Source organism: Delphinus delphis, chromosome 1 (genome assembly GCF_949987515.2).
Source record: "Delphinus delphis chromosome 1, mDelDel1.2, whole genome shotgun sequence".
Classification (NCBI taxonomy): Eukaryota; Metazoa; Chordata; class Mammalia; order Artiodactyla; family Delphinidae; genus Delphinus; species Delphinus delphis.
The window spans coordinates 20,282,187-20,345,595 of NC_082683.1; the positions used below are offsets into that span (position 1 = coordinate 20,282,187).

The 63,409-nt window shown below is 49.6% G+C and overlaps 3 protein-coding genes across 4 annotated transcripts; 2 read left to right on the forward strand and 1 right to left on the reverse strand.

Annotated features, from left to right (window-relative positions):
* Positions 1-1,724: 1,724 nt before the first annotated feature.
* Positions 1,725-34,811, forward strand: CEP85 (centrosomal protein 85). Its single transcript, XM_060016901.1, has 14 exons — positions 1,725-1,840; positions 8,470-8,543; positions 12,140-12,292; positions 17,898-18,589; positions 19,411-19,544; positions 19,957-20,074; positions 21,135-21,320; positions 25,556-25,708; positions 25,932-26,086; positions 27,223-27,337; positions 28,268-28,318; positions 30,959-31,066; positions 32,220-32,445; positions 32,837-34,811. The coding sequence occupies exons 2-14, from the start codon at positions 8,489-8,491 to the stop codon at positions 32,995-32,997; spliced, it is 2,307 nt and encodes a 768-aa protein (XP_059872884.1). The 5' UTR covers positions 1,725-1,840; positions 8,470-8,488; the 3' UTR covers positions 32,998-34,811.
* Positions 34,812-35,711: 900 nt separating this feature from the next.
* Positions 35,712-37,264, forward strand: SH3BGRL3 (SH3 domain binding glutamate rich protein like 3). Its single transcript, XM_059999914.1, has 3 exons — positions 35,712-35,932; positions 36,515-36,682; positions 36,796-37,264. Exons 1-3 carry the CDS (start codon positions 35,765-35,767, stop codon positions 36,859-36,861), a joined length of 402 nt encoding a protein of 133 aa, XP_059855897.1. The 5' UTR covers positions 35,712-35,764; the 3' UTR covers positions 36,862-37,264.
* Positions 37,265-37,868: 604 nt separating this feature from the next.
* On the reverse strand, positions 37,869-55,860 carry UBXN11 (UBX domain protein 11). 2 transcript variants are annotated; one of them, XM_060000104.1, is made up of 14 exons: positions 55,768-55,860; positions 54,994-55,022; positions 54,320-54,418; positions 51,771-51,871; positions 51,269-51,323; positions 50,726-50,802; positions 48,711-48,819; positions 41,339-41,553; positions 40,965-41,042; positions 39,915-40,032; positions 39,687-39,790; positions 38,385-38,434; positions 38,170-38,310; positions 37,933-38,089 (listed from the first exon to the last, which is right to left on the reverse strand). In XM_060000104.1, the coding sequence occupies exons 1-14, from the start codon at positions 55,836-55,838 to the stop codon at positions 37,933-37,935; spliced, it is 1,404 nt and encodes a 467-aa protein (XP_059856087.1). In that variant the 5' UTR covers positions 55,839-55,860. The 2 variants fall into 2 exon arrangements, with proteins under 2 accessions (XP_059856002.1, XP_059856087.1); XM_060000019.1 differs by having other exon boundaries at positions 37,869-38,310.
* Between the last annotated feature and the right edge of the window lie 7,549 nt (positions 55,861-63,409).

Below are 63,409 nucleotides of genomic sequence, written 5' to 3' on the forward strand. Positions count from 1 at the left end.
TCTCTGAAATTAGTGCCAAAATTTTTCGTTAAAATATAAATGAGGAGTCATTCACATTTGAAAATTGGTATTATAATAATGGAGTTACTTTTTTTTTTTTTTTTTGTGGTACGTGGGCCTCTCACCGTTGCGGTCTCCCGTTGGGGAGCACAGGCTCCGGACGCACAGGCTCAGCGGCCATGGCTCACGGGCCTAGCCGCTCCGCGGCATGTGGGATCTTCCCGGACCGGGGCACGATCCTGTGTCCCCTGTATCGGCAGGCAGACTCTCCACCACTGCGCCACCAGGGAAGCCCTGGAGTTACTTTTAAAATATAGATACCCATTGGAGAAAACTGTACAAATGTACTGTTTGCCAATTGTAAATTTAAATCTCAGCAGTTCCACTGTTTCCAGTCTGGTTTTTCTTCCATTCTCCACATCAGCTTTTCAAATCTTCCCCATTCTTCTCAGCCCTCTACATGCCTCTGTTCCCTCCCTCCTTACAGTTGCTTTTCACCAAAGAAATAGAAGCCATCAAGTGGGTGTTCCCACCACCCACCAGCCCACAAATTTACTCATTTACACACCTATCCTTACCATTTATATTTTAATAAAAGACTTCTGGTCTTAATTTCAGAGAATACTCCCTAAGTTCATCTATCATATCATACCCAGATTCATTATCAATTAAATCTTATTTTCTGCCGTCTATATTCTTACCTTAAAACACTATAAGAGAGGGCAAGTAATAGAACCCCAGAGCCCTTCCTTTAGAGTGAATTTGGTCCGGTAATTAACTCTTTATGTCTGGTTCTTCAAAGTTAAGAAATCACACAACTTTTATTTTTCTTTTGCTGAGTTATAATTGGCATACAGCACTGTATAAGCTTAAAGTGTACAGCATAATGACGACTTATACATCATGAAATGATTATCACATTAAGTTTAGTGAACATCCATCATCTCATACAGATGCAAAAGTAAAGAAATAAAAAAGAATATATTTTCCTTGTGATAACTCAGAATTTACTCTTTCATATATAAAATACAGCACCGTTAATTATATTTATCATGTTGTATCACACAACTTTTTAATGCCTCTCTCCCTCCCAAGTCGAGTTTCCAGATACCTGGAATTTTACTGTACTTTGGCTGATGGCTTTGTTCCTCCTTTTAAACAATTTCAGTCTGATTTTTCAAGTATGTATTAATGCAAATAAACTTAGTTCCTTTTCCTAGGGAGCGAGTTTGAGCAGGGAGGCAAGATTGATCCCTTACCCTTCAACCTGTGTCCTGATCACAGATTGACCACTGACTCTAATCCAGACCAAGCCCTGACCCTGATAAGACAGTGACTCTGGCCACACCCTAACTCCTGGTCACAACGTCACCCCCTGCTTCAAGTGGGAGTACTATAGATGGTGAGGAATGGGAGGAGGGTGGGCAGGTTAGGAGGGATCCCGGAATGAGTTGCGCTGGCTGCCAGCTTCTCGATCTGCGCAGGCCAAGCAGGCCACTTCAGGCCGAGGTGAACAGGGCTCCGCCCAGAGGCGAGACCCACCAAGGGGTAGAGGCAACGGCAGAGAGCGGCGGCGGGCTCATGCGCAGAGAGATCCGTCGGTTCTCTGCGCCGAGGGCGGCGTGCAGGGGCGGGACACCCGCGCGGCCCGACTTCTGATTGGTCGTAGGAGGGAAGAAAGGGGCGGGACCAGGGCGGTGCGCGCTCTGAGGCGCGCGGCCTGGCGGGTGTGTAACGGCCGTTAGGCGAGCTGAGGCGCTGAACCGCCGTCCGCAGCCGACGTGGTCGCAGTGGTTGGTGTCCCTGAGTGAGGGATTTCGCTGCCCGCTTTCAAGCTCACGTAAGTCCTCCTCCCTTCGGGGGCCCCCGTCGGACTGACAGACCCTGTCCCCTGCCTAGAGAGCGTTGGCGGAGCCTCAGACACTCTCGACCGTCCGCCGTGGTGGGGAGGGCCGCGGGAGAGCAAAGAGCATGCGCAGAGCGACTGAGCCGTTCGCCTTGGGTCTCTGACGCCCCGGCTTTCTGAAATAATGCCCCCCGCTCGCCTCCTTGGGTCTCAGTGGCCTCCCGTCCTCATCGCCTCGCTCTCTCCCCGTCACTCACTCCGCAGCAGTTGCGGGACCTTTGCGATGGACGGGCCCAGTGCTGGTCGCCAGGGCACGGCGGGAGGGAAGTTCTTGCCCTTCAGGAGCTCGCAGCCCCGGGAGAGGAGTGGACATCCCGCGGATGGTTGCTCGGCCAGCACTCAGTAGTGCAGGGTGGAGAAGTATGGGAACGCGGAACCCAACGCGCCGACGGAGTCTGAGGGGGCGGGGAGCCCTCCCCGAGGAAGTGAAGTTTGAGCCGAGATTTGGAGAAAGATAGAGGAGGAAGGTCGGGGGACAGAGAGCCCGTGTGAAGGCGCTAGGCTGGAGTTTCTCAGCCGGCGCGATTTTGCCCCCCACGGGATATTTGACAGTGTCTGGAGACATTTTCGGTTCTCACAACTCGGGGATTACTCCTGGGATCTGTTGGGTAGAAGTCAGGGGTGCTGCTATACAGCCTGCAGTGTACAGGACAACCGCACATCAAAGACTTACCCGACTTCCAATGTCGTTAGTACCGAGCATGAGGCACCCTGCTATAGACAGGGAGGAGCTGGTTCTCTGGATGAACAGAAAGTGTGTTAGAGCTTATGTATGCAATAGAAGCTGTTCAGAACTTACTTCATCACATTAAACCGGGAGGATCGGAGCCCTGTTTGTCTTTTACACCGGTCTACCTCCACGATATGGCACAGAGCCAGGCAAACAGGCACTCAGTAAATTTTGGTTGATGAATTGAGTACTGTGTGCTAGGAAGGGAGGAGTAGTGATACAAGGACGATTAAGAGAACCATGTTTCATTACTTGCCCTTAGGCCTTGTCTGTTTTATTATGTGGTGGTGTTCAGGACCTGTTCTTTGTAAAGGCAGCATCTTGGCAAGGATTTGGCTTCTCTTTCTTTAGGTTTGGTTTAATGAATGATCGAGGTGATGAAAATAGTGTGATGGTGTGAGGTTCTTAGTGTGTCTGTGTCAGCTGTCTGTGTTTCCCTTCAAATCCTCTCCTGTCCTGATGTGGTTCTGTCAACAGCTGCCAAGTGTGTTCCACACCATTAAGATTATAATTCTTCAAGGGGAGAACTAATAACAGCCAAAATCTAATTCTCGGGTAGCAGCTTGGGAAATAGAGCCTGGGTGGTGACCAGGGGCAGAGTGAAGAAATTACATGAGCTGCCCCTGCTCCTAACTGCTTTAGGGCTTGCAGCTCTGGCTATGTCTGAGGCATAGAAACTCCAACTTGTGGTGCCTTGGTAACTTCCTTTATTTCTTTTTGTCACAGCCAGAATGCTGACTAGACTTCTGTAGCATTAGAGCACAGTCCTGGCTTTGAAACCTCTTCCTAACTGTACAGTCTTCACCTTTCTAATCCTTTATTTTCTCATCCATAAAATGAGGTAATAGTAGTAACTACCTCATAGGTTTGATATGAGCATTCAGCATAACACATGATACTTGAGAGCCTTTAGCACAATGCTTGATGGGTAGTAAGGACAGGCATACCTCAGAGATATTGTGGATAGGATTCCAGACCACTGTAATAAAGTGAGACACACATTTTTTTGGTTTCCCAGTGCATATGTAAGTTATGTTTACACTATATTGTAGTTTGTTAAGTATACAATAGCATTATGTCTTTTAAAAATCGACGTACCTTAATTAAAAAATACTTTATTAAAAAAATACTTTATTGCTAAAAATTGCTAACCATCATCTGAGCCTTCAGTGATTCGTAATCTTTTTGCTAGTTTGCTAGTGGAGGATTCTGCCTCGATGCTGACGGCTGCTGACTGAACGGGGTGGTGGCCTCTGAAGGCTGGGGTGGCTGTGGCAATGTCTTCAAACAAGACAGCAGTGAAGTGTGCTGCATTGATTGACTTTTCTTTTTTTTTTTTTTTTTTTTGCGGCACGCGGGCCTCTCACCGCTGTGGCCTCCCCCGTTGCGGAGCACAGGCTCCAGATGTGCAGGCCCAGCGGCCATGGCCCACAGGCCCAGCCGCTCCGCGGCATGTGGGATCCTCCCGGACCAGGGCATGAACCCATGTCCCCTGCATCAGCAGGCGGACTGCCAACCACTGCGCCACCAGGGAAGCCCTGATTGACTTTTCTTTTCACAGACGATTTTTCTATAACATGCAATGCTGTTTGATACTATTTTCCCCACAGTGGAACTTCTTTCAAAATTGGAGTCAGTCGTCTCAAACCCTGCTGCTGCTTTATCAACAGAGTTACTTAATATTCTAAATCCTCTGTTGTCATTTTGACAGTCTTGACAGCATCTTCACTGGAAGTAGTTCCATCTCAAGAAACCACTTCCCTTGCTCATCCATAAGAAGCAACTCCTCATCTGTTAAAAGTTGTATCATGAGATTGCAGCATTCAGTCACATCTTCAGGCTCCACTTCTAATTTTAGTCCTCTTGCTATTTCCACCACATCTGCAGTTACAGTAGTAACATCAAAGAGCACAGATCACCATGACAGATGTAATAATGTTGAAAAAGCTTGGAATACTGCGAGAATTACCAAAACGTGACACAGAGACGAAGCGACCAAATGCTGTAGGAAAAAATGGCACCCATAGACTTGCTTAACACAGGGTTGCTGCACATCTTCAGTTTGTAAAAAATGCAATCTGTGAAGCTCAGTAAAGTGAAGTTCAATAAAAAGATGTATGCTTGGACTTAATACATGTTAAATTCGTTGAATGCATAGTTCTGTAGTTTAAACAGCTTTGAAAATGGAAACTATCAAATGTTGGGTGCTTTTCTTCTGTCTGCCTCCATTATTCTTACCTTTCTTGGCTGTATAATTGGTTATTTGTGTTACTGCTATTTATTTATTTATTTTAAATTAATTTATTTATGTGGCTGCATCGGGTATTAGTTGGGGCATGCAGGATCTTCGTTGTGGCCTGTGGGGTATTTTGTTGTGACTTGGGCTCTCTAGTTGTGGCACGTGGGCTTAGTTGCCCCGCGGCATGTGGAATCTTAGTTCCCCCACCCAGGGATCAAACCTGCATCCCCTGCATTGGAAGGCGGATTGTTAACCACTGGACCTCCAGGGAAGTCCCTGTGTTACTTCTTATACATTCATTTCTCTCACTTTTATCTCCAGAAGTCTGTCTCCTTCAAATGGTCCTAAAAATTTCCACCAGTAGGCCATCTACTTCTGAACTTAAGGAGGAAGAAGTTTAAAATTATTTATTCTGTACTGTTTTACTCCTTGGAGTTCTTTTTTTTTTAATTAAGGTATAATTCACATACCATAAAATTCAATTTTATGTATGCCCAATTCAGAGGTTTTAGTATATTCACAAGCCATCATCACTATCTAATCTCAGAACATTTTGATCACCCTAGTAAGAAACCCCATACCATTAGCAATTGCTCCCATTTCCCCCTCTCCCTGCCCTCCTCTTAGTCCCTGAGAACCACTAATCTGCTGTCACTATGAATATGCCAATTCTGGACATTTCATATAAATGGAATTATACAACGTGTAGCCTTTGGTGTTTGTCCTCCTTCACTTACTATAATGTTTTCAGTAGCAGGTATCAGTGCTTCATTCCTTTTTGTTGCCTAAGTACTTCGTTCCTTTTTGTTGCCTAATAATATTCCATTGTGTGGATGTACCACATTTTATTTATCTATCAGCTAATGGACATTTGAGTTCTTTCTATTTTTTGGCTATTATAAATAATGCTACTATGAAGATTCATGTACAAGATTTTGTGTTGACATATGTTTTTATTTCTCTTGAATATATACCCAGGAGTGGAACTAGAGTCATAGGATAACTCCATCTTTAACTGAGAGTTCTTTTGTCATCCCATTTTCAACCCCTCTGAACTTGGAAAGGTCTCAGAATCCAACGCGCCTACCATTTTGTTATATTTTAAAGAAAGGGGGACTTCCCTGGTAGTCCAGTGGTTAAGACTCTGCGCTCCCAATGCAGGGGGCATGGGTTCGATCCCTGGTGGGGGAACTAAGATCCCACATGCTGCACGGTGCAGCCAGGCCAAAATAAAATAAAAGATCCTTAATTTAATCACATCTGGAGGAAAAAACCCTTTAGAAAAAACAGAAAGGGATTAAAAAAAGCATTTTGATATTGATGATTCGGTATGACTAGCAGGTAGGGCATCCTTCTGTGTCACGAATAAAACACTGAATAATACTACCCATAAATGGAATCTTTTTTTTTTTTTTTTTTTTTTTTTTGCGGTACGTGGGCCTCTCACTGTTGTGGCCTCTCCTGTTGCAGAGCACAGGCTCTGGATGCGCAGGCTCAGCGGCCATAGCTCACGGGCCTAGCCCCTCCGCGGCATGTGGGATCTTTCCGGACCGGGGCACGAACCCGTGTCCCCTACATCGGCAGGCGGACTCTCAACCACTGTGCCACCAGGGAAGCCCCTGGAATCTTTTTTTAACTGAACAAAGTTTCTCTTACCCAGTATGTAGAGACCTGGGATTTCAGGGGATGGTACAATTTCTGTTGTAGATACAGTGAATTAGTGAGGGTTTGTGTTGTTGTTACTAAGAGGAGACTATAGAGGTCAGTAAAGCACATCAGAGAAATAGTACCATATAGCTTTTTTTTTCCGCCACCCCCCCCCCCCCACCTCTCCAAAGTTAAATTTCACCTCTCAGAATTGTGTTCTGTTGACAGGGTTTATCCCAAACTCTTCTGGGTCTCTTATAAATTCAGAGTTTCTAAATTCGTACTTTATCTTCTGAGGACTGTACTGTGTCACTTTTTATTAACATAAACTGTTAATATGCCAAGTATAACAAAAACATTAATTAAGCACTTAATATGTGTCAGGCACCATTGTAAGTTAATTATAAATGAATTAGAATGAATTAGGTCCTGGCTTTATCCTCATTTTTTTTTTTTTTTAAATTTAATTTATTTATTTGACTGTGTTGGGTCTTCGTTTCTGTGCAAGGGCTTTCTCTAGTCGCGGCGAGCAGGGGCCACTCTTCATCGCGGTGCGCGGGCCTCTCACTTGCTGCGGCCTCTCTTGTTGCAGAGCACAGGCTCCAGACGCGCAGGCTCAGTAGTTGTGGCTCACGGGCCCAGTTGCTCCGCGGCATGTGGGATCTTCCCAGACCAGGGCTCAAACCTGTGTCCCCTGCATTGGCAGGCAGATTCTCAACCAGTGTGCCACCAGGGAAGCCCCTATCCTCATTTTTATATGAAGGAACTGAGGCACAAAGATATTAAGAAATTTGCCCAAGGTTACACAGCTAATACGTTGCTCGTGTTGGGCTTCAAACCCGAACTGTCTGATCAAGAATCGATACTCTGGGGACTTCCCTGGTGGCACAGTGGTTAAGAATCCTCCTGCCAACGCAGGGGACACGGGCTCAAGCCCTGGTCCGGGAAGATCCCACATGCTGCGGAGGAACTAAGCCCTTGTGCCACAACTACTGAGCCTGTGCTCTACAGCCCGCGAGCCACAACTTCTGAGACCGCATGCCACAGCTACTGCAGCCTGCATGCCTACAGCCTGTGCTCCACAACAAAGAGAAGCCACCACAATGAGAAGACTACACACTGCAACAAAGAGTAGCCCCTGCTCGCCACAACTAGAGAAAGCCCGCGCACGGCAATGAAGACCCAAAGCAGCCAATAAATAAATAAATAAATTTATAATTAAAAAAAAGTCAATACTCTGAACCACTTCTCTTACTCTGTACTGCCTCTCAGTTACTGTGCATTTACAAGATATTATTATTATTTGCTATTATTAGTTACAGTTAATTAAAACTTTTGTTTACATAGATAGTAATCAGACTTATGCTGAATTCTCAGAACCTACCATTAGAATAAATATAAATGTTTTAAGGAATGAGGTAATGGGAAGAAAACCTCATGTTCCCAGCTGAGTATTGAGGTTCTGCTTATGACCAAAAAATCTATCTTTGTACATCATATGACTAACTTTCAATACTGGAAGGAATCGGGGAATTCATTTTACGTTAATCATAATTGAAGTTATAATACTTCACTGTTGGTTTGGTTATTTAGTTTTTTTCCCACCTCACTCTTCCATCCTGTTCCCATGGGTAAGTAGATCCATGGCAATGTTTGTTAATTAAAAGTAACATTATTTTAAATTTTTGCAACGATTGGATGGGCTCTAGACCTAATAGGATCAGTATTGGGAATCTCTATTTGGTTCTAGGTTTTTTCTTCTTGCTTCAGGAGAAGTAGAGTGGAATATTGGGAGTTGCTTTGCCTTAAAAAAACATCCTCAGGAGTAAAACATGTGGAAGAATACTTGAATATTCTGTGTGTTTTTGACAGTTTCAGCTGAATGAGAACAAGTTACAGGGAATTAAAAGATAGTGGCGAGATCTGACTGGTTCCTTCATTCTACAGCTGGCTCAAATAACTGTTGATGGCCATGCAGGAGAAATACCCAAGTGAGCGGTTCTCTCATGCCACATCACCAGGTGAGTAGTCAGAGTTTTCTGGGTTAAATTATGACCTTTGCTCTATTATTTTATAACAGAAATTTCCTTAAAAGGAAATACTGAACAAACAAGCATTCACTGAAAGGCTGGCGCTTAAAGAACAAAAATGACATGGGGCTACATTGAATAGAAAAATAGGTCTCTCTGAGAGAACAACTATTTATCTCTGGTCCTGTGTAGCTTCCAACAAGACCACGTGATTGACTGGGAGAGGAGGACACATAAAGGATTGGAACAAAGTGACTTTGGAAGATAGTTCCATTTGAAATCAGAAAAACACAGCATAAATTACTGTGTTCTGTGTTGTCTTTGTAGTCCTGTGGGTGGGTCAGTCATCTGTTAGCCCACAAAGATTGGAATTCTTCTTGGATGCCAACAGTCTCACTTGTGTTGTCACTAGAGACTCAGGAATTTATCTCTAGAATGGATTTACAGGGTTTTGAAAGCTCAGTAGATATCCTAAGTTGATATGTTAAAAGTTTGTGTATGTATTTAATATATATATTAAAACATGTAAATATATACATATACTCAATAGACAATATTAAGTAGATATGGTATATTCAAATAGGAAGTAGCATTTTAGAAAAATAACTTTTGAATTTGGGGGGATTTATGAAGAAAGAGTACATTTGATGGAACTAATGGTATGTTTTCTTTAACTTGAAAAATCCCACAGTGCCTTATAGCAGACATTTGGTAGATATGTTCTCCTAGGCATACTGCCTTGCATACAATAAGCACTTGTAAAAGCATTTGTTGAATCAATTCAAGGTTCATTCAGCAAATATTTATTGAACATTGGTATGTGCCACGCACTGTCTTAGGATTGAATTATGCAATTTCTTATGACACTTATGTGTATAGTGCACCTTCTTGGAATGTAGAAATTCCTAACAAAGCTTACTGCTTTTCTGATGGCTTTGTTTTCAGTAGTCTCTCATTTCCTACTTTTTTTTTTTTTTTCTCTTTTGCGGTACGCGGGCCTCTGACTGTTGTGGACTCTCCCATTGCGGAGCACAGGCTCCGGACGCGCAGGCTCAGCGGCCATGGCTCAGGGGCCGAGCCGCTCCACGGCATGTGGGATCTTCCCGGACCAGGCACGAACCCGTGTCCTCTGCATCGGCAGGCGGACTCTCAACCACTGCACCACCAGGGAAGCCCAGTAGTCTCTCATTTGATTGATAATGGTCTTAATATTTGATAAGGATGCTGCTGATAGGACGTGATACCAGCTTTCAGACTTGAATTTTGAAATAATCATAGTCTCTATAACTACACCAAAACATTATTTTAGCAAACATCACTTTTAGAATTGATGTATGGAGTGGGTGAACAGAGAAGTGGTAGTGGTGAAGAAGATTAGTAGTAGTAACAGGGAGTGATTTCCAGTAGGAGGCCAGGAACATGGTAGTCGAGACCCTCCATTGATTTTCACTATTTCAAAAGACCTGACAAATTGTACACTGACTAGAGAGATAATGCCATATAGACTCACCAGGAGGTCAAATTTCTTTGCTTCTCGCTAGAATTATGTTAATTTAGTATAGTAACACTGGCTAATCTTATGCTGATCAGATGCTCTGATTTTTGGCTGTGTTTTCTATTAAAGATTGTTACAGGGACTTCTGTGGCAGTCCACCTGTTAAGACTCCGGGTTTCCATTGCTGGGGATGCGGGTTCGATCCCTGGTGGGGAAACTGTGATCCCACATGTCACACGGCACAGCCAAAAAATTTAATAAAAAAAAGAAATTGTTACCAATTACTGTGTGTATATAGATTCTTTCAAATCAGGCAGTCCACTGAGACCCAAAGAATAAAAGGAGTTCTTGGGGAAAGTGAGGTCTTCAGTAGAAAGCAGAAGTAAGGGTAGCAAAAAAAAGGAGCAACTGTAGAAGAAAGTAGGTTCAAAAGATGGGAGAAGGGCTTCCCTGGTGGTGCAGTGGTTGAGAGTCCGCCTGCCGATACAGGGGACGCGGGTTCTTGCCTCGGTCTGGGAAGATCCCACATGCCGCGGAGTGGCTGGGCCCGTGAGCCGTGGCCGCTGAGCCTGCGCATCCGGAGCCTGTGCTCCGCAATGGGAGAGGCCACAACAGTGAGAGGCTCGCGTACCACAAAAAAAAAAAAAAAAGACGAGAGAAGCACTAAATTCAAATATCATTTGCTTCCCGCTAAATCATAGAGTCTGTAGAACCACATTTTCTGATTTCAGCTCAAACTCTGATGCTTTAAATGGATAAGTAGCTACCATTACCTGTTTGTTTACATGGATCATCAGATAAAGTTTAGAAAAATTACAGTGGTTTTTAAAAAATAATTTGAATTTAATTCTTTGCTAGTATATTAGTAAATCAAGTATTTATTGAACACTTCGTATCTACCAACCCTCAAACAGCAAGCTGATAAAGTCAAATAAATCTCATCAGTCTTGTTTCATCTTACCTGCTCAGAAACTTTAGTAGTTTCTTTGCATTGCCCCCGCCCCACAAACTCTTCAGATTAACTTATAAGACTCATCTTGATCTGGATTTACCTTAACCACAAGGGTACCCTGATGCAGTCAAAGCAGTGGTTTTCAGCAGGGGACTGGATTGCCTGTTACCTTGCAGAGCATTTGGGAACATATGGGATGTTTTCAGGTTTTATAGTGATGGTGGGATGGAGTGAGGGCTGCTGCTGGCATTTAGTTGACGGGGAGGGACTAGGAATGCTTAACCATCCTGTAATATGTAGACTATACATTGAAGAATTGTCAGGCCCAGAATGCCAAAAGCACCTGTAGGAAATCCTGTAGGAAAGAATGTGGTTATTGGAATCAGAACAGCCTGGGTTCAAATCTCAGCTCTGTCCTCTGCAAAACAGGGGTTATAATACTTTTCAGTGAGTAGGTAGATGAGATCATGTTTGTAAAGTGCTGTGGCTTCTAGATTGCAAAGAATGGAGCTGCTATTAACTATTACTGTCCCAGTACCCCTGGATTCTTGGTAGTTTTTATTTCTGTCTTTGAACATTCTCACCTCTTATGCTATTTCCATTTAAAATTAACTGGGCTTCCCTGGTGGCACAGTAGTTAAGAATCTGCCTGCCAATGCAGGGGACACGGGTTCGAGCCTTGGTCCAGGAAGATCTCACATGCCGCAGAGCAATTAAGGCTGTGCGCCACAACTACTGAGCCTGCGCTCTAGAGGCCGCAAGCCACAACCACTGAGCCTGCCTGCCACAACTACGGAAGCCCGTGCACCTAGAGCCTGTGCTCTGCAACAATAGAAGCCACTGCAATGAGAAGCCCATGCACTGCAGTGAAGAGTAGTCCCTGCTCGCCGCAACTAGAGAAAAGCCTGTGCGCAGCAACGAAGACTCAATGCAGCCATAAATAAATAAATAAATAAATAAATTTATTAAAAAAAAAAAACTCCCTAAAATTAACTAATTCAGAGTAGCTGAAATAGGCACAGGAGAAAGAAAGGTGTGGGGTGCCACTATTCTCTAATAGGTTTAAGCGATTTTTTAAAAAGTCTTGTGGGGTTACCTGAGCAGGTTCACACTAAAGGTGGGAAATGCCACTTGTTTCAGGTTCCAATGTGATTCAGAGGGGTGGTTCCCTGGGGACTGAATGGCAGACCCCAGTTATCTCGGAGGCCTTTCGAAGCCGCTTCAGCCGCTGTTCAAGTATAGCCGACAGTGGGGACACAGCCATTGGCACATCATGCTCAGACATTGCGGAGGGTAAGTTTGGATTAATGATTTGATTACCAAAATGTGTTGTCAATTTCAAATTGTATTCCACGTACATTGTCATTTCCAGAGTATTCATAAGCCAATCCATTCAGTCAAGGAGTCTTCTTGATTCTTCTTATCCTATGCTCCTCACAGCCGGTCCCTTCCTCTCAACTTCTACTGTTTGTCCTGTCTGAAACAACTTTCTAATAGGTTTCTTGGCATCAGGTCTTTCCCTCTCCTACCAGATTAATCTTTCTAAAAGCCTGATTTCATAGTTTCCCTTTCCTGCAAATCCTTAGTTGTTTCTTTTACTTGGAGGATAAAGGTCAGAGTCCCCAATTCTGTGATATGGCCCTATCCCATTCAAACATATTTCTTACTGTCACCAGGTATGTTGTCTTAACTATGCTACGTGCTACGTGCAGAACCTTTTTTTGTTGTTGTTACTTGAGCTCTTTCCTTCTTTAATCTGGGCCCCTTTATGCTGTTCTCATCTCCTCTTGCCCCTCCCAGCTATGCTTATTTTATCTTATGATTTAATTACACGTATGAAAAAGCTTTTCCAATTTCTTCCTCCCATTACTGATCTTCCTTTTTGCAATTTTATATCTTTATTTTTTTCTGTCACTTGTTTTTGCACTTACGTATTAACTGTCAGACTGTACTTTACAAGAGTATTTTGTTTCTTCATTTAGATGGTGGGTTCCTAGGAGGGCAGAAAACCTAATGATAATAATTAATTACTGTTTATCAAATACTTTATGATGCATACTGTGCTAAATTTTTTTCTACATTTTTTCATTAATACCTTTAAGAACTCTATGAAACATTTTATTTCCAATCTACAAATGAGAGAGCTGAATTTCAAAATGATTAAATGAGCTGATTAAAGTCACAAAACTAATTACCTTGGTACTTGGTGCATCTGATAAGATGTCACACCCACTAGGATGGCTATAATCAAAAAGATAATAACAATCGTTGGTGAGAATGTAGAGAAACTGGAACCTTTGTACATTGCTGGTGAGAATGTAAAATGTTGTAGCTGCTTTGGAAAGCAGTTTGGCAGTTCCTTAAAAGGTTAAACATAGAGTTGCCTTATGACTCAGCAAATCTAGGTATATATACACAAGAGAATTGATGAAAGCATACATCCACACAAAAACTTGTACACAAATGTTCGTAGCAGTGTTATTCTTCATAGCCAAAAATTGGAAACAACCCCATGTCTATCAGTTGACAAACAGATGAGTAAAATGTGGTATATCCATATGGTAGAATATTATTCAGCCGTAAAAAGAAATGAAGTACCAATACCCCCCACAAACTGGATTAACTTTAAAAACATCTATGCTAAGTAAAAAAGCCAGGCGCGAAAGACCACATATTGTGTGAAATATCCATAATAGGCCAATCTGTAGGGAGGTAGAAAATAGATTTAGTGGTTGCCTAAGGCTAGGGAAGTTAGAGTAAATGCAGCATGACTGCTAAAGGGTAAAAACATTTCTTTGGGGGGTGATGAAAATGTTCTAAAATTGATTGTAGTGATGGGTACATAATTCTGTGAATGTACTAAAAACCATTGAATTGTATGTTTCAAGTGGGTGAAAGTTGTACAGTATGTGAACTGTATCTCAGTAAAGCATTTAAAAAAAAAGAAATGTTTGGAAAAAATAAAAGAAGAATGAAAAGGAGAAAAACAAACACATCAACTACATCTACTACTAGTACTGACTCCTGGACACCTGGCATTTAATTTTTTTTTTTTTTTTTTTTTTTGCCACACCACGTGGCATGCGGGATCTTAGTTCCCTGACCAGGGATGGAACCCACGCCCCCTGCCGTGGAAGTGGGGAGTCTTAACCACTGGACTACCAGGGAAGTCCCTGGGATTTAATTTTAATAGTTTGACAGCTGTGTGTATATGGGCCCAGTGTCAATAAATATTGAGTTAATGGAATCATAGACTTTAAGGTAGACAGAACTTTAAAATCACTTAATCCAGTTTTTTGCAGGTGAGTAGCAAAAATTCCCTGAGGGGTTAAGTAATTTGCCTGATGTCACACAGCTAGTTATCAGATTCAGATCTCCCACCTGTATTGTTCTTTCCATCACTTGTGTAATCAAAAGTGTTAACTGTCAAGGTAGTTGTGACTTGTTAAGGTTTTGTCTACATGTGCAGTCATGGGACCTTTTTCATTCTGACTAAATAATAGGACTTACAAACATCAAACAATGGTCTAGATTTTTCCCCCCCATTGAATTGACTGGCTATATCTCATTCAGTCAAATTGTTACACAGATTGTGTGTGACTCGATGTATGCTTTTTATTCCTTTGGGGAAATATATATATTAATTGCATAGTACATTCTTTTTTTTTTTTTTACGGTACGCGGGCCTCTCACTGCTGTGGCCTCTCGCGCTGCGGAGCACAGGCTCTGGACGCGCAGGTTCAGCGGCCATGGCTCACGGGCCCAGCTGCTCCGCGGCATGTGGGATCCTCCCGGGCCGGGACACGAACCCGTGTCCCCTGCATCGGCAGGCGGACTCTCAACCACTGCGTCACCAGGGAAGCCCATTAATTATCTATAGTAGTGTGTATATGTTAATGCCAAACTCCTAATTTATCCCTTCCCCATCACACCTTTCCCTTTTGGTAACCATAAGTTTGTTTTCTAAGTCTGTGAGTCTGTTTTCTGTTTCGTAAATAAGTTCACTTGTAACATTTTTTTAGATTCCACATATAAGTGATATCACATGATATTTGTCTTTCTCTGTCTGACTTACTTCGCTTAGTACTATAATCTCTAGGTCCATCCATGTTGCTGCAAATGGCATTATTGCATTCTTTTTATGGGTAATAATCCATTGTGTATATGTACCACATCTTCTTTATCCATTCATTTGTCAATGGACATTTAGGGTTTTTTTTTTTCTGGCTTCACTGTGCAGCTTGTGGGATCTTAGTTCCCTGACCAGGAATTGAACCCAGTCCATGGTAGTGAAAGTGCAAAGTCCTAGCCACTGGACCACCAGGGAATTACCCATTTAGGCTTTTGATTCTACCCTTCTCTAAGGTGTTTTACCTTGAAGATTCTCAAGGGACAGGATAGAGGTGGGTACTGGAGAGCTCAGAAGGCTTTCAGTTTTTTGATAAAGACTGAAATTGTCACTGGCTTAATTCAGACTACCATACTTCATAAACCAGTAAGTGATGTAGGCAGAAGTGATCAAAATTTAGCAATAGCTAAGTCTACCCTTACCAAGAAAGGGAGGTTGCTAGAAGGAACAAATTGCTTTAGGCGGGGATGGGGGTTGAGGGGCAGGGAGTGTGTTTGAGGAAAGGAGAGATTTAGAAATATATCCTTGAAGTGGCAAAAACCCAGTGATTTGGGGAATTGTAAACTTCTCATAAAAATCACGTATCCCATACACTAAATTTGGAAAGCCTTTGAAAATTGTAATAGTGACCCTTTTGAAAATGTGTTGCTATTTCGTTTCAGAATGCTCTAAAACACAAACCAGACTTAGCAAGTGTGATGTAACTTGACATTTTATAGCACTTTCTGAGGATTACAGTTTCCTTAATATAAATAGATAAACCCAGTAGATAAGTGACAAATGCTGCCAAAGACCTCACTTCATCATCCGTAGGTGGACCACACTCACCAGAAAATTAGAAAAACCATATTCTCTTGGGCAGCTGGTACCTTTCTTCTTGGCTTTGTTTTTGCCGTTACTGCTAGGCATTATGGACTCAAAACAATTTGGTGAGTCTTTAGAGAGAGTGGGGCTGTGGATGGAGAATGGAAGGAGGTGTTGCTGAGTTCAGCATAGTAGCAGCCCTCACAACCACAGTCTTACTGTCCTCTGTTCCATAATTATATTTTGGGAGTGGGGACACTTGGTGAGAGTGGATATTATGGTGCCATTATGGAAGATTTCAAATAGAGACCTTACTAGTCTTAGAAGTCTTCATCACCACCAGTCTACCTTAACCCTGTTGACTAGTTCTGTATTTAAGTTTTGGGACATCAAAAACTGTGTCCTTTGACTCTGAAATGTCCTTTCTTGGTCCTGAGAAACTGATGCATGTCATCAAAAATTACTGGTGGTTTTGTTTCTTGTTTGTTCTTAGTATGGCATTTTATATATCGCACGATCATCTGAGTAGAGGAAATTAGAGACTATGCATATATTATAAGGGATAATTTGGCTTGCCTGTGTTTTTTTTTTTTTTTGCGGTATGCGGGCCTCTCCCGTCGCGGAGCACAGGCTCCGGACGCACAGGCTCAGCGGCCATGGCTCACGGGCCCACCCGCTCCACGGCATGTGGGATCCTCCTGGACCGGGGCACGAACCCGTGTCCCCTGCATCGGCAGGCGGACTCTCAGCCACTGCGCCACCAGGGAAGCTCTTGCCTGTGTTTTTAAAGAGCTGCTTACAAACCCATATGAGAAGATGATAGCTGATCTATACTCATATAATTCTGGAAAAGGTTAGTGTCTGTCCTCATTAGCTGAGTGTGTTCTGTGTTGGTTGATGGAAAATGAAAAGAAACAAATCGGACGTCTACTCTTCTCCGTGGTAGACATGCTTAGTTTGGAAAAGAATACTAGACATAGTTGAAAAAGGAAGACGTTTATATTCCTTGTCCCCCTCACTCAGTTTTCTGCCTGCTGAAGGTAACGTGTGTGTTTCCTCATATTCCTGTATTGTTCTTCACTTGCAGCCCACTGTCCTGTGTTAATTCTGTGACCTTGTAGTCCTCTTCAGAGTAGCACTTGAAAGTTGGAAATATGTAGAAATATGAACCTTCTACAGCAGGGCCAATCAGCGAGTTGTCTCCCAAGACTAGGCAGGAGCTAAAGGAAACATAAGTCCAGTCTGAAGGAAAGTGAAAAATCACAGTTGTATACAAACAAGTGGGTAAATAAAAAGCAAAATATAAAAAAGAGGATTTCACTGTTTACCACTTGAGAGTGCTCACTGTGCTAGAATGAAACCTGAGAGTTACTAAGAATAACTTCACATATCCCGGCAGTCAGGTCTGGTGTGTGGGAGAGAGAACAGGATCCTGATTCAGATGCTGTGCTCCCTGCCCTAGATACAAAGCAGCACTATCCAGTTCGCCTTATTTTTCGGATAGTTTAGATTCATTGCTCACCTTCACAGGGGAGCTTTTGGAGATCACAGAGGATTCTGGCAGCCCTTGGAAAAGACATTTTTATTAGATTGGATTATAGCTTAGAGTTACCCAGCTCTTAGAAGAGTAGGATCTAATCCATTTCCCTTAAGTAAGTGATTTTTTTTTTAAGTTCCATTTTCAGCTTTGTTGACTGGCAGGATTTTTTATTCAAATACAAAGGACAGAGTATAAGTTAAAAGTGAAGCCAGTGTTGCCTTTTGTTGGTTTGCCTTGTGAATGGCATTTGAGGTCCTAGAACACACATCTCCTGTTTAGGCTGCTGTGTTTTTTGCCTGATACTTGTGATGACAGTGCCCTTTCTGCGTGGTCTTAGGACAAGCAGAGAATGTCTGGCATAGCAGCCAAAGTCAAGAAAGCTTGCTGCCTCTATTTTGACTTACGGAAGACTGTTCTCTCCGCAGATTTTTGCAGCTCGAGTAGCAGTCCTTCTTTCCAGCCCATCAAAAGCCACGTAACCATTCCAACAGCCCATGTGATGCCTTCTACTTTGGGGACCTCTCCTGCCAAGCCAAATTCTCCTGCCGGACCCTCTTCTTCCAAACTTCCTTTGTCAGGGTTGACTGAAAGTGTGGGGATGACAAGAAATGGAGACCTCGGTGCAATGAAACGTTCTCCAGGCCTATCTAGAGATTTCATGTATCTTTGTGGTGCTCCTGGAGAGAATGGAGTTGAGCAGTCCTGGTTTCCAGCAGTGGGCCATGAAAGAGAAGAAGAGGCAAGGAAGTTTGATATTCCCAATATGGAGTCTACTCTCAATCAGTCGGCAGTGATGGAGACGCTTTATTCAGATCCCCACTACCGAGCCTCCTTCCACAACCCAAGAACCGACACAAACAAGGAGTTATACAGAGTGTTGCCTGAGACCAAGAAGGCACCAGGCAGTGGGGCGGTATGTGAGCGGAATGGACCACACCCTAGTGGCAGCGGGGTTCTTCCTTTGGGACTCCAGCCTGCTCCTGGGCTCTCCAAGCCTCTACCTTCTCAGGTGTGGCAACTGAATCCTGACCCTTGGCATCCCCGTGAGCGATCTTGTGAGCTCAGCACTTGTCAGCAGCAGCTGGATTTGATCCGTTTACAGATGGAACAAATGCAGGTAGAGATCCTTCTTCCCTTGGATTTTGCAGTTTCTGTGCTGATCATAGAACTGTATAGGTTTTGTCCTATAAGTTTTGACTCCAAAGAAAGCATTTGTAAAAAGGAGGAAAGATGTTTGTAGATAGGAAATGAAGTCTTGTGAATGTCATCAAATCTGTTGGTGGTCTAATTAAACACCAGATAGTTTCTCCAAAGCAGAGGGTTATAAAGGGAAACCCAGAGTTAGGACACCAACACTGACTGTGTGTGTATGTATTTATGTACCAGTCACTAGGCTAGGTACTTTAACATACAGAATCTTATTTAATCCTTATAGCACTCTGATGAGGTAAATGTAGAAATTTACCAGTTTCTTAGAATAAGTAATCTGTCCAGGGTCACAGAGCTGGTGAGTGGCAGAGTTCTAGGGTTCAAAAACTATCTTTGAATCCCAGGTTCTTTCCACTATAACACTTTTGGGTTTAAAAAAAAAAAGTCCTTGTGCTGCTTAAGAATGGGAAGAAAGGAAGCAGGACACATTCTCCTTTCCTGGTTGGTGAGGACATCTTAGCTCCTGTTTAGCTTCTGTTGCCAGATAATGAAAGACAACTGACCTTTTCTTAGAAACTGGAGCCTTTCTGAGCAGGGAGTGTCCAGCTGGCAGAAGTCTCCCTAGCAGGTTCTTTCCAGTCATACATCAGAGCTAAAATTATTTCATAAACAGTGGGCCTTCTCAGACTGAGCCAAAGTAAGCCTTGACTGCAGACCCAGCTGTAGCTCAGGTGTTTTCAGGTGCCTATAGGTCAAGATTAAGCTGCTCTGGGCCTGCTTGTCTTTCAGCTTCAGAATGGAGCCATCTGCCACCATCCTGCTGCTTTTTCTCCTTCATTGCCCACATTAGACCCAGCACAGTGGATCAGCATCTTGAACAGTAATGAGAACCTTCTGAAGGAAAAGGAGCTCCTTATTGACAAGTAAGGGGGCAAGGGGTGTCATAGGGCTAGCCTCTGCTGTCCCAGCCCCCACTAAGGAGGTCTTCCCAAGGGCAGTGCATCTTCCTCTGTTTAGGACCCTGCCTTGCCTCATGGTAGAGCTAGGTCAGTAAGCAGCCTAGTCCAGTATGTGAGTAATGTGATAGGCCAGTTGCATATCTCTGCAGGGGCTGTGGGGAGTGCCTAAAGGAGGCAGCTGACTCTTCGCAGCTGATCTTTCTTCATTTCCCCTGTCAGTTTTCTCATTTGCTCTTCCTCCTTCAGGAAACAGCACTGACCAGAATCCAGGGTCTTTGCTTACAAAGTGTGGTTTGTACCTAAGGGAAGTGGGGGCTTATATTGCAAGTGGGTTTGTGTCAGGACCCTGGACCTCATTCTATTCCGGCTTTTGCAGGCAGAGGAAACATATCTCTCAGCTGGAGCAGAAAGTGCGAGAGAGCGAACTACAAGTCCACAGTGCTCTTTTGGGCCGCCCTGCCCCCTTTGGGGATGTCTGCTTGCTGAGGCTGCAGGTAAGCCTTGGCAGCCAGGATGGCATTCTGCTTGTCATAACCCAGTATCTTCCCTGTGCTTGGCACTGTTAGGCATCCAGGAGATAGAAAATGAACCAAGTGATATAAGGTGTCCCTGCCCTCAAAGAGTAAACATCTTAATTATAAAGTATCTCCTGTTCTGCCCTTGTGGGGGCAGAAAAGGCTTGAGGGTAGATCAAGTGGAAGTCCAGGTGCCTTGGTATCAGGACATACTTGGGAGAAAAGGAAGGCAGAGCAATGTACTGAGTGATGTTTTGAGAAGTCTTAATATACCAGCCCTGGCCAAATGGAGGGGGAAGCAGAGGTAATGCAGGATTTAGAACCATTCCCACTTTTATTCTTCCATGTCTAGGAGCAGCTGAAGGAAACCATGCTCTCACTTAGGTCAGTAGCCCTAAAAGAAGTTGGCCAAGCTTCTTCTGTAATTTGGGCTTTTGAGTGATGTCTGTTAGACAGATTATAGTACTGTACTGGCTTTGCCACCTAGTGGGCCTGTTAAGATAGTGTTCCATCTTGTAGAATCAGAATGTTAGTGTGAGAAGGGCCGTTAGATAAAAATCTAGTTCGGTCCTCTAATTTACTGATGAGAAAATTGAAGCCCGAGAAGGAGGAAGAATTTGCCTGAAGTCATACAGAGAATGAGTGGAGGAGAACCAGGCCTTGAGCCCAGGTCTTCTGATACAGTGTCCTGTATTCCTTTGTTACACTGCAACTCATCAAGTATTGCTTTAAGCCAGTGGTTCTGAAATTTGAGTATGCATCTGAATCACCTGGAGGGCTTGTTAAAACACAGATTATTGAGACCCATCCCCAGAGTTTCTGATTCACTGGGCCTGGGAGTTGGGCTTAAGAATTTGCATTTCTAACAAATTCCCAGATGATGCTGAAGCTGTTAGTTCTAGGACCACACTTTGAGAAGCACTGCTTAAAGAAATTCTTAGAGAAAGGTGATATTTGACCACAAAGTATACTAGGTATAAGTAACGTATATGGGACTGTCAGGGTAATGAACAGTTATATATTGAGAATCTCTCTGCAGGAATTGCAGCGAGAGAACACTTTCTTGCGTGCACAGTTTGCACAGAAGACAGAAGCCTTGAGCAAAGAAAAGATGGAGCTTGAAAAGAAACTCTCTGCTTCAGAAGTTGAAGTCCAGCTCATCAGAGAGTCACTCAAAGTGGCATTGCAGAAGCATTCAGAGGAGGGGAAGAAACAGGAAGAAAGGGTGAGCTAAGGAGCTGATAGCTTTCTAATTCACAAAGGAGTTGGCAGTCAGCCCTCTCCTGCCAGACCCTAAGCTGTTTCTGGCCCCTATTCTTGGAACCTGGAGGAGCCAATTGGGTGAAACCCCCTACATTGACTTCTTATGCAGGATTGATCTGTTAGAAATGGAACCCCTCCTTTCTGCCTCATCTGCACAAAACTACCACAGAGAGGGAAAGCCGTATAATCCCTCACTGTCCCAGGTTGTGATGGGCTACCAGCTGGCCTGGGTGGAAAATCAGCCTGGGCAGTCATACGAGATTGTGCTGTGGCAAGATGTACCTGTGGTACATCATTCAGCCTGGTTTCTCCTCACTCTACCTAAAAAGTAGGTGAAGAATCCCATATATGCAGATATTTTGGGAGTTTTAACATTTTTGCCAGTGCTCTTAGAATTGCTTAGGGTGAGATTGGTTATCATAGAAGGAGCTAAATCTTTTGGTTCTGTTCACAGGTTGCACTAATGCAGACATTCTTGGGGGACCAGTTTAATAATGTTTAGTTCTGGACCACTTGCATCAAAGTCAGCTAAAGCAGTGTTTCGTAAACTTTAATGTGCTTAAGAATCATTTGGAGATCATGATAAAAATACAGATACGGATTCAGTAGTTGTGGGAGGGAAGGGGGCCCTGAGATCCTGCATTTCTAATAAGCTCCCAGGTGATGTTGGTGCCATTGGTACAGCATAGACTTAGAGGCTTGTTAAAAAAGAAACTTTTAATCAAAATAATACATGTATCTAAGTTAAATAACCAACATGTTATCAAATATCAACATATTTATAGTAAAAATTAGTGGTTCTGTGCCCAGCCCCACTCCACAGAATTATCTGTCCTCAACTGTTTTCTTTCTTTCTCCTGATATATACCTCTATATTTCTGAATAGTAGTATTTTTTTTTTTTTTTTTTTTTTTTTTTTTGAGGTACGTGGGCCTCTCACTGCCTCTCACTGTTGTGGCCTCTCCCGTTGCGGCACGCAGGCTCAGCGGCCATGGCTCACGGGCCCAGCCGCTCCGCGGCATGTGGGATCTTCTCGGACCGGGGCACGAACCCGTGTCCCCTGCATCGGCAGGAGGACTCTCAACCACTGTGCCACCAGGGAAGCCCTGAATAGTATTCTTTTATTGAATTTTTTGCTGTTTTTGTTTCATGAATGCAATATCTTTTCTCTGATGATATTGATTATACCTTTTGGGATATCTGCATCTGCTCATAGTGTTGTTTCTTGTTTCCTTCAGGTCTTTTTATTTTGGTGTCTTTCATGTTAGAGGCTTGGTGATCCTTGAACGAAAGAGTGCTCATATTTAAGAATGTAGTATTTTAGAGACTTCCCTGGCGGTCCAGTGCTTAAGACTCCACACTTCCACTACAGGGGGTACAGGTTCAATCCCTGGTTGGGGAACTAAGATCTCACATGCCGTGCGCTGCAGCCAGAAAAGAAAAAAACAAAAAAAAACCCACAACGTATCAGTAGTATTTTAAAGCTGCGTGGAAGCTCTGGGTTCATGGTAGTTGCCCGGTGGGCTTCCCTGTGGGATGATCAGACTTAGTCTGCCCTTTGCACTTGGGAACCCTCAAATATCAGTATCTGAATGTCTCATCTCACTCTGTCTAGGAAAGAATCTTCAGCCTGCTGCCTGGTGGAGAGACTGGGGACAGGAATGATTTTGGCCTTTGGGTTCTCAACACTGAGAAGGAGATTAGGTTTAAAGTCCCACAGTTCTATACATAGATTTTTACTTATACTGATTTTCAACACAGTGCTTCTCCCTCTCCCTCTCTCTCTCTCTCTCTCTCTCTCTCTCTCTCTCTCTCTCTCTGCTGTGACTGATATCCCTGAGCTTGACTCTCTCTCAGTTGCTTTCTCCGGAAAATAAATCTCCAGTCTCCTTTTGGGGAAACCTAGGCTGAGAATGGTATCCAGCTAACCTGAATATAGACTTCTAGTGAATCCCCCTATTTTTCAGGTCTATGGCTGATACATACCTCCCTCAGGTATCTGGTGCTTCAAGTACAGGGGTTCTTGCTGGTTGTGAAGGGCACATTGTTTTCCAAGTTGTCTGTAACTCCTACTGCAGATTATAACTCCTTTGCTCCAAGTCATTTATCCCCCCAATTACTTTTATCTTCTGAAAACATGTTGAAATATCTTGTATACTTTTGTCTCCTCTTTTGACTTTTAAAAATCAGTACTTTATTTTTCTCCTGTTGTTTAGAGATGTTTTGGAAGAGAGAAAAGATAAACATCTCTGGCCAGTCTACCATTTTTTTAATTCACAGTTGGTTATCAGCATTTTTAATAAGCTTCCCAGGTGATTCTGATGCATATTAAAATGTGAGAATCTGGAGAATCACATGGAGCTTAAAGATTGTACCTGGGGTAAAGGTTTTGACTGATTTTCAGGGATCCCTCTTAGTACTGTGTTATCTTTGGATTAAATTAGGCCTGTGCCTCTTTGGCATCAGTAGATCTGCCTTACCTTTTCTCTGCTTTCTCTTACTTCCTCCAGCTTCCTTTTTCATGAGCCAAAGAAAAAGCCATAATAGTGAAGAAAAAGTTTCCATTCAACAAATCTTTTTTTTTTTAATTTATTTGTTTTATTTATTAATTTTTGGCTGTGTTGGGTCTTCATTGCTGCGTGCGGGCTTTCTCTAGTTGTGGTGAAAGGGGGGCTACTCTTCATTGCAGTACACGGGCTTCTCATTGCAGTGGCTTCTTTTGTTGCAGAGCATGGGCTCTAGGCGGTGGGCTTCAGTAGTTGTGGCACGCGGGCTCAGTAGTTGTGGCACATGGGCTTAGTTGCTCCATGGCATGTGAGATCTTCCCAGACCAGGGCTCGAACCCATGTCCCCTGCATTGGCAGGCGGATTCTTAACTACTGCGCCACGAGGGAAGCCCCATTCAACAAATCTTAATTGATTGCCTGCTCAGTGCCAAGCATTGTGCTGTGTGTTGGGGATATGATAGTAAGCAAAATGGACACAGCCCCTCCTCTCAAGGAGTTTAGAGTCTCATTAGCCCTTCCAGATGATTGCTTAGCTTTATATCCTATGTGGTGCTTAGGGAATAATGCATTACCTATCTCAACAGAACAGACCAGACCGGCTGTATGTCTACTGTATATACAGTTATATTTACTTTTGCAATTCAGTTCTGATGCAGACCACTTAGAGTTAGCATCAGATTCCACAGGTTTAAGGGCATGGTCCCCCAAAAGGCTATGCTTATTTGTTACTTCCGATGCCAGCTGCAAGTTTTGGGTTCCCTAGACTGCCTATATACTTCTGACCAACTGGCTATAAATCCAGGGGTTCCCATGACCCCTTCAGGTTCAGTAATTCACCAGAGCAACTCAGAACTCAGGATTACTTAGGATTACAGCTTTATTATAAAAATACAAATCAGGACAAGCCAAATAAAGAGACAAATAGGATGAGGTCTGGGAAAGTCCTCAAAGCAGGGCTTCTATACCTTTTCTCCCTTGGAATCAGAGCATGTCATCCTCCTAGCACATCCATGTGTTCACCAACCAGGAAGCTCCACTGAGCTTTGGTGTCCAGAATTTTTAATTGGGGTTTTATTATGTAGGCATGATTGAACTCAATCTCCTGTCTTTGTCCCCTCTTCACAGGGAGTTGGGCTCAACTCCATCGGTCTTTATAGTGACCAGTCTGCATTCTGGGTCATCTCATTAGCATAAATGCATTTATGGTGGGCTCTGGTCCATTAAGAAAAACAAAGATACTCCTTTTCTATTATTCTAAGAGTTTAGAAGTTACCTCCCAGGAAGCTGGACAAAGACCAGACAAATTTTTTTTGGCTGCACTGTGCAGCATGTGGAATTTTCCCAACCAGGGATCCAGGGATTGAACCCAAGCCCCCTCCAGTGGAAGTACGGAGTCTTAACCACTGGCCTATCAGGGAAGTCCCAGATTCCTTATTATATGGTAGAGCTACCAATTTTTGAAAACTGCCAAAGGAGCCCCCCTTCCTTGCCCTTGATTAGAAAGTTCTTGTGTGTTAACTCTGCATTTTATGCCCTAATCTCAAATGGCAAAATTTTATCAGCTTCCTGCATTCATTGTACTGGAAAACATTCATAGCCCTAAGGACAAAGACATCACTTCAAAAAAAGTTGATGTTCGGGGTTGTAGAGGAGTCAATGGAGACAGATTCTCGACATTTCTTCCCAACAGGTCAAGGGTCGTGATAAACATATCAATAATTTGAAAAAGAAATGTCAGAAGGAATCAGAGCAGAACCGGGAGAAGCAGCAGCGTATTGAGACCTTGGAACGCTACCTGGCTGACCTGCCCACCTTGGAAGACCATCAGAAGCAGAGCCAGCAGGTAGCAGCAATGTCTGGGCATACCTGGGGCAAGAAGGGAGTGGCCAAGCAGGGGGGCTTTCTCAGCCTCTGCTGCATGCAGTTACCTTGTGGCTTTCTGAAAGGAAGATCCCAAAGGAGTCATGTCCACACACTCATATCACAACTGAACTGCAAATTTTTTGAGATACCCAGACAGAGTCTTCCTTGGCCTGTTGACCTAAGCATGGAATCCTGTCTTTCAGCTTAAGGATTCTGAGTTGAAGAGCACAGAGCTGCAGGAGAGAGTGACTGAGCTGGAGAGTTTGCTCGAGGAGACCCAGGCAGCCTGCAGAGAGAAGGAGGTTCAACTGGAAAGCCTGAGACAGAGGGAAGCAGAATTCTCCTCCACTAGACATAGGTAAATACCCCTGTGGGGTTGAGGAAAGGAGTGGAGAGCTATGTTCTGGTCCTGGCTACCCCACTCGTTACCTGTGTGACTTTGGGCAAATCACTTCACTTCTCTGAGCTTCATTTTCTTTGGATTGTAAGTAATAGGAAAGCTGTTTATGGACAAGGACTATGTCTTTGAGATGGAATGTGGGGGGTATAGTGGTGTAGTGGGGTGGGATTTGTCACTGTATCCTTTGGAAGACTCCAATCCAGTACCTGGCATAATAATACTAGATAATAATCCTTGAATATGTATGTGTTGAATGAACGGGAGCACTTCATAAACTGGAAAATGAGTATCTCTATATTTGCAAAAGTAGATCCTGGTGCTGAGGACTGGAGGTTATCCACATTTTGAATCTTGCAAGGTAAAGCCTACCAGGAGCATCTGTTTCTTCTCCTCAGCCCTAGGGATTGCTCTCGATTGCCACAGCAGGTTCTGAGAACAAAACAGGATGCCATAATGTACTCTCAGGGTGTCTTGGGAGCCTCCTCCATGTTAATAGAAGTTTCTGAAAATGTAGTGGCTGTTTCAGCAGCCTCTTGGACCAAATCCAGCTGCTAATGGGATGGATTGGATTTCTCATCCCATATTCAACCACAGTGACCCTGTTGTTTATTTCAGCAGATGGGCCATGATGAAAGTGATTGTGGGGATCCATGGGAGGAGACCACTGGTGGGAGTCAGAAGCGAGGTTAGGGGACATAGCTGGGTCCGCCCCAGACTGTATGTGCAAAGAAAAAAGATTTTTTTGGTATTTTCTAAAATTTCTGCATTGTATACATGTGACTTTTATAATTTAAATACATGTGATGAATGTTTACTTTTAAATATCAAAACAAAGAATAAAAAAACGTTGGGCAGGTAGAGAATTGGTAGCACATTGTATAGATGCTGACCTCTAGGGAATGGAACTAGCATAGACTGAGCAAGCAGCTTCTGTGTGGCACTCCCTACGTTATACAGACCTAAGACATTATCCCCACCTATGGCTTGGAAGGGTGTAAATGTCTTGCCCAAAAACATACAGTAAATAGCGGAATCAGGAATCAAAGCCACATCCCTCTAACTTCAGAGTTCTTTAAGAGGCCACTGTTTTTCAGCCTGCAAGATAAGCAGTGTGTGGAGGCGGCCAGTGGAGAAGATACAGCTCAATGGGGAGAAGGTCCCCAAGTGGAAATGGAGTCCTGGCAGAAGGAATGTGATTCCCTTCGAAAGGTGACTGAGGGTGTCCAGGCTGTAACGGGGTAGGCTTAGGAAAGAAAAGATTGGGTATTGGTAGGGAACCATGAATTTCTGACCCTGAACCCTCTAGGATCTGCTGCCCAGAGTTTTTCTCTCCTTCTGAGAAGTCATCCCTGCATAATAAATTTGCATTTTAGATATTCATCCTTATGACTGGCAAGCAACGTTAGGGAAGGACATGCCTCTGAACATCCAAATTTATATGCTCCAAAATGGTACACTGAAGCTTGGTGCACTTCATTCATGGCTCAGGCCCTATTCAGAACCTCTTGCATTGGGCAAAGTTCTACCCAGTGAGGGGGCTCTAATTCAGCAGAGAAGAAGGAGCTCGGGGCCTAGCAGTGAGACTGGTTGAAGGTCAGCAAAAAAGAAGACCCAGAAATGGTTCAGAGAGTACCTGAGGTCTCAAAGGACAGGAAACTAGGCCTGTTCAGGTTCTCTCCTCGAACAGTCAGTGTGACCAAAGCTATAAGTAATGATAACTGTCATAGCCCTGGATAGGACAAGCTTCATTAAACTGAATTTTCAGTCATGTCCTTTACCAAAGAACCAGAATATACACTGGCTGTATATGAAGTTGATTCTACTGGCCTACAATCATCAGGGTGAGGGTGTCTCTCTCCACCCGACTTCCCCATGGTGGTCATAGGTCCACACTACATTCCTCTTTGTTTAAATCTCTTTGTGACTAGAGCACAGGAGTGTGAAGCTAGTTAGCCAGGATAGGGAGTCTGGGTTATTTTTCTGTAGGTAGAGCTAACTTGTCTTCACTCTGTTCTCACTATTGACTGGCTGTAGCCAGTTGGGCTAAGAGCCAGACCACAGATCCTAGTACAGCCTCTTGCCCTCTGACCTCACTATCAGCATGTGCTTACAGCCTTCCTTGATAACTTTGCCTTTCAGATTGTGGAGAAGCAACAGCAGAAGATTGATCAGTTGCGTTCACAAGTACAGGTGAGCTGGAGTCCTCGGGACATGGTGGGCAGGACTTAATGATGGAATTTCTAGAATTCAACCAACACTATTCTCTGCCATGCAATTTACTCGGTGTTAGGAGCACAAGAATGAGACCCAGTCAGTGCTTTTAGCCTACATTCTTGTTGGGAAGGGGTTTTAGCACAGTACTGTTAGAGCATCCATATTATCCTGGGGGAGCGTAGAAGAGTCAGTGGAAGTAGAGAGGTCAAGGAAGGGTTTCTGGAGATCATGAGCCTTCTTTTTTTTAAAATTAATTAATTAATTTTTGGTTGCATTGGGTCTTCGTTGCTGCACATGGGCTTTCTCTACTTGGGGTGAGCGGGGGCTACTCTTCATTGCAGTGTGCAGGCTTCTCATTGCAGTGACTTCTCTTGTTGCGGAGCACAGGCTCTAGGCACGCGGGCTTCAGTAGTTGCAGCACACGGGCTTAGTAATTGTGGTATGTGGGCACAGTCGTTGTGGCTCGTGGGCTCTGGAGCGCAGGCTCAGTAGTTGTGGCGCACGGACTTAGTTGCTCAGCGGCATGTGGGATCTTCCCAGCCCAGGGCTTGAACCCATGTCCCCTGCATTGGCAGGTGGATTCTTAACCACTGCGCCACCAGGGAAGCACTCATGAGCCTTCTTGAAGGAGGAGGAAGGGTTAGCCAGTCGATGAGGAGGCACAGGATAGGATGGTATTTCCTGATAGAAGGAACAGCATGGGTAGGAACATGAAGGCATGAAACAGCAGGGTTTGCACATGGAGCTGCAAGCAGTTTGATATTGTTGAAGTAAGGTGGTAAATGGAGAACTGGGCTATGGGAGGGCTGGGACTGTTCAACCAAGTTAGCTTTTATTCTTTAGGTAGGTGATGGGAATCTACTCTAGTATTTAATTGGGGCGTGATGTGGTCAGGTTTGCAACTCAGGCTTGAGTGTGGAAGAATATTGGCACTTGGAGAGTTACAAGGCTGGAGGCCAGTGGACTGTAGCAGAAATCCTAGTGAGAGATGATGAAGGATGATGCATAAGGCAGCATTGCAAGAAGGAGTTGTGAGGGGACAAATTTAAATGAATTTTAGGAGGTAAAATTGAGAGGAATCAGTGACTGATAGAATGTAGGAGGTTGAAGAATAAGGAAAAAGACAACTCCTGGTTTCTATTTTGGGCCAGAGTAGGAGTGTCCTTAATTGGGTTCTCCAAGAAATCCTAGGTACAGATTCTCTTTGGACTCTAATAGAGGTTTTCACACCAAACAGGAGAGATGCACGTCCACTGAGGAAGAACTGAAAGCTGCAGTCCTACCCTTGTCATTATGTGGGTCTATTTAGTTCACATATTTCAAGTCCTGTAAGGAGATAGTCAAGCCTAGTGAGTGTTTACATCCATTTATTATTATTATTATGACGATTAGCTGCGCTGCTCGGCTTGCGGGATCTTAGTTCCCCGATCAGGGATTGAACCCAGGCCCTCGGCAGGGAAAGTGAAGAGTCCTAACCACTGGACTGCCGGGGAATTCCCTACATCCATTTAAAATCCCAGGATTTTAGTAGTTTTTAGTGGATCTCAAAGTATGTTTCTTGGAACTCTGAGGTTCCACAGCATTTAAAATAGTATATTTACCCATGATGAGACTTTGGTGGAATTAGGTGTATTCAAAATGGTCACCTTGGGTGTTTCATAGTGGTGAGACGTTTTCCTTGGCTGCTAAATTTTTTATTAATACAAGATGGAAAAGTTCAGAAATATTATTTATACTTTATTTGTTCAAGTCAGTTTCAAAACTGGGGGGAAATTGGAATGAACCAGAATGAGAGGCAGAAGATAACAAATATAAATACCTCCCTCTCTTGACCCTGACTACCCCTACGCACGCACGCACGCACGCACGCATTATAACTGGATTAGGTGCCGAGAGAGTGCTCTCTCTACCCCTTCTCATCTCTGTCAAAAACATTTGATACACAGTATTGTCAAGGGCATTTGGCTGTGAGCTCCTCAAAGACAGGGATTGTTTGGTATTCTTTTTAGTATCCCCAGTGCCTGTCAACAGTAATTGCTCGATAAATAATTGAACTCAACTCAATGGACGTTCCTTGCCCTCAAGAAAGTTATGGTCTAGTGGAGGGAGGAATCATGTGCACAGCCAACAAATGTACTCATGAGCCATGATGGAGGTATGAGTAGCAGGGCAATATTAGGATTAATTGGAGCTAATTTGCAGATTAAGGAAGGTTCTGGCAGAGCAGAGGGGCATTCTGGGCAAAGGGGAAAGAGGAGTGAGCAACAGTATTGGAACTGTAACCTTTGGGGATGAAGGCCAGTTAGTCGTTCAGTGTGACTGGAGTAGAGGCTGTGTGGAGGGTAGAAAGAGATAAGGATAGAAAAGTAAGTAAGGGCCAGACTGGCCTAGAATGCCCTGCTGAGGAGCTGGCCTCTATTGCTACATGGTCAAGGGCTAGAGAAGGGTTTTGATGCGAAGTCACAGACCAGGGCTGTTGTAAAATAATCTCTTAGCAGCAGTGTGTGGGCAGGGTGGAGCTTTACTATGTATATAGTCCAGACCAGAGGCGATATGGTCTGAAGTAGACTTGTTACCCCTGATGTGTTCTCCCACCCTCCTTGCCATGGGATGCAGAGCCTAGAGCAGGAAGTGGCTCAAGAAGAAGGAACAAGCCAGGCCCTGAAAGAGGAGGCCCAAAGGAGGGAGACAGCCCTGCAGCAGCTGCGCACAGCTGTGAAAGAGGTGAGCAGCAACAGCTAGGCCTCTTGGTACTGTCTTTACAAACCTGATTTCTCTGTATCCTCCCGATCCCTTCTCCCACAGGAGCCCCCACGTTTGGGAGGTCCCTGCTAAGCTTTTTTGGCAGAGGAGTAAGAAGGGACATTGCATCATCCTTTATATTAGAGGTCCTAAGCCTTTGAGTGGCCATAATTACCCAGGAATGCTTTTTGGATATGGACGATCACTCTCTCTTATTTTGTATTCCCACAGCCACAGGTTTGTGGGGTTGGGGATGAAGGGTTCAAGAAGATTGAAGGTTTGGTGATCCTCATGGAGTAAACAGAGTTGTCGGCAGGGGGCGGCCAAGGTCACTGCCCAAGTGCTGAGGAAGGAGTCTCCCAGAACTAGGATTGTCACATGGCCCAGTGTGGGTGAAGGGTGGGGACTGGAGGAGAAAGTCTATTCAGTGTCTTTAAAACAGAATAGAGGTAGGAAGGGAAGGAGTGTGCATTAAGCTGTTCTGGGAAAGGGAGGGAAAGAGACACAGATAGACGTGAATAGCTGGTCTCTGTAGTGAAGCCTGACTCCACTGAGGTGAAGGATTGAAAAGGCAGGACACGTTTCAGCACTATGTCCTCCAGGTCCCCAGCTGCTTCAGCCCTGCCTCGTCCCAACCCACCCAGTGGCCACTAGCTGTCTGTTGTCTTTCTTGCCTGCTTTATTCCTCTGACACACTCTGATCCGGCTGGCTGGTGGCCACTTTTGTCAGGGTGGCAGGGAGAGATTGAAACCAGTGTCTCCTCAGATTTCACAGTTCACGTTAAACCTTCTCTGATAGCCTGGCTAACAGAGTTGGCTGAGGGACTGGCTTCAGATAGAGTTCCGAGGGGCGGGAGTATCTTCTCTGGTTCCTGAACAGAAACCTGGAGGCTGCTGACTCAGTCTGCTGGGGTGCAGTTTCCCCTCCAATGCTGCAGCCCTGTGGGCCCAACCTACCTGCAGGAGAAACTAGGCCTGATATTGAGGGGGAAGAGGGGAGTGCAAGGAGGGGGGACATCGCCTTTGACTCATAGCTTCCCCTCCACGCACATATATACATATATCCACACTCATGCACAGATACTCTGCTTTTCCCTGGGCCTGGGTTAATGTGCTCGCCTCTCTGTCTGCTCAGCTTTCAGTACAGAACCAGGACCTCATTGAGAAGAATCTGACGCTCCAAGAACACCTGCGCCAGGCCCAATCAGGGTCCCCATCTTCATCAGACACGGCCCAGCTGGCATTTGAGCTGCATCAGGAGTTGGCCCGTTGCCTTCAAGATCTGCAGGCTGTCTGTAGCATTGTGACCCAGAGGGCCCAGGGGCATGACCCCAGTCTCTCCCTGCTCCTGGGCATTCACTGTGAGTCCTCAGGCCAGTCTGGGACCCAGGAGAGAGTGGCTTTCATTCTCCTCTCACCCCTATCTACCTTTCCCATCATTACTGGTAATGTGTGAACTGGGCTCCGTAGACCTGGTCACCACCCTCTGGGAGTTTATGTGTTTTGCAAAGTAGACGTTCAGTAAATCTGTTTTGGAAACAGGCATCCTTATGGGGTACCTGGGTGGAGGACAAACACAAACGTGGCCCTTAGGCAGCAAGATTTCAGCCCATTATTCCTAGGTGCTTTTTAAAAAGTGCCATGTTCCAAGACCACAGGCCTTATGGCACTGCATATCCACACTGCGCTTTCCACAGGAAAGTGTCTCCTGAGTGATTTACTAATAATCTCTCGAAATGCTCTCCTCCCCAGCTACACAGCACGCAGGGACTCAGCTAGATTTTCAGAAGCCGGATGTGATCAGGAGGAAACTAGAAGAGGTTCAACAGCTACGCCGTGACATCGAGGACTTAAGGACCACCATGTCAGACAGATACGCCCAGGACATGGGAGAAAACTGTGTCACACAGTGAGGAATGCTGGGGGTGGGACAGGCTGTATTCCCCAAGGGAGAATCTGGTCTGCTGAGAGCCCGGTCCAGCAGGTCCTGCCCTGACAATCTCTTGCCTCCTGTCTGCTGCTATTCCCAGAGAGAAGGGATGGAGGGGAGGTATGCGCTGCATCTGGGGCCAAGGGCTGATTAGAGAATTTTGTTTGCCCTGCCCCACTCTGGCTTTGCCTTGTTGGATTGCATTTGTCCTGTCATCCTGATTCACCCTTTGAGGGTGAGTTAATAATTAACTTTTGCAGGTAGACTGGGAAGTCCTCACAGACTGTTCCCAGTTGCTGGCTGACGTCAAAGGCAAGCAGGCCACTTACCTCCTTTCTCCATCCTTTGGGATGGCTCCACATTCATTCCCACTCCATACCTTGGTCGTGCTGATGCCCAGAGTTCCTTAGAGGGACCAGGAAAGGCTGAGTACCGGTAACAATGGCCATTTGAGAATTCTCAGGCCCCATGTGCCAGCCTTCCTGGGACCTGAGCTGGCTCTGGGTTTTCCTAGGCCCAGTCCCACTGCTTCTTCCTCAGGGCTCTTGTTCTCATAGATGCCTCAGGGTGATCTATTCCTTAGCAAAGTACTAACTAGAATTGGGAGCCCAGGGATTATAACCAGGGCTTCTTCATCTGTGCTACCATGCCCGTTTACAGGAGACCCCACTCTAGTTGCCCTGTGCCCTTGAGGCCCTGGTCGTGTGGTTAGCACAGCCCTTTCTCCTTTGTTCTCAGGCTGGCCAGGTAGCCCCCTTGAGTGCAAACTCACTCCTCTATGGTTCTGGGTTTGGGCAGGATTTTCCCCCAGGATACCACAGGGCAACTATCAAGCTGCTCACCCCCTTCCCCCCGGGGCTGGGGCCAGTGCCTGGCCTTCTGATTTGTGCCTCTCTTGTGTTTGGGATTGGGGGTCCTTTCCCTTTCCTGCTCTGGGCTCCTTGAGAGTTCAGAGTACCCAGTACAGGTCAGCTTTAAGGTACAACTTTCAGTGTTTTTCGTTGTTTCTCCGGGGCCTTTGGACCCTCTGCTTTCTGGTTTCTCTTGCCTCCTCGTTGAGGGAGCATCTGGTAGTTGTTTGTATCTGGTTGTTGGGCCAGCCCCGGGCCTCCTCTAGATCTGGAGCCAGGCCAAGCCAGGCTGTGTGTGGGGAAGGGGGAGCACTGAGTAGTTCAGGAGTCCAGAGCCAGCCATTGGGAGATTCTTGCTAAGCTTCGGGCTGGCAGGGCAGCATCCTGGACCTCACTCCTGGCCTGAATGAGACTCCTTCATAAGTGTTTTTACAAGTTTGTGTTTTATTTATGGAGTGACTTATCCCTTCCATTCAGAGCAGCCCCACCCAGCCATCCCCTCAGCCTCTGGGCTCCTGCCTCCTAAAGGCAGAGCTGCCTGGTTGGTCTCCACCCTGTATTGGCAGCCCAGCCACCATGCTCACGGGTATTTTTCCTCATAAAGTTTATAAGCAGTTATTTATATGAATCCTTGTTATGTCAACTGGTTTGTATTGCCTATTTTGATTACAAAATAAAAATTTAACAGACTCCTCGGTTTCCCATTGCTTTCCATCACCATCAGCTCGTACTCCACCCCTCACTTTGGCTTGTTGGAGCCAAAGCCTGGGTGTTTAGCCAAGTTCTCCAAACAGCAGCAAGGAGGGAACTTTGGCAGGTCCAGCCTCAAGTCTATTTCTACCACTTCTGCTCCTCTGTCTTTCTGTGGGGACAGATAAGATCTCTTCCCACAGCACTTTCTGTTGGGTGAAGCTGCCCTGAGTCACAGAGCAAGTTTGTCATTGAGTTTCAGTAATCCTCTGAGGAGGAAGTCTTTGCCTGTGGGTTGCTGTAAGGAAGTGGCTTCCCCAGGGCAAGGCAGGACTCTGTGTTTGCCTCCAGGAGCTAGGGTTGTCTTCCTGGGCTGTTCTCGGAGCCCTGGACCTGGGAGGACTAATGAGGGGTGTCATGTCCAACCCCAGACAGATGGCTGGGGGTCCAATGTTGGGCTGGTTGCTTCCTCTGCACCCTGTGCCATCTTCTGCGAGGAGTTGGGGTGGGGCTGGGGCCACCACAAGACCAGCAGTGTATCTTTAACAAGGGCCCAGACTCTCAGGAGTCCTGACACCAACCTCTACCTCCACCCAGTCCAGAACTAGAAACCTCTTTCATACCTTGGCCTCCATCTGGCTCTGTGAGGGTGTGGCCCCGTCTCCTGCCACCACCCTGACTTGTCTAAACCTGCCGATCTGAGCGGAGATGAACTCTGGGGAAATCTCTAATCAGAGGCCCTCCGTGCTGTGGTGTGCCGCGGGGTTAGCTACGTGTGGGTGGCCCCTGGGGCAGTGTGTGCGTGTTGGGGTCGGGGGGCATCCCGTGAAGCGAAGCTCCCTAGCGGGGTAACTTTAGGTTTGAAAACAGCCCAAGACTTCAAAGCCCGGAGCGGAGCAGCGCTGTCGTGGCACCGGGGGTGGGTAGTTAGTTGGGTGCAGCAAACCCGCGCGAGGCTGAAGGGGAGGCCTCTGCCAAACCCTCACCCACGCCCTCCCCGGCCCTTCCTGCCGTCAGCTCGCTCCCCAGCCTCACACTGTCAGCCCCAGCTCGGAGGGCTGAAAAGGGCGGCCCTGCGTGGGACAGGGGTCCTCGGTGCGCCCGGTCCCCAAGGGGGGCGGGAGGGGGCCCGGCGCTGCGTGGGGCGGGGTCGCGCAGGCCCCGCCCCGGCCGCGCGCCTGTCCGTGCCGCCCATTGGTCCCGAGAGCTATGACTCGCGGGCTGAGCAGGAAGGAAACCGCTCCCGAGCGCGGCGGCCTCGTCTCCAGGCCGTGCAGCTGCTGCCACCGCTACCCCGTCTGCCTGTCGGCCCGTCGGCCCATCCGCAGCATGAGCGGCCTGCGCGTTTACAGCACGTCGGTCACCGGCTCCCGCGAAGTGAGTGCGCGCCCTGGGGTAGAGCGCTGGTGGTGGTCCTGTTGCTCTGGACCCGGCGCCTGGGACCCGCCCCCAGGGCGGGGGCGGCGAGGTGCTGGACACGGCCTCCTGAGTTGGGTGGGGGCAGGCTCCGCGGCCCCATCCTGAACACCACCTTCGGGCATCCTGGGTCGTCTGCACACCCACTATCAGGCTGAGCCTTGACCATGTCCTTATCTTGCCCTTCCTCTCCTCCACTGTGTGTGTGTGTGTGTGTACCTGGGGGCGGAGGTGGCGCCTTACCCGTCTCCACCCAGGCCTGCCCTGCTTTCTCTTTGCCGAGCTCCTGGCTCTCCCCACCCTTAATTTATCTCTTATGTTCACTCTGACTCCCCTCCTCATGGTTGGTGGTCCCTCTCTCCTTCCACACCACCACAATCCTGACTCCTCCTCCCAACTCCTAGTGGCCAGAACCCTCCCCTAGGGCGTGGAGCGCGACAGGGGGACAAAAGCTCCTGGCCACACTCTCTTTTTTTCTGCCCAGGGTTCCCCCCATAAACCCTCTAGTCTGCTCACTAACCCCTGCCCGCCCTTTGCCCCCAGATCAAGTCCCAGCAGAGCGAGGTGACCCGCATCCTGGATGGGAAGCGCATCCAGTACCAGCTAGTGGACATCTCCCAAGACAACGCCCTGCGGGATGAGATGCGAGCCCTGGCGGGCAACCCCAAGGCCACCCCACCCCAGATTGTCAACGGGGACCAGTACTGTGGGGTATGGGCCTGGGGGTTGGGGATGGAGGGAGTGTTGTAGGAGGATACCAGCCAGAGTCAGACCTGAGACAAAGCACCAGTACTCAGGTGACCACCTCTTGTCCCCTCCCCCAGGACTATGAGCTCTTCGTGGAGGCTGTGGAGCAAAACACACTGCAGGAGTTCCTGAAACTGGCCTGAGCCGAGTCAGCCCCCTGGACTCCATCACCACGTTCCCCCCAGCCATCACCCATGAAGGACCTTGTGACAACTCCGTTATTCCTAACCTTCCGACCTTGGAGCCCCTCCCCCCAACCCAAGACCTACCGCCTCCCCTAACTGTAGCTCCCTCTTCTCTATTCAAAGGCAACATTCCTTACCCACTAGTCTCAAAGGCAACATTCCTTACCCACTAGTCTCAGAAATTGTCTTAAGCAACAGCCCAAGTGCTGGTTGTCCTCAGCCTGGCCCTGAGGCTGCCACCCTGCCTGGCACTGGCTGATAGGCACCTTTCTTGGTTCCATTAGCCAGGGCTCTGCCAAAGGCCCCGCAATCCCCATCCGGGAGCACCGCAGAAACAATTAAATGTTCCATTCCATTGGCATCGTGTCTTTGGTGTGGCGTGGACATCCTGGGTCCCTGCTCTGAGCAAGTCTGGTAGATGTGATTATGCTGAGGCTGTGCTCCCGTGTGGCACCTCTGTGTGTGATTGACAGTGCGTGTGTTTGGATATATGTCCAGCACACACATACCTGTGTGGACCAACGGTTTCTAGAGAGTGTGGGTGGGTCACCCTCCAGTGCACATGCACGTGATGGTGTCCATTACCTTGGTGTATACTGCACGTTTGCATGCCAGTCAGTAACGCGGCTGTGCCTCGTGGCCACCTGCCTGTGTCCCAACAGCTCGGCTAGGTGTGGGTGTGTCATGGAAGTGGGTGCCCAGATGCAGTTCTGTCAGCGTTGGGGCAGTGGCTTTGATGCATAGTGTTGAAGTGTCCCCACGTGCTTGTGGTCCTGCGTGTGTCTGTGCGCAGGGATCTGCACACTGGCACAAGAGGCGCTGGCCTGGGGCGGGCCCTCTCTCCCCTGGAGCAGCTTAGCCCTTCTGGGCAGAAAGAGGAACCTAGAGGACAAAGACCCAGCGGCCAGGCCCGCCAGCTGGGGCTCGAGTTACAGAGGGGCGGCGCCGCCCCCTCCTCGGCGGAGCTAGTGCTGCTGGGCTGCCCTGCCAAGAGAGCCTCGCAGAGCAGCCGGCGTTGGGGTGGGCGCTTTATTCGGGGCCGGGGGCGGGCAGCGGAGCCCGGCGCGCCCGAAGCAGCAGCGTGGCATTGGGCACCAGGCCCGCGGCCTGCAGCGTGAGAGCGTCATTGTGGTAGACTGTGGGTGGGAACGTACTGAAGATCTCGAAGGTGGTGGCCTCCACGGCCCTGGGGACAGGGAAGAACGAATCAGGCCGGGTCGTGGGGCCAGAGCCCCGCTGCGGACGCCAGCTGAGCCCCGCGCCCACCTGGCCTGTGCAAGCAGGGTGCGCACATCACCGACTGTGTCCTCCGGCCGCATCAGCAGCAGGAAGGCCTGCTCACCATTCTCAGACTTGATGCGCAGCGTGGAGAGCGCGGGCACAGGTGACTCCGGAGACTCCTGGCTCCTGTGGACCCAGAGGCCGTCAATACCCCCTGGTAGCCCAGTCCCAGGGTCCTCACCTCTCCACTCTGCCCTCACCTCTCACGCTCAGCAGCCAAGGCGGGCGTCTCCACCACGATCTCCTGGATCTGGACACACAATGGGCAGCATCGATGGAGTGGACAGAGCCCTGGGCCCTGCCGGTCACACTCTCCCCCCAACCCCTACAGGGGACTTCTCCTGACCAGGGATGGATGAGACCAGTGAGCCAAAGCGGGAGGGGGTATTCTGTGTAAATGGGGGCCCAAGGAGAGGAAATAGAAGGGAAGCTTTGGGAGGTAGCCCCATCGTTCCCTTCCCTCATTCTAGTGGGGAAGACAGAACCCCACACAGTGACCAGGCTGGGTGCCTAACCTAGGAAGGCTTCCCCAGGGAAGGCTTCCCTGGGGAAATGACACTTGAGCTGTGACTGAAGGATGAAGAGGAGTCCTTAGAAATGGGATGGGGGGCAAGGATATTCCAGAGAGCATAGGTCAGGGAAGACTTCTGAGAAGAGGTGATATATTTGAGAAAGTGTCAGCATTCATGTGGCTGAAGCTGGAAACCAGGTTGGACTGGAAAAAAGAAAAGGTTAGAGGTGGCAAGAGGACCAGAAAGGAATGACAGGCCTTACCTAAGAACCACTGGAGGGTTTCAACAGGGAAGAGCCAGGATCCAATTTGCATTTTTAAAAGAGCACAGAGGCTGCTGGGGGAGGATGGCTGGCAGGGCGGGAGTGGAAGTGGGAGGCCAGTGAGGGGCCACTGCAGTTGTCTGGGAGACACTCTGGGGCCTAGGCTAGGATGGTGGGCGGGGGGGAATGGAGAGAAGAGATGGATTCGGGAGCAGTTCTGGGGATAGACAGATCTGACAGGACTTGGCCACTTGTGGTGAAGGCAGAGTCCTGGGAAAGGGGTTTGGTATCTTTCACAGGTGGAGACGAGGGAGGAGTAGCAGGATAGTGAGTGAGGAGAGAGGATGATGAGACCTGTGAAGGCCAGGAAGGTGTATTTCGGTCTGGACCTCAAGAGGGTGGCCTGAACTTGGGCTCACCCCCAACCTAGACTCCCGACTTTCCCACTCTTAAAGCCACACTCCTGTGTTGGCCAGTTGCTCTCTGGTCCCAGCTCAGAGAGACCAGGAGACAGTCTTGAGAGCTCACCAGCTCCATCGTTTCCAGGAGACAGGGGAACAGCTCTGAGGAACTCATCTCTCCATCCAGGCCATCCTCAGGGGCCCTCAAGCCTGAGCCTCCAGGTAAGCCGCTGCTCCGGTAGGCTGGGCCAGGGTTGATGGTAAAGCCGCCCCCCCCCAGCCCCCCTACCCCGCCAATAAGGCTGGGGGAGCCAGGGCTGGACTCACCTTCAGGGTGTCCCGGATGGGGCCTCGAATGTCAATCACCTCGCCTTGTCGGATCACTAATTTGGGCAGCCTGTTCAGAAACTTCTCGGCGGTCATCCTGGAGCCTGCAGAGAGGGCATTGCGAGCCTTGGCCGGGGCAGAGACTGTGTGTGATGGTGGAGGAGGCTACCTGGAGCTTGTCCTGCACAGTGCCCCCACCACCTGGCTCAGCCTCAGGGCCGAGCTCACCTGGGTGCTCCATCCTGTCCAAGGGCTTTCGAATCCTCTGCCAGCCTACCACTCGGCCCTCGCCAGGGAACGGGTCCAGCCCATTCTCTGGGTAGACCTGATTGCGCAGGTCACTCACCTGTCAAGAAGGAAGGGAAACAGCGGCTGGCACAGCTCTTCAGCCCTGAGCTCCATGCCCACCCCTACTTGCCCAAACAGAGGAATAGGCCCAAGGGATGGTCTGATGCAATCCCCATTTTACAGATGAGGAAACCGAGGCCCTGGGAAAGAGCAGGAGAGCTGCAGTTCATGCTGCTCCCACCCACCTGAGCCCTGCTCTTCCTGCAAGCTCCCCTCATCACTCCAGCTGCAGCCACAGTACTGACATCCTCCTCACAGAGTCCCTCTCGGGAGCAGACCAGGAGGGGAGGGATGAGGGTGTTAGGAGAGGGCAAAGCCCTGCTTGGCATGAACTACCTCAAACACCCCTGGTCGTGACTCACGCTATTTTCCCCCTCACACGCTCTCACTGTGGAACTAACGCACCACCCTCTGGGACACAGCCTCATGTGCTCCCATCACAGCACCCTCATCTCACTGCCGACTGCCCCCACAGCAGGGGGCCGGCTCCATCTCAAGTCCTTTAGTCCCAACGTTTGCCCCCCAATGGCACTACCTTCCACCCCAACCAGGAGGCTCCAGGAGCCTCTGGGGGGAGCCAGGACAGTTTTACGTGGACTCCTCACGTTCCCCAGGCTGTCCAGGTGTCCTGAATGCTGGGGAGGAGGGGCAGTGGTGCCACGCAGCTGAGGGCTCTGCTTTCAGGATGCCAGAAGGGGGCGCTGCCTGCTGTTCAGCTACATACCTTCCCCACTGCTGATGCGGCAAGTATGGCTACGGCAGCCTTCCCGCTCCCTTCCCAGCCCCGTTTCAGGCTCACCCTCCTTCTGGAGGTCATCAGACTGGGGTCTCTGAGGTGGGGCAGTGCCCCTAGGTGATGCCTGAGGAAGCATTCCCACCCCCTCCAAAATCCCCACACTGGGAGTGAGTGGCTTGAGGAGAGCCCATCACCTTAAAGGGGACCCCGTCAGGGTACAGCCGCTGGAGCTCTGACGGGAAGAAGCCATCCAATATGTCTCGGAGGCAGCGCTGCAGGGGGAGAGGTAGGGTGAGGCCTGGCTGGCCCTGTGCAGTGCCCTACACCCTGCTTCCTGTCTAGATGGCAGGCTCTGGGCCCCGGGATCGTGGGGCCAATTACTCTCTGGATCAGACTCTGGAAACAGAGTCCCAGGACATGGTTGGGGTGGGGGGTGGTTCTGGAGGTTCTGCATGAGCCTGGGTGCTGGGGGTGAGCTGGGCCCATCATCTCCAACTAATGGTGAGCAGGGGGTGGGCCACCACAGTGGCTTGAGGGTGCACAGGCCTGTCCTCCCCGTCACTCCTACCTGTGTGGAGGGATCGTGGAAGGGCCGGAAGGGCCCATCGAACATCACGATGCCATTCCGGTAGAGCTTCAGTGGGATGGGCTCAAGGACACAGTGTGGCACTCTGCTGGGCATTGGTGTCAGCTGGGTGTCACTGTCTACCGCCAGCTCACTGAGATCCTTCAGGCTAGCCAGCAGCCTGTCAAAGTCTACCTCGGGGGGTACCAGTGAGTCTCCTGGCAAAGAGGATTGACACCCATGAGCCTCTCTTCATGGCTGCTGTGTGCTCCAGATCCCTGGCTTCCACAGCCCCCTCCTATGCTGGGCAGGGGCCTTAGCATCTCTTTAAGTGACCACCTGGGGAGGAGGAAGGACAGCTAACACTAGATAATAATAATAGCTGTCTTTTAGTGAGCATTTACTTTGTGCTAGGGGTTTAACATCTATTATCCCATTTCTTCATACCAACCCTATGCTGTAGGGACTATAAACATCCCCATTTTCCATATTAGGAAACTAAGGGTTAGAGGTTAATGGCTGGCCTAGGGACACACACAGTAAGTGGCAAGAGCGGGATCAGATCCCAGATCAGATGTGCCAGGCACTGTGTTAGCAGCTGAAAGGCACAGTGCAGAGTTCCCAGCGGTCTGGGCTCAAATTCCAGCTCCTCCACTTCTACCTGTGTGACTTTGGTCACGTCATTTAACGCTCCGCACCACAGCATTCTCTTCTAGAAGGTGACGATGATAGGACCAGGATGGCTGTGAGGGTCCAAGATGACCACGTAAGAATTCCAACAAGCATCTGTCTGTGTTAGTTATTGTTGCCAGCTCTACCGTGCACAAATGGACCTCAGGCCAACCCAGAGGCCACGCAGCAGGGGTTATTTATCTCCATTTTATACATGAGGAAACAGGCCCACAGAGATGAAAAATGATTTGCCTCAGGCCACTTGGCAAGTTAGAAGAGGGGACTGACCCTGGAGTCTGTTCTTTCCACCCATCTGCACCATCAGGAGACAGAGGTGAGGGTCGGGACACCTGCTGGACAGGACATGGGAGACCTTGGGTTGCACATGTATTTGGCCTCCTCTTCTGACAAATGTGTTGTCCATAGAGCTGCTCATAAGGTTCACGGGGTGCAGGTGGGGTGATGAGGCAGCCAAGACAGATGCCAGAGCAGAAAGGATACAGGGCAGGCGGGGTGCTGCTGGGGGACAGGCCAGGAGCTTGTTCTCAGTCCTGAAGGGATCTTGCCCCGAACTAAGTCATCTACTAGGGTGTAACCCTATAAAACACTGGTGACTTTCTGGGCCTTCTTGGAAGCTGTTTTTCACCAGGACAGCCAGGCTGAGGCAGGATGTGGGTCAGGACTCTGGGGACCCAATTCCTTTCCCCACAGTGGTGCAATGGCTGTACCGGGGAAGTACAGATGTGGGCGGCCCTGTTTCCTGTTGCCTTTGTGGCTGCTGAAACGGTAGGCCCCAGCTGGCCTTCCCTTCTCCCCTACATCTCCTACTGCTGCAGGGGCTGCACCTGCGCCCCCCTCTTCCTGGGGTCCCCTGGAGTCCCTGAGAGTCCCAAGAAAAACTCACAGAACATCCTGGATATCCCTGATATGAGCCAGAACAATACCGAGACACTATTTTCCTTTAACAGCTAACTAAGTATTTTCAGAACACCCAGGTAAACCTGAAAATAACAGCAGAAAAGCTCATCACTGTCAACATCTGCCCCCATCCCTATATTCTTACAGATGGGAAAGTGAGGCCTAGAAAGTCACATGACTCGGCCAAGGCAGGCCACACAGCACGGCCAACAGGACGACTCAGAGGCGCGCGGACTGCTAATCCAGCTGCCTCCTGGGCACTGGGCTTCTTCAGGGAGCTGAGGTGTCGGCAGGTGGAAACCCAGGGGAGGATGCCAAGAAGCAATGAAAGAGAAAAGGAAAGTTGGCGGAGAAAATCAGCCCGGAAGGCTCTCAGCCAGGGCTCGGGGGTGGAGAAGTGAGAGCAGGGTGGGCCTGGCAGGTATCAGATGCAGCAGAATGGAGGTGACACAAGGGGCCCAGGAGAAGGAACCGCCGCTCTGGACAGACCAGGGCTAAGAGAATAAGGCAGGAAGGGCCTGGCATCGCCACCTCACAGCCAGGAGTGCTCAACAAAAGCCTGGCCCCGTGCAGCCACGTCACATGGGATGAGGCAGGTCAGAGGTCAAGTGAGGCATTTCCTCTCTGAGCCGCAGCTTTCTTTTCCAGGGAATGGGTAGATAACAGAGATCTTCATCCTGCCCGCAAGATCCAGGGGTGAACTGACTGTGATGATGACTCAGCATTTACTATGCCAAGCCCCAAGAGGCAGGTCTTCTTCTCCCATTTTACAGATGAGGAAACTGGGCCTTGTAAGGTGACATGCCCCGGGTCATGCAGCTTGCAGGGCCCAGGTGACTCTAAGCCTCTGTCCTCAGTGACCACGCAGGCTTGCCTCTCAGTGTTGGTTCTTCAGATACTGCTCACTGGGGTTCCTTTCCAAGGAGGAGTACAGTGCAGGGAGATCATCTCTGAGGCCTCATCCAACTTCTGAGAGCCCATGATTTTATTTAAAAGGGGAGTGAACAGGCATGGAGATCAAGTCCAAGCTCCTTGGCCCAACTCCCAAGACCCTCAGAGCCCTGGCTCCCCAGGCTGCCCTCAACAAGCTCCCCCACTCACACTCTGAAGCCATACAGCCCGGGCTACCACTTCCAAGCTGTGTGACCCCAGGCACATGGGCCAACATCTCTGGGCCTCAGCTTCCTCTTCTATGAAATGAAGACAATAACCCCCACTTTACAGGGTTGCTGTGAGGCTCACAGGAAGTGCCTGGCAGACAGAGCTGTTGTTGTCACTAACACCCCACCTTCTTGATCATCACAGGGCTCAGGTGCCCTCTCACCACCTCCGTGGAGAAGCCTTGCCCGGAGCCCCTGCCCCTGAGCCTGGGCCTCTGTTCCTCCTGGGTTTCTGGAGCCCTTGGGCCCACTCCTGGCCCTCATCACAGGCTGCTGTCATTTTGTTTGCTTATTGGTCTTTCCAGCTACACCAGTCACTCCTTGAACACAGGCAAGAGCAGCCAGCCCTGGGCCTGGCCCACAGTGGGTGCTCAAGACGCACTGGATCCGTCCCTCCACCCCACCACCCCGCCATCCAGCAAGTGCGTCCGCAGCGCCCGTGCCCTGCCAGGCTCTGAGCAGCATGGCCACGCCCATGCCCAGAGTCCTGCCCTCCTCAGGCTCATACTTGAATGAAGGAGACAGGGTGACAAAGAGTGACAGTGGCATGTGTTAAGTGCCACTGTGGGGTTGCAGGGCCCAGAGGAGGGCCAGACCCTGCCCCTAGAGCAGCTGAGTGGTGAGCCTGCCCTGGGCTGGCCCCTCGCACCCTCACCGGGAGGACAACCTGCTGCCGTGAAATCCCGGCAGTGTCCGACGTGCCCCAGCTGGCCCGTCCCAGCACCGCAGGCGAAGGCTGTTGAAAGGAAACAGGCCTGCTATTTCCACCCACCTGCACGCCGGGCCCTGCTCTGGGGACTTCACCTACATTCACTCTGCTCGTCAGAGGAGCCGGCGGGGAGAAAACGGGCTCCGAGAGTCTGGTCACCGCCAGGGCCACAGCCAGCCTGTGACTCGGCAGGAGCTGACTTCTCTGGCCCTTGCTTTGATCATCACGCTGCTTTTCCCCACCTCATCCTGTACAGAGGATCGCCCCAGCGGGCTCTGACCATCCAGGCCAAGGGCACCCAGGCAATGCCTGCGAATCGCCTGCATGTGCACGTGCCCTGGCCTTCGGGTCGAGCCCTGTGCTGGCTCTCTGGAGCACAGCAGGGGTGGAGCAGTAAATGGACATGGTCATCATTCACCGACTGCATGTCCGCCTGAGAGAACACTCCACGTACTCCACACTGTGGTATTCAGTGCTCTCAGTTCAGGGCCTAGGGGTCAATCGTACCATCTCACCTCACCTCACAGATGAGGATGTGGACTCAGAGGTGAGGCAGGTTCCCCACACAGGGTACGATCTGACCCAGGCCCCCCTCTTCAGCCAGAGCCTTTAAGGCTTTCACTGCAACGCAGAGCCCCTAACTACGTGCCCGGGGCAGCTGCAGGGCGGCACAGCGCCTGGCGCCGAGCAGGCACTCCACGCACATGTGCTAGAGCAGGTGGGGTTTGAGCTGAGCTTCACAGGAGGGGAGAAAAGGGGGCAAGGCACTTGGGGGACACAGCACAGGACCGAGCTAGTGGGAGGGTGGGTGGCAGGAGTCCAGCCTGCCTGGGGTCTAGGCCAGGCCAGTTCCAGGGGCCCAAGGGCAGCCCAGGGACAGCCCATGGAGGAGTCAGGCTGGCTTCCTGAGCAGGGGAGGGAAGAGGCTCCCACACAGATGCCGGAGCCTGGGCTTGGGGAAAAGGGTTGGGGAGGTGGGCGCTGGGAGTGGGAAGGGGAGATGTAGAGAGAGGGCAGGGACTTGATGAGGGGTGGGGGGGGTGAGGAGCTCAGAGGTGAAGGGTCGGGGGAGCTCAGAGTTGGCTGGAGCTCTCAGCCCTGAGGCTCAACACCTGACCCGAAGGTGGTAGGACCAGAGCCGGAACTGTCCCTTTCATGTCTCCGCATACCCTGAAGCACCTGGCACGGCATCCTGTTTGCTACTCAACATACTGGTGGGAAGGGGTGAATGATCTGGCCTGAGGCCAAGCCCTTGCAAGGCTTCCTCTCCCCTGAGCCCCTTCATGGGCCCAACTGACCCTCCTCCCTAAGAGTCCCAGGCTCTAGAATGTTTGAATCAGCCCCAGTCTGCCTAATACAGATGCCCCAGCTCACCAATCCACTGGCCTGCTGCCCCAGGGCCTGTGGGGAGTGGTACCCAACAGAGGGAGATCCAGAGAAACAAGCCAGAGCATCAGGGTCAGCCAGAGGCTGGCTTCATGGACCCAAGGGCCCTTGGGGCAGGGGCAGGTTGGCACGTGGGGACAAGGCCATAGGGAGAGGAAGGGAAAAAGCCAGGAAAGGGGGGCGGGCAGTCCCAGGAGGAAAAGCTGCTAGAAATGAAAAACATGTTGTTCATCTGTCAGAAGAGCTAAACTGAGCCCCCTCCATGTTGAAGAATCAAAAGGCAAAAGAAGAAAAAGACACAAATCAGGAACTTGTGGCCAGGCTTTAGAACAAGGGGCTTGAGAACAGCCGTACTCTGAGCAAAAACAAACAACACAGAGCAGTTGGGGGCTGCTCTCTTTTTGGGAGGAGAGGGTGGAATCCACAGAACCAGGTCCAGAAACCAGCTGTCTGGTCTCACCCCTTCCCCAAAGGAGCAGGGAGGGCCCCACTGGCCGGAAGGAAGTCTGCCCTCCAACTAGTCAGCAAGGCCACATGAGGCCTGAGCCCAGCTCACCGCACAGGGGCAGCGTGTGTGTGAGTGTGAGTGCGTGCATGCGTGCGTGTGTGTGTCCGTAGTGCTGGCAGGCCTCTGGCCCTGGACCCCAGGAAGGGACATCCTTACAGCTTCTGGCAGTTGCCTAGCAGGGTCTCGCCTCTCACCCAGGGAGAACTTCCCATAGCACTCAGCCCAGGGTTCAGCTCCTGGCATGGCCCAGGTGCCATACAGCTCCCCAGCTTTGCCGTGTCCTAAATGGGACATCTTCCCCGACAGCTGTGCTCCCCAGGGTCGTCCCAGGTTCCTCCCACCCGCTCCCTAATGTTCGAGCAATCGTCAAGGCCATGGATTCCCCTCCTAAATCTCTCTGCTCTGCCCCTTCTCACCAGCCCCACCAGTATCACCCTTATGCTGGGCCTGGATGACTGTAACCATCTCCCAGTGGGCTCCCAGCCTTAAGTCTTGCCCCCTTCACTCAACAGACTGCTTAAGTGCCTCAGTTTCCCCATCTGTAAAATGGAATAACCCCTGGCCTGTGCCAAGGCTATTTGTGAAAATGCTTTAAAAGTGGCAAATATGGTGCAAATGGAAAGTGATGTTTTTGAAACAAGGGTGAGGGGGTTTTCCCCTGAGATTTAGGGGGAGCTAGCCAATGTGCAGCAGGTGGGACTCTCATGTTTCCAGTCTGGGTTTTTACCCAGCAGGAAACTTATGAAATTAAGAAAGTACAGTTGTCTTCCAAACAGTCCCCTGGGAGCCAAGCTCATGTTCCCATGAGACTGCCACTGCCTTCTGACCATGGAAAACAATGAGAGCTCCCACTTGCGGGGCTGATGACATGCGAGGTGAGTGCTAGGTGTTGCGTCCAACCCACTGACTCGTAGTAACTCCATGGGAAAGAATACACTGATGAGGAACTACTGATCTCCTGATGAGGAACTGAAGGCTCAGAGAATGGAACTCGAGTACCCAAGTCACACCTGGGTTAGGCGGTGGTGATGAGGACCCAGGTGTGACCAACAGAGCCTGGAGAACTACCTTCCAGGCAATGACCTCCATTCTTTGAAGAGAATGGACCAGCTTTCAGAAGTGGCCAGTTCCGGGACTTCCCTGGTGGCGCAGTGGTTAAGAATCTGCCTGCCAATGCAGAGGACACGGGTTCGATCCTTGGTCTGGGAAGATCCCACGTGCCGGGGAGCAACTAAGCCCATGTGCCACAACTGAGCCTGTGCTCTAAAATCTGCGAGCCACAACTACTGAGCCCGCGAGCCACTACTGAAGCCCGCCCACCACAGAGCCCGTGCTCCGCAACAAGAGAAGCCACCACAATCAGAAGCCCACGCACCGCATCGAAGAGTAGCCCCCACTCGCCGCAACGCAACTAGAGAAAGCCCGCACACAGCAACGAAGACCCAATGCAGCCAAAAAAAAAAGTATATATATATATATATATATATATATATATATAAAGGAAGTAGCCAGTTCTATGGCCCCAAATCTCTGGAGTGCATCCCTCGGGATATTAGCAGTTGAGTTAAAAATAAAACGTGGTGGAGGCCCAGAGATGCAGGTAGATTTCAATAGTTTGCTACAAATGAACCTGGAAAGGGAGTCCACAGAGGAGACCAAGCCCCTGGCCTAACGGCCAGCTTCCAAAGCAGGGGGATTGCTTCTAAAGGCCACAGCTTTTAAATGGGTGACATTTTGTAAACTATGGTGCCTGAGACAAATGAGGTCTTGTTACGTTTTGTATCCCTGGGTCCCTGGAGCCTTAGAAAGATGAGCAAGCAGAGTCTAGGGTTAGGTGGTCAGGGATGGAGGCTGAGGCCTTTCCCTCCTGCTCCTGTGTCAGTGGCAAGCTGTGGGAGGCCTTGGGGCACCTTGTGCTGGGAGAAGGGGCATGAATGAGCTGGCCTCTGGTCAGCTGTGGGCCATCGGGAGCTGTAGCGGAATTCCCTTTGCAGGAGGGTCCAGGGTGGACCCCGACTTTACCTGGCTTCCAGAACTTCTTGGCTGTCATCCAGTCCCTCTCGCCATCCTCCGAGTCCTCCTCATGCATGGGCTCACCCACCCACTGCAGGCCGTAGTCACCGAGGAACCGCTGTGGGGAGAAAAGAGGGAGATGTCGGGGGCACTGTCAGCTCAGCCCCTACCAGGGGAAAAGGCGGCATCAGCCCAGCCCCCAGCCCTAGGCCTCCGCTCCCAGCCCACTGGATGGGGCGATGGGCCCAGGGGTCTTGGCCACTTCCTGGCTGTGGCCTTGGGAAGCCACCTCACCTCCCAGAGCCTCAGGCTTCTCCTTGTAAAATGAAGCTTGTGAGGACTCACTAAGGTAACTCACGTCATGTCCTTAGCACAGGGCCTGGCACAAGTAGGAGCTCACGTAAGTCCGCCATCATGGCGGCGGGGAGCCATGTGGGTCTGGCCCGAGTGGGAGGAGAGGAAGGGACACCTGCTCTGCAGGTCTGAGAGGACATGTACCCCCACATGTCCCACACGTGGCCTCTCTAGGGCTGGCCGCCCAGCGCCTTTGCCACAGGAAAACTTCTGAGTTGTCTATGCTTCCTGTTGCTGCTTCCTCACCTCCACTCCTTCCCTCAACCCACTCCAGCCCGGCTTCCATCTCCACAACTGACTGCAACGGTTAACAAGCAGCCCCCCGCAACCTGCCTGCTGCCTAACCCAGCGGGCACACTTCTGCCTTCATCTCTTGCAACATATGTTGTTCTTTTTCAGTTTCAAATCTCTAGCCATCTACACTTAGATGTCCAACAGGCACCTCAAAATGAACTTGGCCCAAACAGTCATGCCTCCCTGCTCCCACCTCCCAAGGCGGGGAGTGGCCCACGTCCCAGCTAGTCTCTAATGTCCCTTTTAAATATTTCACCATATTCCGTACTTGTGTCTCTTCCTGCGTACTTGTTTATGTGTGTCCCCTCTAGACTGTCAGTGCCATGAGGGCAGGGACCCTCTCTGCATCCCAGTGTCTGGCAGGGTGCCGGGCGCACAGGAGGTACTTTGTCTGAGTTTGCTAAATTAACGAAGCAATAAACGTGTGAACAACGTGAACGTGGGAACCCCAATGCCCTCTGCCCTGAGGGGGCAGCCCTGACTCCTGTGGCAGCTGCTCAGAGAAGCCCCACGGGCTGCCGGCAGTCCTAGCAGGCCGCTCAGGGAGCAGCTGTTTACCCACAGCCCTGGGGTATGCACAGGCCTGGGTGGGAAGGGCCCTCAGCTGCAGCTGCTGCTTGGGGGTTTGCGTCTGTGGTCTTAAATTAGGTTGGGGCTTTGGAAAGCAACTCGGTGTGGAGAGGGAGAGGCTAGAACCCCAGGAGGAGCTTCTGGTGGGGCCGGTGAGGCAGTGGGGGGCCTTGACGATGTATGCATGCCTAGGACCCTCCCTTGAGCCTGGGGTCCCTCCAGCTCAAGCCTTGCTGTGTGAACGATGGCAACAAAGGTGACACTGGGTGAGTGAGATGCCACGTCCAGAGGCAGGGAATGGCCATGACCAATGCAGTAAACACGCACAGCCAGGCCCCTGCCAGGTCCTGGGCGCACAGCAACGAGCAGGAGAAAAGTGCTCCCTCCCTCGTTCCCTCGTGGGGTCCACGGTCCCCAGAGGAAGAGAGAGTGGAGCACCTGCCCTGGTCACAGGTGAAGGGGGTCCCCTGGGAAAGGGCTCCCACCTTGACTTGAGACTGAGGATCAGTGAAAACTCGCCAGGGGAAGGTAGAGAAAGAAATTTCAGGTGGAAGGAACAACACGGACCAAGGTCCTGAGGTGGGAAAGAGCTTGATGTGGTCAAAGAAGCAGAGGCAGGTCCCCGTGGCTGGAGGGGAGAGTAGTTCAAGCCGACACTGAGGAAGGGGGAGGGGCTAGCCCAAGCCTGAAATGGGATGGGGGGTGCCCCGGGCCCCTGTGTGGGATGTGCGGTGAGGAGACCCCAGAGAGGTGGGCTCTGACCCAGTCCCTGGGGGCAGACAGCCCTGGGCCGGCACCTCCCTCACCTCCATCTCCCCGACCTGCCGCTGCAGCTGCGCGCACGTGGTCTCCAGCTCCTCCTGCCGCTGCAGGGTCACCGTGCCTTCAGGAAAAGACGGGGAGGGGTTCCTGTGCCCCCCGCATGGAGGCTGCCAGGCCACTTCTGGCCATGACAAGAGCTTTGGCCTGAGGGTCATCTGGAGAAGCTGCTCCATGAGAACTCGAGGGATCCCTGGAGAAGCACCTCTTGGCCTCTCGCCCTGACCTTGAGAGGGGAGGCCCTGACTCTCGGGAGGCCACCAGCCCACCGAGCAAGGCTCCTGACGGGGCTGCCTTTCCTCCAGGCTTTGGCTGGCAGGCCCTGTGCTCAGGGCTGGGCTAGGGCTGCGCTCGGGGGACTCAGTCCCACACAGAAGGGCACCGCCCTGGGTGTCACTGCTCCTCTCTGGGCTCCATTGCCCAGACTCCACCACAGGACTCAGCTTGATGCTCTCGGAGCCCTGATACCCAGAGGTCGCCGGCCCAGGGGGTACAAAGGGGGGCTGACCAGCCCACAGAGGGCCTCTTACCCTGGTGCTCCTGGAGGGTCTCCACCAGCTCCTCCAAGGCCCGTATCTTCTGATCCTGCAGCAACGAGACAGGAGGGGAGCAGACCTGGTGGTTCCCAGAGCCCAAGGGAGCCCCTTCCAGATGGGAAGACCCGGCTTAAAGCCCCTGCCCCGCTCTGGCACTGCTCCAGTGCTCAGATGGCCCTTGTGGTCCCACTGAGGTGGGGGCAGGGAGTGGGCACCCCCAAGTGCCCAGCACTCAGCAGCCACTGCTGCCACCCAATCTGAGGTCTACGGGCCTTGCTCAGGTGTGGAGAAGACCCCTAGCCTCTCTGCTCAGGTCACAGGGACCCAGGTCAGTCCCGGGCCAGACCTGGCCCTCGAGTTGGGCGGTTTGCTCAGGGAGATGGTTCTAGAACCCATCCACCATGGTCTATTGCAATAGTAGCCTCACTGGCCTCCCCAGCCCAGGCCCTTCCACCCCTCAGACCAGACCCTGGCCCTCTCCCCCCTGGGGCCCCACCTTGGAGAGCATCTCATCTGCCTGGGCCTTCACCTGCCGCTCCAGATCCTGCACTTTCCTCGCCATGGTGGCCATCAACTCCGAGTCGTGGTACACAGGGACTGCCAACCAGACAAAGTCCTAGAGCCTGGGCCTTGAGCTGAGGCTGAGGTATGGGGGTCCAAGGGAGGGGAGAGGGAGGGGGGTCCAGGGGAGGGGAGAGGTAGCGGGCTCCCCAGCAGCAGAAATAAGGGTGGTAACAACTGCTGCCACCGAGATAATGGGGACAGTTCTACACACTTTTCATATGTCAGCTTTTCTGAGGAAATGAACTGTTTTGGGAAACTGAGGCACAGAGATTCTGTAATGCACCGAAGATGTATATACGAGGGAGTGGTACAACATACGGGTTACATCACCTTGAAACGCTGTCAAAAAGTTCACCCTTAGAGCAACTATACTCCAATAAATATTAAAAAAAAAAATGTTCACTCTCAGTTGAATCACTCCTCTAATCTCGCCCCTAATTCACAGGAAATACGTTGGATAGAGGAGCAAGTTAAACAGCACCGGACAAATCACTACGGGGGACATCCTGCGGGACAAGTAGCCCGGACGCTTCAAAAAGTGTCATTTTTTTAAAGAGGCAGGGATTCTGCTCTAAAGAAGTATAACAATCAAATGCAGTGCATGACCCTCAATTAGAACTTAGATCGTGGTGGGGGGGGAAGCTATGAGAGATATTTTGGAACACTGGGATGTTAGAGAGTTCCTGGATTGTTCATATTCTTAGGTGAGATCACAGCATCGTGGTTACATACTTCCTTACTCCTAGAAGATGCAAAGGGAAGTATTTAGAGCTGAAATGTCATGATATCTGCAACTGATTTCTAAATGGCTCATCCAAAAAATACACTTGTGTTCATAACATATGTGTATATGGATAGAAAGCAAATATGGCAAGATGTCACTAACTGTTGAACCTAGGCTGAGGACGTATGGGTGTTTGCTGTACTATTATTTCAACTTTTCTGTTTGCTGACAAATTTTCAAATTAAAACATTTGTGAAAGAAAACAAGAGAGACACACGGGAAGAAACAGGCGCCCTTCTTCCCCTGGATGTTGTCTCTCTCTGTGTGAAGCCGGAAGTGTAGCTGTAACCACGTGACCATGTGGAGCTGACAGGCTCAAGGATGGTTCAGTGCAAAGCTGGAGAAACCTGAACTTCTGACAATGTCTTTGAGCTGTTGTCTCCCTAGGACTTCTTAGTATGTGGGATAATAAAGCCCCCTGATGTTCCTTGGTTGAATCAGGGTTTTCGTTGACTTTAGTCAAAAGCTTCTTAACTGATATATAGACATTTGGGAACTGTCAGCACACGGATGACGGCACATGTTTGAGGCAGAGTGGAGAGAGAGAGGAGATCCCAGGCAGGAGGAACATCACATGGAAAAGCTGGAGCTGGCAGGGAGCCGAGAGGGAAGAGCCTAGGAGGCAGGAGGATGGCAGGGAGGCCGTGTTATGGAGGCCAAGAGCCCGGGGTGTCCTGAGAAGAGGGATCAGGGAACTGTGTGGAATGTTTCCCTGCAGAGAAGTGAGACATGACAGGCAAGCCCTTGACTGTGAGCTTGGCAGGGGCAACCCCTGGCTGAGAGCGGGCTGAGGGGTGGTGGCGGGGGAGAGGCAGAGAGACCTGGGGAACAGCCAGTTTCTGTGGTTGCTGTTGAAAGCATCCCCCCTGGGGTGATGGAGATCCTGGCTTTGTGACAGAATGGCTGTGGGGCCGGGCTCTTCCGGTCTCCTTTTCCACCTCAACCCCTCCCTACCTGTACAGGGGAGGGGGCATTCGGTGCAGGATCAGAGACTGAGAGACAGAAACGGAGACAGAGAGACAGGAAGCTGCTTACCCAAGATATCACAGCTAGTGGAAAACTCTCACCTCATCCCCAGCTCCCCCAGACTCCCAGCTCAGACCCTGCCCCTGCCCAGTGCACCACACAGCTCACCCTGCCAGCCCATGAGTCCCCTGTGCGCAGGACTGCTCAGTCCTACCTCCTCTGGGAAGCCGCCCCAGTGAGCCCCATCCTACTTTGCGCACCTCCACGATTGCAGTGTTGCCACAGCCTTTGGCGGATGGTGTGGGTCAGGCTAGGGGGACTGTCTAGGGGACTTGGGCCTTGTCCAGAGCCCTGCGGAAGCAGGAAGCAGATGCCCGGAGGCTGAGCTTCCCCCTCAGGCCCTTCATTCCTCTTGGACCCTGAATCCTAGAGCCACTGACATCACTCTTGATGGGGATTCCAGCCAGGTGTACTCCAGAGGTGCCAGCCACAGCCCGCCCTGGGGCTTTGCCAGACCTCCTGAGCTAACGGCCGGACCTGTGTGTGGCTTCACGCCAAGCCAGGCTCTGAACAGGTCTGGGGTGCAGGCCCAGGGCCACAGTCAGCCAGGAGTAGAAGCAGCGCCTCTGACCCAGCAGGTGGGAGAAGGTGCCATGCCTCTCAGGGCCTCCCTTTCCCCGGGGCCTCTCCTGCTGCCAGGGACACAGACCCCTTCGGGCCTCTGCACTCACCATGCCTACTCACAGGGGCACCTATGCCACCATAGCAGGAAGGAACAGAGATCCTTTCTTCTGAGCCGTGCGCGTCATTCAGCACGTCCACCTCATCTTCTGCAGACAGGGATGCCCAGATCACTGCTCTGGGGCTGAAGCCCAGGCGAAACGGGGGCCCTGGGCCCTGGTCAAGATGAAGCAGCCTGTTCTCTGTCCCCCCCAGCATATGAGGATAGAAAACTTGGGACGCTGGAGAGCAAGGATCCAACCAGAACAGGCCTCTTCTTGGAGTTCTCCCAACCCGGCTCCCTGGGGGGACCTGGGTGGCCAATGCCAGCACCACGGTGGGGGCTAAAGGAGGGCTGGGATGCAAGGGTCTGAGCCTGCGGGAGGCAGGGCAGCAACGTGAGGACTGGGCTTCAGGGAGAAAAGGCTGTAATGGGCTGCAGGTGGCTGTCGGAGAAGGAGGGCTGGGGTCTGCCCCCCTCATGGCCCACCCCACGGTGAGTGGAGGGGTTCAAATGTTAGTGATGACATCTCCACTAAGGGTGTGGGGTGTCCAAATCCGAGAGCTGCAGATAGCACTGCAGTTGGCCAGCCACTCTGGCTGACGGGAGCTCATCACGCTCTTTCTCTCCATCTGCCCAAGTGCAAGGACATGAGGAGGACACGAGGGCAGAGCCCACACTTACCATTTCCGTACATTTTTATATCTCGCCTCCTGGGAATGGGGCAGGAAGGAGAAGGAAGACAGACAAGTTAGGACCCCCTGGATTGCCCTCGGGGGAGGCTCTGGCACCAGGTCCCCCATCAATCCTAAAGAAGGTGTCTCCTGAGGACATCCACCCCCAAATCCCATCCCGGCCCAGGGGTGAGCCAAGGGGCAGGCTTCAGGGTGTCCGACTCCTCCCAACAAAGAAGGATGGTGAAGAGCTGAAGGGCAGAGCCTTGGAGAGAAGATTACAAGAGTCCCCAAGCCCAGGAGCGCAGCCCCAGCTCTGCTCTGAAATGGCTGCAGGACCCCAGGCCTGTCACTTAACCTCTCTGGACTTCCTTGGCCATGATGCAAATGACTCAAAGTGGGCTTCAGAAGAGCAAGGAGAGAGGTAAAAGAATGCTTTGAAAAGATGAAACTGATAGATGAACAAACAGGATTCTCTTCACTGAGAGCCCAGCATGTGGCCGAGCCTGGAACAGGTGGGCCAGCAGTGTTTGAAGAACTAATTCATGACCAGTGAATAAACAGATGGATGCCGCCACCTCGCTAAATGGCACAGCCCAGTGTGTGCTTAGACACATGGAGAGCCTCCCAGAAGAAGGTTCGAGAAAGATAAGGTGATCAGAGAGAGATACATAACTTCTTATCGTTTTCCTCAGGACACTAGGAGTCAATCTCCTAGTCCACGGGAGGAGCCGGGAGGAGGCAGGGGCATGGACACAAAGATCCCACGAGGCCAGTTCCTTACCCCGGATTCACAGGCTCCGAATGCAGAGGCACTCGCCGGGTCTTGCCAAGGGAGGCCAAAGGTGAGCTCATAATTCTACTTCTAGTCTCTAGCTGTCAGGAACTCCCGGAGAAGAAAGAAGTCAGCCCTTGGGGACAGTCACTCAGGACCAGGGAGCGGCCTGAAACTTCTTCTGCCCTGGCTACTTTTCCCAGGAGGGAGCACTGTCCAGGGAGTGGCACCCCTCACTTCTTCCTACTGCCTCTGCAGAAGTTTCTGGAGGCGGCCTGGCCTCAGGATCCCTATGCTTGACGTCCACCTGCTCCGCTGGATATCCAGCTCTCTGCTCTGCTCTTGGAGGGCTCTGGCCTAGCAGTGCTTGGGAAAGGGCGATGGGGGTAGGATGGGGTGCAGAGATGGGCCGGAAGCCTGGGACTTCCCCAGACTTCAAGCCCTGGCACAAGACTACCCAGCAGGCCTGGGGCTTCTGTCTATCTACCAAGGAGCTGGTCATCATGCCCAGGTGTCCCCTCCCCTCCTACCAGAACCAGGGGCCACCTCCAACTTCTCAGAGCCAGAGAGGGGCAACCCCAAGGCAGGATTCTACCAAGACACCACCTGCATGGCAGGGAGGTCAAGAGCCCAGACCCTGGATAGGTTCTGCCATTCCAGTATAGCCTGTGCCTCAGTTTCCTTTAGCGTGAAGTGGGGATGGTAATAGTACCAGCCAGGTAGGGGTAACACACGTAAAGCACCCAGCCCAGTGAGGCGCTCGAAGGAATTACTCAAAATGTGAATTGTGGCTGCCGCTGTTATTGGCACACGGAAGGCCCTCATAAATGCCGATTTCCCTTCCTTTCCTCTTCCTTCTGGAAAGATGAATGAACATCAGGGATGCAATTAACGGTCACTATTCAGTGAATTAAATATCACGTGGCTAATGTCTAGAAATCGAAGAATCAAACGACCTCCATCAGGGCCTGAATCAAGTCTTCCGTTCCACTTTGGAGATGTGTGGCACTGGCCTCCACCAGCCCCTGAATCTGCCCAGCAAGGGGACCTGCATCACCAGGAGGCAGCTCCCTTGGTCTTAATTCTGGAGTTTGGGACTCATGCCCCGCCCCTTTCTCAGAGGTGCCCTCCAAGGACAAGGTCCAGAGTTTCCTGATCTCCATCATCCAGCATCCAGCCTCCCAAACCTGCCCCCAGCCTGCCTGGTTCCTGCCATCTTGTCCGGGCATCCTCAGGGTATGTGTGGCCAAGTGTGACGGCCCCTGTGGCTCCCTTCACCAGTCTCCACACACTGCCAGAGGAATCTTCTTAAACCCAAAGCTGACATGTCACTTCCCTGCTCAATACTCCCAGTGGCTCCTTCTCACCCACAGAAAAAAAAATCATGGATGATCTGGTCGCTGCCTGTGTCTCTGGACCTCACCCATCATCACCCACGGTCCCCCCGCATCCCACCCTCCACTTGAGCCACTCTGAACTGTCGGCCCTGAAATGCACCAGGGCTTTCTTTGCACACATGGCTCCTCAGGTCTGGGACCCGATCCCCCAAAATGGTCTCCCTACTCCTACCCACACCCTTCCCTTGGCTGGCTAACTCCTTTTCTTTTTCTTTTTTTTTTTTTTTTGCTTTTATCTAGTTATATTTTAACTTTTTACTTTAAAATTATTATAGATTCACAGGAAATTAGGACAATAGTAGAGAGGTCTGGTGTATCCTTCACAGTTTTCCCCAATAGTCACATTTTACATGACTATTGTACACAGTATCAAAATCAGGAAATTGACATTGTATAATCTGTGTGTCATTCTATGCCATTTCATCCCCTGTACAGACTCTGTGTAACCACCACTGCAATCAATATGTACAGAGGACTTCCCTGGTGGTGCAGTGGTTAAGAATCTGCCTGCCAATACAGGGGACACAGGTTCAAGCCCTGGTCCGGGAAGATCCCACATGCTGTGAAACAAATAAGCCCATGCGCCACAACTACTGAGCCTGTGCTCTAGAGCCCGTGAGCCACAACTACTGAGCCCACGTGCCACAACTACTGAAGCCTGCGTGCCTAGAGCCCATGCTCCGCAACAAAGAGAAGCCACGGCAATGAGAAGCCCACGTGCCGCAACAAAGAGTAGCCCCCACTCGCCGCAACTAGAGAAAGCCCGCACACAGCAACAAAGACCCAACGCAGCCAAAAATAAATAAATTTATATTAAAAAACGATATGTACAGAACTATTCCATCACCACAAAGATCTCCCTTGTGCTACTCCTTTAGCATCACACTCATCCTCTTCCTCACCACTGTCCCTAACCCCTGGCAACCACTACTCTGTTTCCCATCTCTATAATTTTCTTACTTCAAGAATGTTATATAAATGGAATCAAATAGCATGTGACCTTTTTTTAAAAAAAATACAGCTTTATTGAAGTATAATTCACACACTTAACTCTTTTAAAGTATACAATTCACTGGTTCTTAGTATATTCATAAATTCAGAGTTATGAAACCACCATCACAATCAGTTTTGGAACATTTTCATCACACTAAAAAGCCCCAGGCACTGTGCCTTTAGTAGTGAAAACTATCCTGCATGAACTCCCACCAGACCTGATTATCCCTCCTTTCTCCAAATTCTCATCACCATAATGACCCCTCAAAAGAAACTGGTCAAAAAGACAGAAATTAATAAGCATTGGCAAGGATGAGGGGAAACTGGAACCTTTGTTGGAATGTAAAATGGTGCAGCTGCTGTAGAAAACAGTCTAGCAGTACCTCTAAAGGTTAAACAGAGTTATCTTATGGCCTCCATGCCTAGTTATATACCCAAGAGAAATGAAAACTTACATCCACACAAAAGTTTGTTCATAAGCAGCATTACTCATAATAGCCAAAAAATGGAAACAACCCAAGTGTTCATCAACCAGTGAATGGATAAACGAATGTGGTATATCCTTACAATGGAATATTATTTGGCAACAAAAAAGGAATGAAATACATACTACAATGTGAATGGACCTTGAAAACATTATGCCAAGGGAAAGAAGTCAGTCACAAAAGACCACCAATTGTTATGATTCCATTTATATGAAATGTCCAGAATGGTCAAATCCATAGAGACAAAGTAGGTTAGTGGTTGCCTAGGGTAGGAGGTGCTAAAGGGAGACGGGGAGGGTGTGGGTGGACTGCTAAAGGGTATAGCGTTTCCTTTTGGGCTGATGAAAATGTTCTAAAACTGACTGTGGTGAGGGCTGCACAACTCTATGAATACTAAAAACAATTGAAATTTACATTTTAAAGGGGTGAAGTATATAGTATATGAATTTTATCTCAATAAAGCTATCACAGGAAAGAAAAGGACCTGGTCTCCAAACCAAAACCAACATCTTCCCTCAAAATAAGCTCCTCCCACTTCCCCCTTCTTAATGGGACCCCGTCATCCAAACACAAAAATTTTCCCTCCTTCTTTCCCTCTTAATCCCATCAGTTACTAAATCCTGCAGGTTAAACTCTGCAAGTCTCTCACACATAGCTCCTCCTCTCCATGACCATTGTTGGCCATCCTAGTGGGACTCTCACTGCCCTTCTTTGGGGCTGTCACAATGGCCCCAAACCGACTTCCCCATTCCAGTCTCACTCCAGGCCAATCCAACACACTGTCTCCAGATCCATTTTCCCATGGATTATAGGATTATCGTCGTCCGTGAGGACGACGATTGTATCTTCCTATCAGCCTGGGGACTCCTGAGCGCAGGGCTGTGTCTCCTCCCTCAGACCGGGGACCCTGAGGACAAAGCCACGTCTACTCCCTTCACTTTGGGGTCCTCCTGGGAGGACTGTGTCTTCCGCCTCAAGCCGGAGGCGGCTAAAAGTTAGGCTGTCTGCCCCTTCAGACTCAAGTTTTGAGAGGAAAGTTCTGTCTTATGCCTCTACATCTTTGGGAGTCAGATTTATCCCCCCACAGGTCCCAGGGCTCTCCAGCGCCGACAAGGACCAGCAGGCTGTACACCTTCAACCCCTAAACCCCCAGCTGGAAGCGCTCACCACGTGACTTCTACCACCAGTCCCGCCCTAGGAGCCGCGTCACCGCCCCCCTGCCTCCACGCGTAGCCACGGTAGGCGGGGGCCCGAATCTGCTCCCAGGGCGCGGGGGGGTCTGCTGGGGGAGCCGGGCCGCGGGTCTCGCATGTCCTCGAGGTTCTCGAGGTGAGGGCCCCAGCCTGTGTGTGTGGTTCCATGGGCAGAAAGGTCTAGGGCCGTGACTCACCACACAGGGTTGCAGAGCCGCCTGCGGCGCCGCCATCTTGTTGTTACACGGTTTCCCAGGCGACCAGGACCCGTGAGCTTCTCATTGGCTAATTCGAGGGGTGTCCCTGAGCAACCAGCAGGCAGCGGAGGCGGGTACAGCCGTCTGTGCTCGAATTCTATTGGCCCACGGAGTCTCAATTCATCGCTGGATACTGCAAATCCCAGAATCCACCGCTCTGAGCGGACTCGGGGTCTGGAGAAATGGAGGGCCCGTTCATGTCAACCCAAGGCACAGAAAGCGGAGAACCTGGGATAAGATTCACGAAGCTGCTGGAAGCCTCTGGACCTGAATGTGTAATCCCGACAATGCCAATCCTCCCAATCAATCCTCCCAATGATTTTGGGAGAAATTACATTTATCCCTCTGAGCCTGTTTTTTCATCTGATCAGTACAGTACTAAGGGGGCAGTTCTTTTAAGCATGAATGGAAATGATGCAAGTACTTAATAAATGTTTCTTAAATCTGAATTTCTCTGCTAACTTCTTGACCAAACGGCGCCCTGAAGGGACGCTCATATTCTATTTCCTTTTTGTGAAAATTTGGGTGAGACTCCCCCTGCCTTTGGATAAGACACTTCGTGTGATTTTGGGTGAAACATTTCCCCTCCCGAGCCTCACATGAAAAAATAAGGTGTCGGATTAAAGCAACTAGAGAGGGCTTCCCTGGTGGCGCAGTGGTTGAGAGTCCGCCTGCCGATGCAGGGGACACGGGTTCGTGCCCTGGTCTGGGAAGATCCCACATGTCGCGGAACGGCTGGGCCTGTGAGCCATGGCCGCTGAGCCTGCGCGTCCAGAGCCTGTGCTCCGCAACGGGAGAAGCCACAACAGTGAGAGGCCCGTGTACCGAAAAAAAAAACAAAAACAAAACTAGAGATAGTTTAGTTAAGAGCATGGACTTAGACCTCTGGAGTCGTGGATCCTTGGGCAAGTTCCTCACCTTAATTTCTTCTTCTGTAAAATGGGGATAATACCCACCCTCACAGAGTTGCCATGAGAATTAAATGAGATAATGCATACAGAGTACCTGTCACAATACCCATACAGAATAAGTTTTCAAAACATTTCCTGCTTTTAACTAGCATTATCATTATCTCAGCTTCCAGCTGTGATCTGGGTGTCTATGATTTCTGGCACCCACTTCCTTATGCCTTGGCTTAACCACCAAAGCCCTTTCTCTGCGTGTCTCAAACTGCACTTACTAATATTTTCCATTTGACCTTCTCCTCTGCATTTAGGGGAGGGCAGGCTCCTTGAGGCATTCTTTACACACCAATTGAAGACTGAAGGAAGCTACCAATTATTGAGTGTCTTGCAAGTGCCAGATGCCAAAGTTATGAGCTTTACAGATGAGAAAACTGAAGCTCAGAGAAGTAAAGTGACTTACTCAAGACTATGCAGGTAGAAAGCAGAAAAGTGGATTCAAACCCAGAACTGTCTGCCTCCAGAATCTGTGCTCTTTCCAGAAGCTCCCACTTTAGTAAAACAGGCAGGCAAAGGTAAGCCAAGGTGCAGGTGGTACAGGTCTATGGCCAAGCGAAGGGTTCAGGTGGAAAGTGTGACTGGAAGTTGGAGGTGGGAGAGCTCTCTTGCCACTAAGCTGCTCCCAGAAAGTTCTCAGAGGCTTGAGATAGATGAGAAAGTTCGAGGTCATGCTGGGGCCAAGTGTTTTGGGGGGTTGGAGCCATAGTCAGGGGACTAGCAACCTTTTACTGTCACCTTGCTCATGTTCCTTCTGCTCTTAAAGATAAGCAAGGACCAACAGCAATGGGAGGCAGGGGGCTCTGGCCTCATGGGTCCTGGTGTGCCCGCTGCCTCCCACCTCAGCAAGACTGGGGAGTGAACTGGCATTTACCCAAGCACCAGAGTTTACAACATACCTCCCTCCTACCCAGGGCCGGAAGCATGGCCTGAGACTCTGCAGTAGGCAGACATTCAGCAAATATCTCGTTCCTGTGAGGGAGGTGGGAGCCCTCTAACCTGGCGGGCAGTTTATTATTATTATATGTATGTATATATATATATATATATATATATATTTTATTTGGGCTGTGTTGGGTCTTCATTGCTGAGCACAGGCTTTCTCTAGTTGCGGCAAACGGGGGCTACTCTTCGTTGCGGTATGTGGGCTTCTCATTGCAGTGGCTTCTCTTGCTGTGGAGCACGGGATCTAGGTGCCCGGGCTTCGGCAGTTGCAGCACGCAGGCTCAGTAGTTGCGGCACACGGATCCCAGAGCACACGGGCTTTGTTAGTTGCGGCACGTGGGCTCAATAGTTGTGGCTCACGGGCTTAGTTGCTCCACGGCCTGTGGGATCTTCCCGGACCAGGGATCGAACCTGTGTCCCCTGCATTGGCAGGCACATTCTTAACCACTGCACTACCAGGGAAGTCCCCAGTTTATTATTTTTTAAAAAACATTTATTGGGGGAAGTCAGGGCCTTATTATAAAAGTATACATTTTCATCATAGAAACTTGGAAAATAGTGATGGCCATCATTTATTGAGGAAATATTATGGGCCACCAATACTTAACAAGTCTATGGGGCTGGGCTCTGTCACTTACTAGCTGGCTGTTTCTGCTCCAGCTACTCCACTGAGCCTCAGTTTCCATATCTGGAAAATAGAGATTCTAATAGAACCCACCTTGCATGATAACCCTTATCATGCAAATTAAATTTCTCATAATATTGTCATATTGTTTTTAAAAAGATGTTTTCCAAAAACAAAGTTATGAAAATGAAACAAGAGTCTAAGCTCGCCTAATAGTTATTTTTCTGACTTATATTTTTCTATCTCCCATCTTAGATGGTTCTGGAAATCTTTCCAAGGTCTCCAGACTTACATAAGATTTGAGTGTTAGGGACTTCCCTGGCCGTCCAGTGGTTAAGACTTTGCGCTTGTACTAGAGGGGGCACGGGTTTGATCCCTGGTCAGGGAACTAAGATCCCGCGTGCTGCCCAGTGCAGCCAAAAAAAAAAAAAAAGATTTAAGTGTTAGAAGGACATTGGAGGAAAATTTGTCCAGCTTCCAAGCTCACCCAGGACTCCCTCTGGACTTCTGGGGTGGGGGCCACTTGGCCTCTTCTTGATTCCATCCTGGGGTGGATGCTCATTGCCTGACAATGGTGCAAAGGCCCTGGAATGGGAGGAGGGAGGCTCTTTCTGGGTCTGCTCCTCACCTGTGGGATGAGGAAGTAGAGGGTTACAGGGTTAGAGTGTTAGAGGGTTCTGGAGGCCTCTGTTCTTGAGAATAGAGTCTACTTTGCTTCTAGGTCATTTCCTGAAAAAGCCTTACCAGTTATGACCCCTTTGGGGCTAAAGAGTTTATCAACTCCTAGCAGCTCAGGA

Excerpts from the sequence above, each read along its gene's own strand:
- CEP85 (XM_060016901.1), top strand. The coding sequence starts at position 8,489 with ATGGCCATGCAGGAGAAATACCCAAGTGAGCGGTTCTCTCATGCCACA. Across the intron at positions 18,590-19,410 it reads TACAGATGGAACAAATGCAG|CTTCAGAATGGAGCCATCTG; the intron begins GTAGAGATCCTT and ends CTTGTCTTTCAG. Across the intron at positions 27,338-28,267 it reads AATGTGATTCCCTTCGAAAG|ATTGTGGAGAAGCAACAGCA; the intron begins GTGACTGAGGGT and ends TTTGCCTTTCAG.
- SH3BGRL3 (XM_059999914.1), top strand. The coding sequence starts at position 35,765 with ATGACTCGCGGGCTGAGCAGGAAGGAAACCGCTCCCGAGCGCGGCGGC. Across the intron at positions 35,933-36,514 it reads CGGTCACCGGCTCCCGCGAA|ATCAAGTCCCAGCAGAGCGA; the intron begins GTGAGTGCGCGC and ends CTTTGCCCCCAG. Across the intron at positions 36,683-36,795 it reads ACGGGGACCAGTACTGTGGG|GACTATGAGCTCTTCGTGGA; the intron begins GTATGGGCCTGG and ends CCCCTCCCCCAG.
- UBXN11 (XM_060000019.1), bottom strand. The coding sequence starts at position 55,838 with ATGAGCTCACCTTTGGCCTCCCTTGGCAAGACCCGGCGAGTGCCTCTG. Across the intron at positions 54,419-54,993 it reads TATAAAAATGTACGGAAATG|AAGATGAGGTGGACGTGCTG; the intron begins GTAAGTGTGGGC and ends CCCTGTCTGCAG. Across the intron at positions 41,554-48,710 it reads CAAGAAGTTCTGGAAGCCAG|GAGACTCACTGGTACCCCCC; the intron begins GTAAAGTCGGGG and ends CCTCTTTGCCAG.